The following is a 72089-nucleotide window of genomic DNA, read 5'->3' as shown; positions in this document are numbered from 1 at the left end:
CAGAACAATAATTTTTTTCTAATGATGATTATTGTTATTTTTTAATTTTTCTAAATTTGAAAAATTGTATTTTGTTTTTGGAATAGTAAGCAGAAAATTTTTCAGACAACCTGCCATAGCTGCGCAGATAGATCCATTTCGAAGGGTGCTAAGGCTTCATCATCAGTACGCTTTAGGCATGCTGCGCTAACCATTTAGCTATACAGCGGTGGTTTGTTTGACTGGCAAATTTGCTACTTCTATTTCTTTTTTTATCAACTATATTTATTCAGTGTTGCGCCATCTGGTGCAAATCACTGATAATGCTGGATTTTTGTTTATTGTCAATTACTTTGTTTGACATTCCCAAGTGCTCATGGTTTATTAACAATTGTTTTTGTTTTTATCGGCCTATTGATAAATCATTCAAGGTTCGAATCGAGCTCAAGGCCAGAACAATAATTTTTTTTTAATGATGATTATTGTTATTTTTTAATTTTTCTAAATTTGAAAAATTTTATTTTGTTTTTGGAATAGTAAGCAGAAAATTTTTCAGACAACCTGCCATAGCTGCGCAGATAGATTCATTTCGAAGGGTGCTAAGCCTTCATCATCAGTACGCTTTACGCATGCTGCGCTAACCATTTAGCTATACAGCGGTGGTTTGTTTGACTGGCAAATTTGCTACTTCTATTCCTTTTTTTACCAACTATATTTCGAACCTTGAATGATTTATCAATAGGCCCATAAAAACAAAACCAATTGTTAATAAACCATGAGCACTTGGGAATGTCAAACAAAGTAATTGACAATAAACAAAAATCCAGCATTATCAGTTATTTGCACCAGATGGCGCAACACTGAATAAATATAGTTGGTAAAAAAAGGAATAGGAGTAGCAAATTTGCCAGTCAAACAAACCACCGCTGTATAGCTAAATGGTTAGCGCAGCATGCCTAAAGCGTACTGATGATGAAGCCTTAGCACCCTTCGAAATGGATCTATCTGCGCAGCTATGGCAGGTTGTCTGAAAAATTTTCTGCTTACTATTCCAAAAACAAAATACAATTTTTCAAATTTAGAAAAATTAAAAAATAACAATAATCATCATTAGAAAAAAATTATTGTTCTGGCCTTGAGCTCGATTCGAACCTTGAATGATTTATCAATAGGCCGATAAAAACAAAAACAATTGTTAATAAACCATGAGCACTTGGGAATGTCAAACAAAGTAATTGACAATAAATAAAAATGCAGCATTATTAGTGATTTGCACCAGATGCATTGCAAAGAGCCGCATTGTGAAAATCTGGTCGATGGTAGATTTACCAGGTCTGAAGCCGCAACGATAAGGTCCAATCAGCCGGTTCACAGTGGGCTTCAATCTTTCGCACAATACACTTGAAAGGACTTTATATGCGATATTAAGAAGGCTGATTCCACGATGGTGCAACAAAATACAAAAATAAAAGAAAATTTCAAAATGGGCGTGGCTCCGCCCTTTTCATTTAACTTATCTAGAATACTTTTAATGCCATAAGTCGAAAAAAAAGTAACCAATCCTTGGTAGAGGCATAGATTCTATAACGATAACTGTTTTCTGTGAAAATGGGCGAAATCGGTTGAATCCACGCCCAGTTTTTATACACAGTCGACCGTCTGTCCTTCCGATCGGCCCTTAACACGATAACTTGAGCAAAAATCGATATATCTTTACTAAACTTAGTTCACGTACTTATCTGAACTCACTTTATCTTGGTATAAAAATGGCCGAAATCCGACTATGACCACGCCCACTTTTTCGATATCGAAAATCACGAAAAATGAAAAAATGCCATAATTCTATACCAAATATGAAAAAAGGGATGAAACATTGTAATTGGATTGGTTTATTGACGCAAAATATAACTTTAGAAAAAACTTTGTAAAATGGGTGTGACACCTTCCATTAACTAGACTAAAATGAAAAAGTCGATATCTCGAAAACGCCTTCAATATACAACTAAGGGCCACTCCCTTTTAAAACCCTCATTAATACCTTTAATTTGATACCATATCGTACAAACACATTCTAGAGTCACCCCTGGTCCACCTTTATGGCGATATCTCGAAAAGGCGTCCACCTAAAGAACTAAGGCCCACTACCTTTTAAAATACTCATTAACGCCTTTCATTTGATTCCCATATCGTACAAGCACATTCTAGAGTCACCCCTGGTCCACCTTTATAGCGATATCCTGAAATGGCGTCCACCTATAGAACTATGGCCCACTCCTTTTTAAAATACTCTTTAATACCTTCCATTTGATACCCATGTCATACAAACACATTCCAGGGTTACCCTAGGTTAATTTTCCTATATGGTGATTTTCCCTTATTTCGTCTCCAAAGCTCTCAGCTGAGTATGTAATGTTCGACTACACCCGAACTTAGCCTTCCTTGCTTGTTAATTTTAAGGATGGCTCAGTATTTACATACAATATATCTGTTTTATTACAATAATTAGTCGACCGCTTTGTGTTTGCGTCGACTTTAAATAAATAAATAAATAATAATAAAATAAGCTATATCTTTGCAAAAAAAAGAGCTTTATATCATTTCCCAAGTGGATTTATAACAATAAATACGAAACACTTCAAATTTTAAAAACTGGGCGTGGGACCGCCCCTTTTATGACTAAGCAATATTCTGTTTCGGGAGCCATAACTCGAAGAAAAATTAGCGGATCGTAATAAAATTGGGTACACAAATTTTCCGTATAGCAGGAAATATTTCTAGGAAAAATGGACGGGATCGGTTAAAGACCACGGCAACTTAGATATAAAACAAGTTTAGTAGACTAGAATAATAAGCTATAACTTAGCAAAAAACAGTTTTGAACCAATGATATTTCACTCATCAAGTTTTATTGTAAGAGGAAATGGGGAGACATCCCTACAAGACGCGTGAGCAGAACGCTGATGTGTTCACCAACACATTCGCACAAAAGTATTGCGATTACTAATACATACAAACTTGGTGTTGTTAATTTTTTTTTCATGTTTGCCCGAAACTGTGCGTACCTGTCCATAAATAACTCAATTTGTGTTCCCTTGCATTATTTTCGGTCAGTTTTGCGAACACGAGGACGATATTTGGAGAATATCAGAACAAAGCTATTATTTTCTAAAACGCAAGAGACTTAAAATTTTCAGAGCGCGACGGGATTTTTAAATTAATTAATTAATAAATAAAATAAAGGTTAATATAAAAAAAATATGAAAAGAAGGAATTTTGCTAATTGCTTATCGAAAGAGAAAAAGCTCTTTGACGATAACGTTAAAATGTTTAAAGAACTTGAGAAGTCCTCTCAAGATAAAGTGCAAAGTGTTGCTAATTCTTTGGAAAGTGTTGCTAATCCTTTGGAAAGTGAGGCTAATCCTTTGAGTAGTGAGATTTTGCAAAGTCAGTGTTTGCCAGTTGATAGTGTTCGAAGTTATAGTGATGAAAGCGTAGAAGAGTGTTTAGGTACCCAAAGTTATAATGCAGAAGAGGGTGCAGGTACGGATCTGAACGACTTGCTAAGAAGTTGGGCCATAGATTTTAAAGTTCCTCATAATATTATAGACGGACTTCTTCCGGCACTCGAAAAGGGTGGGATAAAGGATGTGCCGTTGTGTGCCAAAACTCTTTTAGACACCTTTCGAGAAAAAGTCAGTGTAGAATCTATGTCAAATGGTGAATTTTTGTACTTTGGTATACAAGACCAACTAGTTTCTAAACAATTTTCATTTTTGGAGGCACAGGAAGAGGTTTTAATTGATGTGGGAGTAGATGGTCTCAAACTTTTTAACAGTTCAAGTCGAGTTTTATGGCCTATTCTCGGAGCACTAGTACATTTTCCTAGTGTTGATCCTTTTGTTATAGCTAGCTTCTCAGGTTTTAAAAAGCCTGAAAATATTAATGATTTTATGGCTAAGTTCGCTTCAGAGGCAAAATCCCTGCGAGAAAACGGTATTGCTGTCGGTCCCAATAAAGTGTTGGTAAGATTTGATGTGCGTGGGTTCATTTGCGACTCCCCAGCTATGGCGTTTGTTAGTGGTGTTATGTCATTTAATGCCAAACATGGATGCCCCAGGTGTCATATAGGGGGTGACTGGGATGGGAAAGTATATTTACCCACAACGTCTGGTATACCCAGGACGGATATAAGTTTTGAGAAAAGAGATCATGTGTCTCACCACAGTCCTCAATTCAGGCAACAGAAAACCGTTTTAGAAGATGCCGGCTTTAAAATGGTTTCTCAGTTTCCACTAGACTGTATGCATTTGGTAGATTTAGGTGTCGTAAAAAGGTTTTTAAAAAATTTGAATAGCGATGCAAATATCCGAAGTATAAATGAAAATATTAAATTTATTTCGAATTACTTTCCGTCTGAATTCTGTCGTACTGCGAGAAGTTTAGATGAAGTTAGTCGGTGGAAAGCAACGGAATTCAGACAGTTCCTGCTATACACAGGCATTTTTGTTTTAAAAGACTGCATAAGTAGTGAGCTGTACTTCCTTTTCCTACTACTACATACCGGCATTCGACTTCTTTCAAGTGAAAGGTCGTTTAGGTCTGAGGCTGATGTTGCCCAAGATATATTAGAGCATTTCGTCACGCAGTTCAGTATAATGTTAGGGAAGGAAAGCGTTACTTTCAACATTCATGGTTTATTACACTTGTCAGAATGTGTCAAAGATCTTGATCCTTTAGATTGCTTTTCTGCTTACAGGTTTGAAAATTTTATGCAATTTTTAAAAAAGATAGTAAGAAAACCAAATCAAATATTGCAACAGCTGTTTTTAAGGTTGAAAGAAAGGCAGGATGTAAGTTCATCGATTCACAAACCTTCCAAGCTAGGCTCTTTCGATATTGATTTAAAGAAAGATAAAGACTGTTTTTGTTATAGCAAAAAAGTCCGCCATATAAAGGTAGTAGAACTTATAGGGTCAGGAGAATTGGAAATAGTGCAATGTACTGTTTTTCGGAAAACGCAAAATTGTTTCGATGTACCTGTTAGCTCCTCCGATAGTTTAGGTATTGTTATTGCAAGTGAGCCAAGCTTAAATTTGGTTGATTTAAAGAGAGAAGATCTTGATTACAAGTACTTTTGTATCCCTCAGGAAAGCACATTTTTGCTTATACCCCTTCTTCACCACCTATTCCATGAGTTTTCCAATTAAGCCACTTTTTCCTAACCCTTGTTTCATAAACTTTCAATAAAGTAACACTTTCCACACTTTCGAATAAATAAATCTTAAAAATATAATTAAAACGTATCCTTTAGCTTTTGATTCTAAAATTTTTGAAGAGTCCAGTTACAAGAAGAAGTGCAGTTATGGAATCTACAAATAATGGTAAGAAAATCTCTTGTACATGATTTGTACATAAGTTAACTTTCAATAATTTTCAGCGAATTCTTTCAATAAAGTGTTTGCAACGAATGGACGTTTTAATGAGTCTACATCTGAAGCCGAAGGTGCTGCCATTTCCTCAGCAGGAATGGTAGTCGATCAGGCTGAAGGACTGCTACAAGGAGATCAGGCTGAAGATGTTGGAACCAACCAAATTGAAGTCAACCTGGCAGGACCTAATGGAGGTATATTTTTTAAATTTTCATTTGGTTGTTTTAAACTCCCCTTCTAGAGTACTACCTTTCGTTTATACACAAATCATTTGCCCACATATAGTTAAAAATCAAATATCCCCATGTTATTTGTAGGTGAAAACAAAAATCGTGATAAACACCACTTAACTTTAAAATTAAAAGCTTAAATGTTGATAGACCACTTCTTTGAATGTCCTTAACCATATTTTCACTATACCAAAAGAGAAAGCTTTATATTTATTCAGTCCGCCCTAATACATTTGCACATCGATTGCTGCCCTATCGCAGAATGGGATTGCACACCGACCTATTTCAGACTTATTTTTTAGAAAACAGATAATCCAGATGTAATGTTTCTATATTTTTCCATTTCCCAAGCAAAGAAATGATTGCCAAGATGAAAGCTCCATGTAATATCATGCCAGAAGTTACATTTACAAGTATAGATGCACCCTTTAATACAAAGACGGGTATAATATCCAGGGGTAACATCACAATTAAATTTAATAGCGCAGGATTGAATAAAGGGCCCTCTGGTTTAGCAAAAGAAGGTAAAAGTCTAGTTGAGGGGTCGACTGCTAATACGCTACCAAAAATATCGAGAGAGGTGTCAAAAGACGCGTATTAATCTCGAGAACAATAATCCGATGGCGGAAAATTGTATCTCTGTCCGGAGATATTTGCAGTTGAAGTTGGCGATTTCCATGTGGTTGTTGTTGTGTTCGTACCCACAAAAAAAATTGTGCATCACCGTGGCGGTAGCCACGGTTATACCACACACCCGGACTTGGCATGGCGTAGCCCAGGGTTATTTTTTATAAGCGCGGCCGAATGCCGCCAACGCAGAAAGGTGTTCTGCGCAAAAATATTATGGATCCGACCCCCGGTTTCGGAGGTACCCGCGGGTCTTTTTTCGGTTTTTCGTTAATATCTTTTGAACACGTTAAAATTTTTATTTTTCGCCTTCGGATTATTAATACTGATGTCAAGACGCGTCGTTTGACACCTCTCTCGATATTTTTGGTAGCGTATTAGCAGTCGACCCCTCAACTAGACTATTACCCAAAAGAATTCCCACATTGCAGCAAGTCATAACTAAAAACTTTCCCCGACATAACGTCGCTGCACTTTCCACCAACTTTAAAGCAGAACCAGATATAATAATCACAAAGAAATTTGCTATGTAGAGCACCCCATTGCGGTAATTCTTTACCTTAGCTCACAACTGATAAAACTCGACCGAAAATATCGTCAAAAGACGCGTTTTGATCTCAGGACTACGAATCCGAAAGCGGAAATTCAAAATTTTATTTCTGTCAAAAGATATTTCCATAAAACCGAAAAATGGCCCGGAGCACTCCGAAACCGGGGGTGGGATCCATAGTATTTTTGCGCAGAACACTTTTCTGCATTGGCGGCCTTCGGCCGGGCTTATAAAAAATTACCCTGGGTTGGTCCAACACCGGTTTGGAGACCAAAACTGTATCCGCGCAAAACACTTTTACCCACAGTTTTTCTTGTGGGTACCCCAAAATCATCAAAACAACCACATGAAAATTTTCAATTTTGTTTGCAAATATCTCCGAAACGAAATAAAATTTTGAATTTCCGCTTTCGGATTCGTTATCCCGTGTCCAAAGTGACAGGCGGTACCGAAGAGTGAAGTTTTGGCGCAACAGCACTTAATGCGAGAGTGCAAGGTGACGCTGAAGAAGGTGGAAAGCTCTGTTTGCAAAATTACTGGGGAAGTCGGAGACAAGTACATGGATGAAGTTGCCAGCGCATTGCCTCTCCAGAATGTATTAGAGGTTCTAAGGGTGGAAGAAAGATTGAAGGTAGAGGAGTATGCTGTAGCAATGGTAATTTGACCCAAAAAGTTATCTTTTACCATAATTTAATTTCCCTTTCATACTTTAGAAGGCTCATATGTTCAAAATGAAGGGCATATCAGAGGACATACCCCGAGTAGTAAAAGAAATTTTTAGTGACACGTTGATGGAAGAGTACAACTGGGCGGGAGCAGCTGGAAAGAAAAGTCTCCAAAAGCTTTCCTTGTTCGATACATTTCCTCGCGGTAAGATGTTATAAAGAGATATGTATTATAAATTGTATTCCTATATTGATTGGGGGATTTAAGGGCTGAGATATTTGAGGCGAGGGTCGCAGTAGTTGTATGGCGTCCATAATTTGAACATGCAAATTTCATAGCTTTCAGAGCACTTTTGGTATTTTTGCTCTATTGAATCGGTGGACTCCTGATGGGATGGAGAAAGAGATACATTTCTGTAGGAATCTAGGAGTGATTCCCACAATCTTTCGAGCTGTTGTGTTTTTACCTTAAGAAGTGACTCAGTTTGGTCAGCTATCAGGGTTGCGACCACTTTGAGTAAAAGGCCTCTAGTCTATTGCTTTCGAAAATGAAAGTACCAAGACTTGTGTCGGGTTGACCTACATCAAGAGTGTCATTTGCTTTTTGGCTCATATTGGTTTTGTTCAGGGTAAACAGGTGTTAATTATAATATTATAATATGGGATACCAAATGAGAAGGGTTCCAAATGTATTGCTTGGTTAAATTTAAAACAGTGCTGAGTGGGGTAGTAGTATATTAATTGATAGGACACTTTAACTCTACTATGTTTGAAATATAATTTTGGTCTTAACTATTTTCCGGCTTATAAATTTTGTGACACAGTCTAATGCTTGTACACAAGAACGGGAATTTACAGCGAGATGAGAAAATAAGCAAATAGCTGGATCTTATTTATATGTATTTAATTGTGTGCCGGTACTGTGTTTATATTACGGTGGGTCTTTGTTGTTTTTTTTTGTGGAAAAATTAAGTAGGCGAAATATTTTTCAGTTGTGCAAATATTTTTAATATTACTTAGTTAAAGTCTGCGCAATTATACGCGTAGCTGGGGTTTTGTTAATACACCCTAGTGAGTGTGTTTGGTTGTACTTGTTTCTGTACTGCCTTAGTGCGTCTAAAGCCGTGGTTACTCACGAACGTACGTAGAAAAAACGTGTCAGCTGACACGACCTATCTTATGAGTGTGCAATGTAAACGAAAACTCACCGACGTGCAACGCCCGTACGTACGTAGCCCGGAACGCAGAAATCAAAACAATTTTGATTTTTTCCGTAAGAACGTGTCAGCTGATCGCTCTCTCACTAGACAGAGTTGCCCAGTAAACTTTTGTGCGCTAATTTTTGACCGTTTGCAATTTTATGCAAAAACACCTAATTAAAGTTTGAATAATTGTGAAAATAATTCCAAATAATTAAGTAAAAGTGCTGATTATAAATATGTAATCTATTTATACTTATTTAATATGTATTCCGGCCTTTTCCAATATCAAAAATTAAATTGGAAAAAGTTGATGTTTCCATAAGCATGCATGCAAACTGGCCAATGGCAACAGTGCTTTGTTGTAAACAATACACACACAAATATGTTATGTACATGTACACAGACACATACAATGATTTCTACGGGCTTGAGAGTTCGGTCAAACCTGCTTCGTACGACAAACGTCCGTACGTACGGCACACGTCGGTGGGTAACTGCCGCATAAGTGCAGTTAACGGATTGGGGTTAGATTTATATATATATATATATTTAATATATAAACTGGCACAAGTGGGAGACTCGAATTTGGGAATTTTGCGGTTATATTTTGTTCATTTGTTGGGATTGAGAACGAGAGACTCAATACAGTGCTCTTATTCTCGTGAGACAGCAATTGATAACGGGAATGTGCCAGTGGGTATGGAGAGTTAATACGCCGTGGGGTATATACGTGATGGGATTTGAGAATATTATGTTATGAGTATATTAGTAACGGTTTGTTTCCAGAGATTTCTTGTGAACAAGAGTGTGTTGAGAAAATGAAATATCGGTAAGTATATGTAGGATATATACGGTTACCGTTTGGAGGAGAGTTAATAGTTCACTAACTTTAATTAACGACCGCTAATTATATACTTATTAAAATGAGACTTACCGCTAGTCTGCTGTTACTAGGGCTTTTTTGCTTTTTTGGGACTGTACCTTGCTGAATGTTGTTGTTGCTGTTGTGGAAGGGAAGATTTCGTGCTGTTTTTTCTTTTTTCTTATTAACTTTAATTTTCAGGTTTGCAACTTTTGATTCTTCTTTTCAACAATTTATACGTTTCTTTGCGGGTTTTTCCGGAGCACCACAGTTATGTAAACCACGCTAATTCTTTTCTTTTTCCGATTTTTCGAACACCGCATTTATATTAACCTTTTTTATATTTTTTCAGGTGTTTTTTTTTTTTCGCACCGCTCTATTTATATGTAGGTACTCTTTTGCGGTTTTCCTTTTGGCATGCACAAAATTCTTCTTCACTTTTAATTTTTTCTTTCTAAAATTTTTCTCAATTATACTTCTTTTTTGTTTCTTTTTAGGTCGCTTGCTCACAATGGCTCCAAAAGGACCATGTATAAAATTGCAGTAATTAAGGTAGGTAAGGGTGCACCAGGGAATGGTAGAGGGGATGAGCACTCCACTCAAGTATAGAACGCACTATAGGGAGTAGATGCACAAGGGAAGCACTTCACTTTAGTAAATAAAAAGGCGCGACAACTTTCGATTTTGTATAGGTATAAAATTGTAAACTTTAATATTTATTATTTAATTATTTAGTTTAACAATTTTTCGTATAATAAATTAGAGGCGCTTTTATAGTTAGGCTGATGGCGAATAACTAACTTAAAAGCGGTCCAATGCATTCAGTTGGACCGCTTACTTTTTAACTTAAGGAGAGAGAAAAACGGTAAGTGTATAAATAGGTAAATAGGAAAATATGTATGCATTTCTTAAATCTGCATATTTTAGGCAAACGGTAGCTTACTAAATCGATACAGGGTGAATGTAAAATATGAGTATGAGTATGAGTATGTGATTTTATACAATGTAAATATTTCTGAATGGTAAGTATTTCTGAAATGTCTATATATAATTAAAAAGGGTAGGTATATATTACAAATTTAAGGTAAGTATTAAGATGTAAGGATTATATATATTAATATTGTACGTGTATGCATATGTATATTTGACTCATGTCTTCAACAAAGTGTAACGAGAAATTGTGTAAACTTTGAAATTCTGATTCTGTAAAGCAAAACTGTGAACAAAAAAACTCACTGATAAAAACTTCGTGAGTTTTCTTGGCAGCCAGTGTACACTATTCTGACATTCCAAACTCATACGCACTGTTGCAGAATGACTTTTTTGTTTTCATGGCGTTTGATGAATATTTTCTCACTGACATAAGACTTTTACATTCAGCGCTCATTCAGCAAAACAATGTACACAATAATTTACAGAATCGCATGAAAACTTAAAGTGTAAATTGTGTGTGCAAATGAGTTTTCAATGAGTGTACATTTTTCAGTTTTTCACAGTTAGGGAATTGACTCCCTGTTTAGCTAGTTGAAGCGTTTTTTTCAAGCTCGCTTGGAAAAAAAAAACACCTAATGTTACCCAAGCACATCGATAATAAATAGGTACAAAGAAATTTTAGTTAACAAATATGTATGAATGGTCAAAAAAATCAACATCTTCCGACAGTTACGTGCATGTGGATTTTCTTCCTGAAATATCCTGGAATAAAGTAAATAAATAAATGCAAAATAATCAGCTTCCGTAAAGATCTGATATTTCGGGATGAGTTCATACCATGAAAGTATCGATACCATGAGTTCCAAGGAATTTACACGCCAAATTTCAATAAGATATCCAAAAATTTACTCAAGGCATGCCTTAATGAAGTTCTTGTTCACTCTTAATATTTTGATATATGGAAGGAAGTCTATATTTGTCTCGATTAGTTTATGCCGCTATGTCAACAAAGTTGATATACTCAGTGGCTTTGCTCACCTTGTTATAAAAATTATGCATTTCAAAAAACCGTTATCCACCTCATGGTTAATATTTGCTTGAATTTAACCTACTAATTTTAATAATTATATTTTTATTTATTATTTAAGAATTCATGAGCTTAACACCGGCTTATAATAATTGAATATTCAATTATTATGTTTTTCTAATAGAAACTGAAAAGAAAGAAAGAAATATTTACTGGCACCGCCACGTAATCATCATCAGGCAATTTCGTAATGTTATCAAAGGTTTATCCAGGGATGCACCTTAACGTTAAGCTAATCGTTTATCAAAAAATTTCCACCGTTTCCGTTGAAACACTTCGAAATATTATCGATAAAGAAATTATCAAGATAAATTGTATCTCGTTTTTAACCGAAACGAAAAGCTTTCGTTAACGTTTTTAACGTGATACTTTATGTTTGAATTATGCTGGCAATGCTATAGCCATGGTGAAGCCGTAAGGTGGCAACAACGAGCGCACATACACACACAAACTCTATGTAATTTGTTTGTGTAATTCGTTGGTGGTAATGTCAAAAATACTCTGAGAAATGTTCGTACTGTCAAAATTCATGAGAAAAGTTGCAATCAGCTTGGATAATGCTTTCACCTTTAATGACTCCGCCATCAATCAGCTTTGCCAGCATAGTTTGAAATTAATAATCAACATAAACGATTTGATTTCGTTTTGATATGGCAGAAAACGAAACGAAATCATTTCGTTAATTTGACGATCTTAACGTTTATTAACGTTGATTATCGTAACGAAATGATATCGTTTCGTTGGTTAAGCATGCCTGGGTTTATCAATGGTTACGAAATTGCCTGATGATGATTGCGTGGCTATGTGATGCCATGAATTTATAGTTAACATGATCACGTATCAGGGTGTGGTATTATCACCAATTCTGGGGATACCGGTCGTCGACCAACTGCAAAGGCGATTTTACACGGAACCAGTCAAACCCACGGCTGTTGCCAATGACGATTCCGTCATGATGAGTGCCGAATGCCTGCCAATACAACAATTGCATTCTTAGACATCTGACGCCGGGCTTAACAGTCAACGCTATAGTCATATAATAAAATTACAGGCCATAGGTCTCATGATTCAAGAGGCCTTGGCAACTATTATCTCTGACATTAAGTGCTACTTAAAATTTGTTATATAGTAGACACTCGGCAAACGTCGATCGCCTAAAAATTGACTGGCCTATATTTGAAATATTGTCCTCTATCCTTCTTAACCTTTTTTCCATCCTCTCTCCCCAATCTTTCAGTTCTCTTTCTTACCCCTTTTCTTCCCTAACTCCCTCTCCTTTCGCTCTATCACTTCCACTTCCCCCGCATTCCCACTTTTGAGTAGAGTGCTACTCTTAATCCCATTACACATACCTAAAGCGCCAAATACACGACACGAACATTTCCGCCAACATTCCCGTTATGTCATGTTTCTGCGACCTTTTCTGTCGTGTATGGTGGTGTTTGCCAGTTCGCGCGTGTATGGCGAAATAGCTCATAATCGTAGTAATTTCTGAACGGAACAGACGTGCGCGGAAAAGAAGGCTAAGTTCGGGTGTAACCGAACATTACATACTCAGTTGAGAGCTGTGGAGACAAAGTAAGGGAAAATCACCATGTTCTAAAAAGAACCTAGGGTAACCCTGGAGTGTGTTTGTATGACATGTGTATCAAATGGAAGGTATTAAAGAGCATTTTAAGAGGAAGTGGCCATAGTTCTATAGATGGACGCCATTTAGGGATATCGCCATAAAGGTGGACCAGGCCTGCCTCTAGAATTTGTTTGTACGATATGGGTATCAAATGAAAGGCGTTAATGAGTATTTTAAAAGGGAGTGGGTCTAAGTTCTATAGGTGGACGCCTTTTCGAGATATCGCCATAAAGGTGGACCAGGGGTGACTCTAGAATTTATTTTGTACGATATGGGTATCAAATGAAAGGTATTAATGAGTATTTTAAAAGGGCGTGGGCCTAAGTTCTATAGATGGACGCCTTTTCAAGATATCGCCATAAACATGGACCAGGGGTGACTCTAAAATTTGTTTGTACGATGTGAGTATCAAATGAAAAGGTGTTAATGAGTATTTTAAAAGGGAGTGGGCCGTAGTTCTGGACGCCTTTTCGGAATATCGTTATAAAAGTGGACCAGGGTTGACTCTAGAATGCGTTTGTACAATATGGGTATCAAACGAAAGGTGTTAATAAGTGTTTTAAAATGGAGTGGGCCTTAGTTCTATGGGTGGACGCCTTTTCGGGATATCGCCATAAACGTGGACCAGGGGTGACTCTAGAATGCGTTTATACAATATGGGTATCAAATGAAAGGTGTTAATGAGTATTTTAAAAGGGCGTGGGCCTTAGATCTATAGGAGGACACCTTTTCGAGATATCGCCATACGATATGGGTATCAAATGAAAGGTGTTAATGAGTATTTTAAAAGGGCGTGGGCCTTAGTTCTTTAAGTGGATGCCTTTTCGAGATATCGCCATAAAGGTGGGCCAGGTGTGACTCTAGAATTTTTTTTGTATGATATGGGTATCAAATGAAAGGTGGTAATGAGTATTTTAAAAAGGAGTGGGCCTTAGTTCTATATGTGGACGCCTTTTCGAGATATCGCCATAAACGTGGACCAGGGGTGACTCTAGAATATGTTTGTACGATATGGGTATCAAATTAAAGGTATTAATGAGGGTTTTAAAAGGGAGTGGCCCTTAGGTGTATATGTGAAGGCGTTTTCGAGATATCGACCAAAATGTGGCCCAGGGTGATCCAGAACATCATCTGTCGGGTATCGCTAATTTATTTATTTATGTAATACCACGAACAGTATTCCTTCCAAGATTCCAAGCGCTTTTGATTTCGCCCTGCAAAACTTTTTCATTTTCTCCTACTTAATATGGTAGGTGTCACACCCATTTTACCAAGTTTTTTTCTAAAGTTATATTTTGCCTCAATAGACCAATACAATTACCATGTTTCATCCCTTTTTTCGTATTTGGTATATAATTATGGCATTTTTTTTCATTTTTCGTAATTTTCGAAATCGAAAAAGTGGGCGTGGTCATAGTCGGATTTCGGCCATTTTTTACACCAATACAAATTGAGTTCAGATAAGTACGTGAACTGAGTTTAGTAAAGATATATCGATTTTTGCTCAAGTTATCGTGTTAACGGCCGAGCGGAAGGACAGACGGTCGACTGTGTATAAAAACTGGGCGTGGATTCAACCGATTTCGCCCTTTTTCACAGAAAACAGGTATCGTCCTAGAGTCTAAGCCTCTAGCAAATTTCACAAGGATTGGTAAATTTTTGTTCGACTTATGGCATTAAAAGTATCCTAGACAAATTAAACTAAAAAGGGCGGTGCACGCCCATTTTGAAATTTTCTTTTATTTTTGTATTTTGTTGCAACATATCATTACTGGAGTTGAATGTTGACATAATTTGCTTATATACTGTAAAGATATTAACTTTTCTTTTAAAATTTGAATTTAAAAAAATTTTTTTTTAAAAAGTGGGCGTGGTCGTTCTCCGATTTTGCTAATTTTTATTAAGCAGACATATAGTAATAAGAGTAACGTTCCTGCCAAATTTCATCATGATATCTTCAACGACTGCCAAAATACAGCTTGCAAAACTTCTAAATTACCTTCTTTTAAAAGTGGGCGGTGCCACGCCCATTGTCCAAAATTTTACTAATTTTCTATTCTGCGTCATAAGTTCAACTCATCTACCAAGTTTCGTCGCTTTATCTGGCTTTTGTAATGAATTATCGCACTTTTTCGGTTTTTCGAAATTTTCGATATCGAAAAAGTGGGCGTGGTTATTGTCCGATATCGTTCATTTTAAATAGCGATCTGAGATGAGTGCCCAGGAACCTACACACCAAATTTCATCAAGATACCTCAAAATTTACTCAAGTTATCGTGTTAACGGACGAACGGACGGACGGACGGACGGACATGGCTCAATCGAATTTTTTTTCGATACTGATGATTTTGATATATGGAAGTCTATATCTATCTCGATTCCTTTATACCTGTACAACCAACCGTTATCCAATCAAAGTTAATATACTCTGTGAGCTCTGCTCAACTGAGTATAAAAAATTTCTGAGTGAATTTATTGAAATGTATAAATCTTTGACATCATTGTGGCAAGTAAAAAGCAAAGATTATTGTAATAAAATTAAAAAGAATAATGATTATGCGACTTTAATCGAAAAATTAAAAGAAGTAGATCCTGATGCCACAAAGGATACAGTTATAAAAAATAATAAGTAGTTTTTTTTGCTACAGCGAGCAATATTGCTGCAGCACAATTGTTGTCCGTATTCATCGCTGTCTGAAAGAGAACTAATGTTCGGCCAAAAGTTCGTATGGTGTATGGCCAAAGCTGCGAACAAGATTGCGGAATGTTCGCGGAAATGTTCGTGTCGTGTATTTGGCGCTTAACTCATGTTAATGGAATCTTCAAGCGCGTATATCGTGAAATTTAACAAATCTGACTCCCGATTCAGATGCAGCAGGTAGAAAATCTTTAAGGAAATGGAGACTGAAATGTTTGAAAATTTCTGGTCCGTTTGATACTCTTCAATTCGTTTTGTACCTACATATATCACAAACAATTGATTGTATTTTATAATTTTGTGACTGACTGTACAAACATTTATGTTATGATCTTATTTTAGTTTTGCTTTTAGAATCATTTCATTTGTCTATGGAATTGAATGTGTTTGTTGTTTATGTTGCCGGTACTACAATTTTAGCAATTTTTAGTTTTTACATGTGTATGTATGTAGGCTACATATGTATGTATGTACATATATGCACGTATTATGAGTGCGTTCAATCGCCCGATAATGTGCAAAAAATCTACCTACATACAAACAGAGAACGGAACTGTTTAATAGACAGAAACATGTAGTGACAAACCAGCACAATAGACTATCAACATGCATGCAACATATGGGTTTGCCGCATGAAAATCTAAAAAAACCAAAAATAATTAAAAGAAATGAGGGAAACACAGCCGCACGCTGTTGAGCTGGAAATAAAACAGACATTTGGTAAAATACACAGTGTTTAAATAAGAACATATTAACATATGCACGCTTACGTAGTATGCACATATTGACGTTTGATACGAAAACTACCACTGGAATATTTGTCGGACGAATACTAGCAATTCACTTTGTGGCTGACGAAAAGTAGAAATTCCGTTCTTTGGCTGACGAAAACTTAAACTTTCGTCTTCTGGATGACGAAAACTAATGACCGACACAATTAAGTTTTTCATATAGGTATGTAGATGCGTGTAACGCAATCTTATGCATGCCAGTAACATAGCGACAATCAACCAGGATTTGCGTTTGTAAATATAAAGAAACTTCAGACTTTGCAATTGAAGTTTACTTCGCCTTACCCATTCACATACAAAACTTCGCGAAGAACTCTTAGAAACATTCTCACTATACAAAAAAATACTTGCCAACATACTTTGTGATCTATCCAGTTTTTATACTCAGCTGAGCAGAGCTTACAGAGTATATTAACTTTGTTCGCATAACGGCATAAACCAATCGAGATAGATATGGACTTCTATATATCAAAATGATCTAGGCGAAAAAAGAAATTCATTTAGCCATGTCCGTCCGTTCGTCCGTAAACACGATAACTTGAGTAAATTTTGAGATATCTTGATGAAATTTGGTATGTAGGCTCATCTCAGATCGCTATTTAAAATGAACGAAATCGGACTACAACCACGCCCACTTTTTCGATATCGAAAATTTCGAAAAACCGAAAAAGTGGGATAATTCATTACCGAATATGGATAAAGCGATCAAACTTGGTAGGTGCGTTGACCTTATGACGCAAAATATAAAATTAGTAAAATTTTGGACAATGGGCGTGGCACCGCCCACTTTTAAAACAAGGTAATTTAAAAGTTTTCCAAGCTGTAATTTAGCAGTCGTTGAAGATATCATGATGAAATTCGGCAGGCACGTTACTCCTATTACAATATGTGTGCTAATTAAAAATTAGCAAAATCGGATGACGAACACGCCCACTTTTAAAAAAAATTTTTTTAAAGTCAAATTTTAACAAAAAATGTAATATCTTTACAGTATATAAGTAAATTATGTCAACATTCAACTCCAGTAATGATATGGTGCAACGAAATACAAAAATAAAAGAAAATTTCAAAATGGGCGTGGCTCCGACCTTTTTCATTTAATTCGTCTAGAATACAAAAATTTACCAATCCTTATGAAATTTGGTAGGTGCATGGGCGAAATCGGTTGAAGCCACGCCCAGTTTTTATACACAGTTGACCGTCTGTCCTTCCGCTCGGCCGTTAACACGATAACTTGAGCAAAAATCGATATATCTTTACTAAACTTAGTTCACCTACATCTGAACTACCTCCTACCTCACTTTATCTTGGTATAAAAAATAGCCGAAATCCGACTATGACTACGCCCACTTTCACGATATCGAAAATTACGAAAAATTAAAAAAATGCCATAATTCTGTACCAAATATGAAAAAAGAGATGAAACATGGTAATTGGATTGGTTTATTGACGCAAAATATAACTTTGGAAAAAACTTCGTAAAATGGATGTGACACCTACATACATACCATATTAAGTAGAAGAATATGAAAAAGTTCTGCACAACGAAATCAAAAGCGCTTGTAATCTTGGCAGTAATACTGTTCGTGGTATGATATATATAAATAAATTAGCGGTACCCGACAGATGATGTTCTGGTTTACCCTGATCCACATTTTGGTACATATCTCGAAAACGCCTTCACATATACGACTAGGGGCCACTCCCTTTTAAAACCCTCATTAATACCTTTAATTTGATACCCATATCGTACAAACACATTCTAGAGTCACCCCTGGCCACCCTTATTGCGATATCTCGCAAAGGCGTCCACCTATAGAACTAAGGCCTACTCCCTTTTAAAATACTCACTAACACCTTTCATTTGATACCCATATCGTACAAACACATTCTAGAGTCACCTCTGGTCCACATTTATGGCGATATCTCCAAAAGGCGTTCACCCATAGAACTAAGGCCCAGTCCATTTTAAAATACTCATTAACACATTTCATTTGATACCCATATCGTACAACACACATTCTAGAGTCACCCCTGGTTCACATTTATGGTGATATCCCGAAATGGCGTCCACCTATAGAACTATGGCCCACTCCCTTCCAAAATACTCTTTAATACCTTCTACATGATACCCATGTCATACAAACACATTCAGGGTTCATTTTCCTACATGGTGATTTTCCCTTATTTTGTCTCCAAAGCTCTCAGTTGAGTATGTAATGCTCGGTTACACCCGAACTTAACCTTCCTTACTTGTTAACTGTAAAAACTGTTTATAAAAATACCAACAAGTGGGAAAAATAGTTTCACTTGCAAAGTGTGAACGCATCCTTAGCCAAAACAAATGTAGAATTCTTCTTCTTATGCTTTGCTTGCAACAAAACTTGAAAGTTGGCTACTTCTTCTGTCAGATGGTGCCAGTGTACGTACAATCTACTCATAATGATTAAGATTCAAAGCTCCAATCCGAACACTTTCACTGGTGTTTCTATCTATGAAACATTTGATCAGCCACAAAGTTAAATTTCTAGTTTTCGTCAGCCACTAAACGAAACTGCTAGTTTTCGTATGGCACGTCCATATATGTATATCTATATACATACATAAATACCCAACAAAAAATAAGGGTTGAGTCACATAAGAGCTCAAGTTGAGATCTAGCTTATCTACATCTCAAATGTTAGGCGTAATTTCTCAAAAGACGCTCAACTTGAGAATTAACGCGTTTTTAACAAAATCTAGATCTAGCTAAAATAAAAAATTACTCGTAAACGTTCCAATCAGGTTCGACTAAGACCAAAAGTCGAGGGTGGCACATCGTCGAACAAGCACTAACAAAGTTACCCATATCACTATAAAATGAGGACGGTAGGCTCTTGATCGTATTTGGACTGGATACTGTCATCTGTAAGGAGTGCGGGTTACAGACGAAAATGATCTGTCACTTTCTTTGCTACTGTCCTGCGGACACAATATAAGACTCGAGCTTATAGGAAAATCACACTCCCCAATGTTTTGGAGAGTGTTATCGTAGTTGCTGTTCTTTTCCGGATATAGATCCGCAAAGTTTCGGTAACTAGTAGGGTTGCCAGATTTTTATTTCGGGTTCCCGGGACAAACCTCAAATTTGAGTCAAATTCCCGGGATTTTTTAAAATTTCCCGGGACATTTGAAAAATATGAAGCACCTATATATTTGTATGGGTTGCTCATTCGGCGAAATAATTTTGAGATAGAATTAAACTTTTTATACTCATTTATTTATAACAAATATTTTTATGAAACAGGCTAACAACTAATACGTTTACCTACTGTGTTTAATGCGAATTCTATATTCTATGGATTCATTTTCCAAACGTTATTTTAAAACACAACACTTCCCCATGCAGAATGAATATTTAGGTGTGCGAAATGTCAAACATTGACAATATTCAGAACCACAGTAGGGATGAATTTTTCTTCTTTACAGAGTTGCATCCAATACGCTAATGAGCTGAATACAATCGAAGCCGCAAATATGGCCATATTTCGTAGCAGATTATAATTTATTAATTTTGATATTGTGAAAATGCCGGGACATAGCATTTCCCGGCGAGACACTTTAAATTTTGTGAAAAATACGGGATGTTCCGGCCAATACGGCACATTTGGCAACGCTAGTAACTAGCACCATTAACACACCATCCCTATCATCTCGCAATGATTTAACATAACCACATTTAGCGTTCTAGGCCATCCCGCATGCTCAATATGTATATGATAATGAGGGGAATCATTGAGTCACTTTATGCTTGATTGCCCAGCTTTTGCAAGAACTAAGCGAAAGTATTTCGGTCGCGACTCACATGGATCTCAGTAGGACTTATCCAAGGTTGAGATTGGTCATTCATATATCATTGCTACGCAATGATTCTCTAAGTAGTTATAGCTACGTCACCGTTATTTTATGTGGTATCACAACGGACCTTGGAATTCATGCTGTCCAAGTGAGTTTCCCTAACCAGGGCAGCTACCACCTAACCTAACCTAAGACCTCAAATCGAAAATTAATTTACATTTTACACTCATATTCTAGCTTGCAACTGAATTCAAAACTGTTACTTTGGTTTTTAATGGGACAATCGCAAAAGTGATATAACAATATTCTGTAGTCACAAGCCAGAATTCGGCGTTTAGTTTGAAAATGCCATCAGCGGTTATTTAACATTAATTTCATTTGAGAACTAACATTTGGCACTTGAGAATGAGGTTAATTCTCAAATGATTCCTAAATCGGAATTGAGCGAAATTGTTTATTGGGAACGTACCTATTCAGTGGCACATGTGTGTAACGACCGATATATACTTAGATATATGTATGTATGTATATGTATAACAGAATTGAAATAGCGTATTGTTATTATTTTGTTTTGTTTTCGAATTTCACTACATTCGTGTACTAAATTTGAGTGCAATTGATGAGTGGGTTTCAAATCTAAATGAGTTTGTGAGTTCATACTTACAAACCCAACCAGCCAGATATGTAAGCAGTCTTACATATACCTATGTATGTACTTAAAAACATATGTGTTTATATTTGCGTGCAAGGGCGATGCAGCGCGGAAGTTAATACATACATATGTACGTGCATAAATATGTACATATGGATATGTTTACATATATGGGAGATGATCACCATAAGATTCGGCGCAGGCGCATACCGGGCGTGAGCGTTCCTACTGATCTGAGTAATATGAGTGCAATATAAAGGCATATGTGACAGGAAGAAGCCCATCGCTTCAGCAAATTATCGGCCTGGTTCGTAGCTGTGCTCTTGCTAGTTACGAGCAACATCAACGCACAGTTTGGACAAAACACTGTTCCAATTAGGAACTTACAGATAAACTTACCAAACGCGGACAAAATCAATTTATTATTCATATACATACGTACTTATGTATCTACATACATAAGTACTACTTTGAAACTAAATTGTGGAATCGTATACACAAATGTAGATATTGAGTGAAAATTAACGAAAGTATTTTTCAAATCAATGTGAATTCCGCATTGTGAAAACTAAAATATAGAACGAGTGCGGGATGTGAAAACTTGTGATCAACAGCTTAAAAGCTTAAACACACTACAAGCAAACATATACCTACTACCTACTTATTTTATCATTGAAATAAAAACAAAATTTAACTTAACATATAGACAATATTTAAATTTAGATATGCTACATGAATGAATAATAATTTTTACCTTATTAAATATGGGAAAGTGTAAAGCATCACAGAGCACTTCTGCAGAACAACGTTACCGACATTAGGATCAAACGTCTGTCAACACGATCTATGGATTTATTCTTATAATACAAAGTAGGTACATATGTATGTATATGGTTGGAAGAGAATCCAAAGCATAGAACAAGAAAGCATTGGTTTCAATTATACATTTGTATAAGTTTGTGTACCTGTACGTATGTTCATACATATAAACACATATATATGTATGAAGGCCTGAGAGCAAAAACAACGAACATCCTAGATGCATATTATCCAAAAGTTTTCAAGAAACCCATTTGTAGGGTAATCACATGAATTTCAAAAACCTCAAAGCTTTTGAAAAATGGCCAATCAAGTTCAAATGAGGTCATTGTTTTTCAAAAAGTTATTTGCAAAAATGCATGTGTTCTTTTTCGAGTGTTACTTTGTCTATATAGGTATGTTTCTCTAAACTCATTAATTTTATTCATTTATTTGATAATTGTATTAAGTATTGTGTTATTATTATTGTTATTATTCGGCCTGGAAGCACTGCGACCTTTGTGTAGATCTATTGCAGAAACGATAGAATAGAGAGACATTGCATAGACGAAAAATAGTGTGAGGCAAGCTTCACAAAATTCTAGTAGGTCACATTCACCACTTACCACAGCAGAATTTGTTAAACTACCACTGTCTGTATTTGTTATTTAATAATTATTTGTACACTTTTTATTCAGCTAATGTGTTCAGAATTTTAACTTTTACTCACTAAAACTCCAATCAGTGTATTTCTGTGCTTAAATTATGTTAAAAATTGTGTTAAAGTTTTTGGTGTGGTGAAAGTGACCTACTAGAATTTTGTTACGCTCCGCTGCTTTCCACCGAAGTTCGCGCATGCAATATCTTTATATTCCAAAATTTTTGTCTATTATGCATGAACTTTCAGCCTAATTTTGTATGTGTGGGTTTTTAATGTATCTAAGCACCTCTTCAGGCTTTTTACTCCATATCACATGAGAATTAAGAATGGTCACACCACCTAGATGGGAGCCTCTGCCTTGCCAGAGCGACGCATTCGCAGAGAATGTGAACCGGCGCTTCATCCTCCAGCTCACAGAAACGACAAATTTTAGTATCGGATAGATTAAACTTACTTAGGTCATATCGTAGACCACAGTGTCTCGTATAGTACCTAGTGTGAGTTCGTAGGTCCTCCCTGCTTAAATTAATGAGTTTGGGTGATACTTTCGTTGCCGGAAGTATAAACAATTTGGCCTGTCTTTGCCCTGGGGAGTCAAACTATTTACGTTGGAATTGTTTTGTTTCCCAGTTATTTAAGGTTTCTCTGGTATGTGCCCTTGTGAGTCCACAAAAGCTCTCTGGACCATAGAATGCAGCTGTAGAACCCTGCTTTACTGGGTAATCTGCATGTTCATTACCTTCATGTCCCTGATGTCAGGGAACCCATCCTAACAAAACCTTGTTTTTGGCTTCCAGGACATTAAGGATTTCAATGTAGTCATCCACTAGCTTAGATATTATTGTGTAGGATTGCAAGGGCCGCCTGGCTGTCCGGCATAATGTAGACGCTCTTCGAGGATGAGCCTCTCCGTAGACATTCTCTACCGCAAACTTCTATTGCATGGATTTCTGCCTGAAATATGGTGGGGTAGCATCCCATTGGTATCGATTTCTTTAAGTTAGGCCCACAGATGCCAACTCCCGTTCTTCCGTCATCGAATTTCGATCCATCCGTGTACCAGACCTCTGATTCAGGGTGGTTATAATGATACCCTATTTCCCAGTGGGTCCTGTCCACAATGGACACTTCACAACACTTTCGTGAGATTCTGAGCAACGTCACGCAGTTGTAATGTGGGATTTCCCATGAATTTCCCTATTAATTTCATATGCCCCCTCATGTTTCCTAGCTTCAACACCAAAATATTTTGAAATCTTAGTGCGCCTAGTGTTGGCTCTTTCTCTATCAGAATAGGGAAGGGAGGTATTCCCACTAAAGCACTAAGTGCGTCAGCAGGGGCGGTTCTCCCCGTTATGCCAACGCAAACTAATCAATGCAGTTTGCTTAGTTTAGCGGTTGCCTTTCTTTGCGTGGCCTTCTGCCACCAAACTAGGGAAGCATAGGTGACTATTGCCCTTACGACAGTATTAAATGTCCAATATACCATTTTTGGACAAATCCCCCATGTTTTGCCGTAGAGACGAGTACAGGCGAAGAAAGCTCTTGTTGCCTTGTTTAGGATAGCATCCAAATGAGCATTCCACGTGAGGGTTCTATCCAGTGTGACCCCTAGATATTTAGCCTCTATTGAGAATTGTATTTTTGTACCACCCAGGGATGGTCTGGGATGGATACTTTCCTTCTCCGGGTGAAAGGCACTATAACAGTTTTGTTAGGACTTATAGAAAGTCCCTTGATATCGCTCCACCTCTCTATGATGCGAAGAGCTTCTTGCATGCGATCTGATATTGTTTCCTCGTGCATCATCCCTGTGAACTATGTCATCTGCATACCCTTGAGTGTCAAATCCCTTGGTTTTCAGTAACTGAAGGAGGTCATCTATGACCAGGGTCCACATGCGAGGCCACAATTGATTCAGTTGTCCCTCCCAGTTCCAAATGGCTTTTTCTACTCTTAAATATGGACAGCACCCAGCGAATAATCATAGGGATTATGTCCTTTTCAATTATAGCTTGTTCGATAACTTGATATATTGTGTTATCGAAAGCCCCTGATATGTCAATAAAAGCGCATCGGGCTAAATTTTTGCATTCTAGAGCCTTTTAAATTTTTACCGGGAGGCTATGAATAGCCGTCTTCGTGGATTTCACTGACCTGTAGGCGAACTGATTCCTACATTTAGGAGAAACGAGGGTTACTGGGCGATATGACGAGGGCAGTTACTCGGGCTTCCCTGGCTTTGGTATGAATACTATTTTAACCTCTGCCAGTAGTGATGCCTTATATAAAGTAAGGCCGGGGATATATGATTTATCACTTGCTGTAACAGACAAGGCGGTCACCGTGGTGTGATGGTAGCGTGCTCCGCCTGCCACACCGTATGCCATGGGTTCGCACCCCGGGCAAAGCAACATCAAAATTTTAGAAATAAGATTTTTCAATTAGAAGAAAATTTTTCTAAGCGGGGTCGCCCCTCGGCAGTGTTTGGAAAGCGCTCCCAGTGTATTTCTGCCATGAAGAGCTCTCAGTGAAAACTCATCTGCCTTGCAGATGCCGTTCGGAGTCGGCATAAAACATGTAGGTCCCGTCCGGCCAATTTGTAGGGAAAATCAAGAGGAGCACGACGCAAATTGGAAGAGAAGTTCGGCCTTAGATCCCTTCGGAGGTTATCGCGCCTTAGATTTTTATTTATAACAGACAAGGATATACCTCACCCGGTGACTGGAATGGGCTGAAAGCAGGCAAAGCCCATGGCAATCGTTTGAGAATGATGAGCTTTGTTGCTAGGTTTTTTTTATTTTCATTTCAATAATAAAACTGAAAACTTCGTTTTCCGGGGAGTTCTAAAAGCTGGCATGTGTTCAGTAAAGTGACCAATGTCGAATACAATGTCTTTGTGGTCCGACATTGACTCCTCCCCTGATACATGCCAGTTAGTGACAGTGCTGGCCATACTATGGCTGCTGCACAGAGTAAAATCTAAAATCTCTCTTCTAATAGCATTTACAAAGGTGGGTTCATTGCCCCGGTTGATAATGCTTATATTGTTACTACCTATAAACCAAACGAGGTACTCAACCTTGTTGTTGATGTTCACGGTTCTCCAAATTGTGTGATGGGAATTTGCGTCATAGCAGTGGAACCATGGTTTACCACTCTGCTGACAGTATCTGATGAGGGCTTTTGCTTCAGTTTTTTGGGCCGTTTCTTCTTAACCCGGAAAGTAAGCAGAGGCAAAAATTGTTTCTTGTTCGTCTCTTGGGGTTGGAATTTTTGCCCAAACTGCTACAAAATCAGCCGTAATGAACTGTAAAAGTGGCAGAAATAGTAATAGAACTTTCAAAAAAAGTATCGATACCGGTACTCATATAAAATACTCGGATCAAAGAAACGATGCTTGTATTAAAACTCAGGAAAAGGTATCGAATATACTCCAACTGAATACTTCCGAAGTTTTATCAAAAGTGAAAAATAAAAAAAATTTTAAACGAGATCTTATGTTTTGAGTGTAGTAGCAAACAAGTAAGAAAATTAAAGATTGGACGAAACCGAACACTATATACCTAATTATGTTCTCTTACATATACTCTAAGGAAACATCACGAACATTAAATTACTTAAAAGATTTTTGATCGACTTGTGGCATTAAAAAAAAGTTTTTTAAGTCAGAACAAGTTAGGAAGTCTAAGTTCGGGTGAAACCGAACATTACATACCCGCTGTACACTTGAAATGCTGTTGTTGTTTGTTTTGTGTGGTTAATAGTGTTATAAGGCTGCGCAATAATGCATATACATATTGTTCTATTCTGAACAAATTTTTCTTCGAGCTATGGCTCCGGAAACATAGAAAATTGCTTAGCCATAAAAGGGGCGGTGCCACGCCCATTTATTTAAATTTGGAGTTTTTCCTATTTATTGTTATAAGTCCACTTGGGAAATGAAATACCATTGATATAAAGCTCTTTTTTGTAAAGATATATCTTATTTTTTTCGTCCACGACCATGAGAATGAATCAGTTTGATTTAAGCACGCTATCAGTTGCGAAGTATAAGTTTTATTGTGAAGTATTTTCAAAGTAGTCTAATAAAGACCATTTTGCATTATTAAATATTGGAAATATTTATTCAGCAGTTTAACGATACGAACGTTAGTAGAAGGTTGCAAATAAGCGGAATTCCACTAAATTCGTTACAATATAAAAGCCGGTGTGGTCCTTAACCGATTTCGTTAATTTTTCTTCAAAGCATTCCTTATGGTAAAGGCAACCTCTCTGCCGAATTTTGTTACGATGGGTTTAACGAAAATTGATTTTACCACAAGTGGGCGGTGCCAGGCCTATTTTAAAAAATGGTTCCAAACTTTTATCAAGAGTCTCAATATCAGTCCACATGTCAAATGTCAACATTCTAGGTGTATTATTTACTAAATTATCAGGTTTTTGTGTTTTCTAAAATTGTATATATATAAAAAGAGGGCGTGGTTATCATCCAATTTCGCTCATTTTCAATACCAATCTATTCTGGTTCCAGATAAGTTCATGTACCAAATTTGGTGAAGATATCTCAATATTTACTCAAGTTCTCGTGTTAACGGACAGACGGACGGACGGACATGGCTCAATCAAATTTTTTTTCGATACTGATGATTTTGATATATCTATCTCGATTCCTTTATACCTGTACAACCAACCGTTATCCAATCAAAGTTATAATACCCTGTTTACAAGTACAGCTGGGTATAATAAGCGAATGGTTAATATACTAGAATTGCTAATTTATTGTAAAACTGATTCAATAGCAAGCAAACATTTGATGCATCTAATGCATCTTGCTAATGATAATGAATAATTTTTGTCGAATTGAATAAATAGAATATTTTCAGCAAAAAGTTTTTTAAAAATTTCGAAAGCTAATGTGGGTTCATTTCACTAATTTAATTGTTTCAGTTTTTTTTAACAGCATTTGTTAGCATTTCATGCAGAAGGCTAAGTTCAGTTGCTAACATTTTAATATATCTATGATAGTAATTTACCATATAGAAAAATTTTTGTAATTTATTAATAGAAATTTGGTTTTCAAAATATGTACACGAGAGTACATGTCGAAGGTTTGATGTTTAAGTTATATTCTTCAAGGCTTTTAAGAACTGCTTTTAAATGATTAATATGTTGATTTTCATCATCACTGGCTATGAGATTGTCATCAATGTATGTAAATACAAAGTCAAAAGTCGGAGAATACTCCACTAATAAAGCGTTGGAAAGTTCGAGCGCTGTTTCCTAAACCAAGAAGCATTCTTAAGAATTCAAACATTCCAAAAGGGGTAGTATATGTAGTTTTATAAATGTCTTCTTAAGTCATTGGGATTTGGTGATAAGCACGCACAAGATCAAAAAATCTGATAATTTTTTAATCTATTGTTAAATCGTGATTATGAGGTAAATAGTATATATCTGGTGTAATAATAAAATTTAGTCTTCTATGGACTCTGCAAGGTCTCCAATAATTTAGTTTTTTTTTAGGAAAGAGATGAAGTTGAGATGCGATAGGAGAATTTGAGCAGCTGCATATACCTGTTTTAACTATAAATTCAAATTCAGATTTAACAATTTAATTTAATTGGACAAGGTTTCGAAGAGGTAAAAAAACCGTTGGTTTCTATCCTGTGAACCGCAAGATGTTTCACTTCTTTTGTGTAATCTGGTTCCCAGGTTATAGAAGGAAATTCATTAAGTCATTTTGTGAATTTATTTTCATTAATTGAAATTTTCAATCAAAAAAATATGAGAAGCTCCAGAACCTTAATTTTTTTGTAGTAGATACCATGATTTCCTTATTTTTATACTCAGCGTGCTTTTCAAACAGAGTATATTAAATTTGATTGGATAACGGTTGGTTGGACAGGCATAAAGGAATCGAGATAGGTATAGACTAACATATATCAAAATCATCAGTATCGAAAAAAAATTTGATTGAGCCATGTCCGTCCGTCCGTCCGTTAACACGATAACTTGAGTAAATATTGAGATATCTTCACCAAATTTGGTACACTAGCTTACCTTGACCCAGAATAGATTGGTATTGAAAATGAGCGAAATCGGATGATAACCACGCAAACTTTTTATATATATACAATTTTGGAAAACACAAAAAACCTGATAATTTAGTAAATAATACACCTCAAATTTTGAAATTTGACATGTGGACTGATATTGAGACTCTTGATAAAAATTTGGAAATATCTTTTAAAATGGGCCTGGCACCGCCCACTTGTGATAAAATCAGTTTAAAAAAAAAAAAAATAAATGTAAGGCGCGATAACCTCCGAAGAGATCTAAGGCCGAGCTTCTCTTCCAATTTGCGTCGTGCTCCTCTTGATTTTTCCCTACAAATTGGCCGGACGGGACCTACATGTTTTATGCCGACTCCGAACGGCATCTGCAAGGCAGATGAGTTTTCACTGAGAGCTTTTCATGGCAGAAATACAATCGGAGCGCTTGCCAGACACTGCCGAGGGGCGACCCCGCTTAGAAAAATTTTCTTCTAATTGAAAAATCTTATTTCTAAAATTTTGATGTTGCTTTGCCCGGGAGTTGAACCCAGGGCATACGGTGTGATAGGCGGAGCACGCTACCATCACACCACGGTGGCCGATAAAATCAGTTTTACAAATGTTATTAATCATGAACCAAAAATCGTTGAACCCATCGTAACAAAATTCGGCAGAGAGGTTGCCTTTACCATAAGGAATGGTTTGAAAAAAATTAACGAAATCGGTTAAGGACCACGCCCACTTTTATATAAGAAATTTTTAAAAGGGTCGTAGACGAATAAAATAAGCTATATCTTTGCAAAAAAGAGCTTTTTATCAATAGTATTTCATATCCCAAGTGGACTTATAACAATAAATAGGAAAAACTTCAAATTTAAAAAGAATGGGCGTGGCACCGCCTTTTTTATGACTAAGCAATTGTCTATGTTTCGGGAGCCATAACTCGAAGAAAAATTAACGGATCGTAATAAAATTGGGTACACAGATTTTCCCTATAGCAGGAAATATTTCTAGAAAAAATGGACGAGATCGATTAAAGACCACGCCCACTTTTATATAAAAGATTTTTAAAAGGGTCGTAGACGAAAATAATAAGCTTTATCTTAGCGAAAAAAGAGCTTTGTGTCAATAGAATTTTACCTTCTAAATTGAATTATAACATTAAATTGGAAAACACTAAAATTTTTTTAAAATAGCTGTGGCACCGCCCCTTTTACGACTAAGAAATTTTCTGTTTCGGGAGCCATAACTCGAAGAAAAATTAACATATCGTAATTAAATTATGGACACATATTTTCCTTATAGCCAGGGCCGTGGAGAGGGGGGAGGGCGGCTACCAGGGCAATTTCCCTGATGCCCGGAAGGTTTTTGGCGGGCCGGCAAGGCAAAGCAGTATTGACAGTACTCTAACTAGGATTTCATAGATACATACATACATATTTTGTTACTACAAAAAATTGTTTTAAAATTGAAAATCACTAAACTAAAATCATAAGCATCCAATCAAATACTCTGGGGCATAGTCATAGTCGAAATAAAATGTAATTTTAAGTTAGAGAAACGTTTTTGACACAATTTTATAAGCGCTATCTGGCAAAAATGCTTCAACTAACTTAAAATCACATTTTATTTCGACTATAACTATGCCCCTATCGGTTTGGTCGTATTGCTTTTTCATTTTTGTAAAAAGCCAGCGACATCTGTATATACAGGCTGATAATAAACTAGAGCGTTAATTTGAAAAAATTAGTACACTTGACTTGTTTTGCGAAGCGCAAATTTGTGCAAACATATGAGTATGCCGTGGATAAGCTTACATAGGTCATTGATGAGTTGAAGAAGTTCAGGGATCAATGGTCGATCATACTTCAAGAATGCAAGATTCTGGCAGGGAGTATAGGAGTTGTGAATACCTTCGCAGAGAAAAGAAGGAAGATAAGAAAGCGCCAGTTCGATGAATTACCTGGCGAATCGCCTGAGTGTGATTCCGAAACTCAATTCAAACAGCAAGTTTTTTACATTCTTTTGGACTGCATGATTGGTAACATGACAAGACGTTTCGAAGCCGTAAATGACATTGCGATTAAATTTAGTTTTTTGTAGAAGTATCAGGATCTGACGGAGCTCAGAGAAAAGGCAGCCGCATTCTGCACGATTTATGGCATCGATATTTCTACGGATCTGATAGATGAAATCATTCATCTCAAAGCCATCCACTTAGCAAATTTGGGATGTGATTCGCTGCCACCATTTCAACTTCTGAACAAATTTCATGACTTGAAGATGGAAGTATTATTTCCGAACATCTGCATAGCATTAAGAATATTTTGCACACTTCCAGTCAGTGTGGCTGAAGGGGAGCGTTCTTTTAGTCTATTGTCTCGCGTGAAACATTGTTTGCGTTCTACTATGAGCCAAAATCGCTTGACAAGCCTTGGAACATTGGCGTTGGAGTCCAGCCTTGCTCGCAGTATTAGTTTTGAATCGGTAATTTCCATATACGCAGATCAAAAAGCACGGAAGGTTTTCCATGGCTGATTTAAGCTCTTAAAATGTACATATTTGGAAAAAGTTAATGTAAGCAATCAAACAATGAAATCTAACATTTGATTTATGTAAGTGCTCCAGTAAATCTTATCTTATATGAAATAAAACTGAAATATGAATTGAAAAATATATGTATGTTATGTTATTTTTTTACTTGATTGAGTTATTTTTTAGGGAGGCCCGTGAACGCAAACTGTCCCAGGGGCCCGCCTCGGCTCTCTGTGGTCCTGCTTATAGCAGAAAATATTTCTAGTAAAAATGGACGGGATCGGTTAAATACCACGGCAACTTAGATATAAAACAAGTTTAAAAGGGTCGTAGACTAGAATAATAAGCTATAACTTAGCAAAAAACAGTTTTGAATCAATGATATTTCACTTATCAAGTTTTATTGTAAGAGGAAATGGGGAGACATTTTTTTAAACGGGCGATGTCACGTGCTATGTAGAAAAGTAATTTTATATGAAATGAAATGTACAATTGAAGCTCACGCTGAGTATATAATGTTCGGTTACACACGAACTTAGACACCTTTACTTGTTAATATTAACAATAATTCCAATTTTTTTTTTTAAATGTTCACAATTATAAATTGAAATTTAAAGTATCTTCGTAAACCTAAATCAATTTAAAGAAGTTTTGTTAGATCTGAATTTCTTTTGTAAATTTTAAATTTTGAAAAAGGGATACAACTGCACCGATCGATTAGAAAATTAACAGCCTCATTACCATTGTGAATTCATACAAGTGACGAATGTTTGATAAAAACGTTCACAATAACAAACAGCCTCGATCACCTGTTCAATCGTTGTTCGATTACTTAAATCATTTGCTCAATAGTGTTTTCAAACATTTTTGTAGACGACTGGTATTTTGCATTATTTACATATTTTAAAATTCTTGCTTAACTGGCTGCTCACATTTAATCTATTGAGAAAAGAATATTAATATGCAGTCTGATTTTCTGTATACACATTTAAAAGAAGAGCTGATTTGAAACAGATGGGCAATTCATGGCAGTTCAATTTAATAACCGCGAGCAAAAAACAAACTTTTCTTCCATTCTCTGGCCATTAGCGACAGCTACAGTAGGTATGGCAATGGTGGAATAGAAAGATTTTTCACTTGTATGCATTCACAATGCTCAATATATTCGACGCTATCGTGTCCAAAATGATCGTCGTTTGTCTATTTGTAGCATGATTCGTGAACGAAAACCAAGTGTCAGAAGCAAAGGACGAAAACAAGTTTGACAACTGCAAGAATTTTATGAAATTGTCCATAGATGAATGGATTTGCAACTCTTTGTTTCGAGAGAGCGCTGTCAAAATGCACATTTTTGTCAATGATATGGGGATTTTTGACATAAATTTCGGCGATTATAGTTTCAATCATTTAATAAAATGATATTCGTAAAATATTAATTTCTTCAAACTTATTTTACGATAATACGACTAGTTAGAGTTAAATATAAACAAAACTAAGTAAAATTTACATTTTGATGAAATTAATTAGTCAGCACAAATTTGAGACAAATCCCTCGTGAGAGTGCAAAAAATGAGAGAGTTTCGTATCAAGTCATCTTTGAAATTGTCATTGTCCCCGCAAAATCCAAGTGGCTAACGTCACATTAAGTGACACTACCTCCATTTTTTGTATCGTGGGCATATGTATGTATGTATATAAAAATATAAATAAACTTAAAAGTACGCATCGAAGTATTCACAGAGTTAATATTTGGGTTTAGTTGGACGTTCACTCTGAATTTAAGAAGAAGACAAAATTCCAAAGGCAGGAAGAGCAGCAGGCGTGCAGTCATTGAGGAAAGTCGCCGGAAATATGTGAGACATTTTAATTGATACTAAAAATTATTTAAACAATAAGCAAAAAAGTAGTCGATGTACTAAAGATTTGCAAATTTAAATGTACATTAAGATAAATTCTCTTATGTTTATTTATAAAAGCAAATGTATTTGGAAATTTCTATTATAGGTACTGGGTGTGAAACTTTTGTGCAAACTTCAGCATATAAAAAAAATGTTTGCACCAATTGAAATAAGGATGTATTAAATCAAATTGTATTTTATTTGAAATATAAATTACATACATATAGCATATTAAAACTAAACCCGTAAAGGCGGGAAGTGACCCATACCAGTTTTTTTCGCAATGAACAAATTTTCCCAAAGAACAAGGTAAAAACTCATTTATAACACTGCTCAATGCGAATTCAGTATAAGGTGATTACTTTTGTCCAGACATCGAAAGTACTTGATAGCAAAAGGTTCTGAAAAAAAAAAACCAAAATTGTTTAAAATTTTCTATTTTGATCCGGTTGTTGTTTCCAATTTGTTCATTGGAACCCAGAAAAGCTTGCTTGATTATTGGATGGACTGTTGACGTAGGCGTGTGCAGTCACAAAAAAATACTGCAAAGCAGATGCCCCTACTTTTTAAACGGTTTTATTTAGCTTGATTTGACAGGCAGGCCGCATGCACGGCCGTTGTGAACGAACTTTGTAATTGAAATTTAAGTAACTTCCCGATACGCTATAAGCTTGAAACTTGGAATATAGTTCAGAACCCGATGACAATGCAATAATAAGAAATAAGAAAAAAATCGCCGCTAGGTGGCGCAAGGATCGAGATATTCACAAAAATCGTATTTGTGGTCCGATTTGGCTCATATTTGGAACACATAATACATACGAGAATAGAAAGCGACCTAATAAAAAAATTGCCGCTAGGTGGCGCAAGGATCGAGATATTCACAAAAATCTTATTTGTGGTCCGATTTGGCTACTATTTGGAACACATAATACATACAAGAATAGAAAGCGACCTATGAAAAAAAATAGAGGCTAGGTGGCGCAATGATCGAGATATTCAAAAAAATCGTATTTGTGGTCCGATTTGGCTCATATTTGGAACACATAATACATACAAGAATAAAAATCGACCTATAAAAAATCGGCGCTAGGTGGCGCAAGGATCCAGATATTCACAAAAATCCTTTTTGTGGTCCGATTTGGCTCATATTTGGAACACATAATACACACAATAATAGAAAGCGACCTATGGAAAAAAATCGGCGCTAGGTGGCGCAAAGATCGAGATATTAAAAAAAAATCGTATTTGTGGTCCGATTTGGTCCATATTTGGAACACATAATACATACAAGAATAGAAAGTGACCTATGAAAAAAATAGAGGCTAGGTGGCGCAATGATCGAGATATTCACAAAAATCGTATTTGTGGTCCGATTTGGCTCATATTTGGAACACATAATACGAGAATAGAAAGCGACCTATTAAAAAAATTGCCGCTAGGTGGCGCAAGGATCGAGATATTCAAAAAAAATCGTATTTTCTGTCCGATTTGGTCCATATTTGGAACACATAATACATACAAGAATAGAAAGCGACCTATGAAAAAAAATAGAGGCTAGGTGGCGCAAGGAGCGAGATATTCAAAAAAATCGTATTTGTGGTCCGATTTGGCTCATATTTGGAACACATAATACATACAAGAATAGAAAGCGATCTATGAAAAAAATAGAAGCTAGGTGGCGCAATGATCGAGATATTCAAAAAAATCGTATTTGTGGTCCGATTTGGCTCATATTTGGAACACATAATACATACAAGAATACAAATCGACCTACATATAAAAAATGGGCGCTAGGTGGCGCAAGGATCCAGATATTCACAAAAATCCTTTTTGTGGTCCGATTTGGTTCATATTTGGAACACATAATAATACGAGAATAGAAAGCGACCTATAAAAAATCGCCTCTAGGTGACACAAAGTTCGAGATATTAAAAAAAAATCGTATTGTGGTCCGATTTGGTCCATATTTGGAACACATAATACATACAAGAATAGAAAGTGACCTATGAAAAAAATCGCCGCTAGGTGACACAAAGTTCGAGATATTCAAAAAAAATCGTATTTTCTGTCCGATTTGGTCCATATTTGGAACACATAATACATACAAGAATAGAAAGCGACCTATGAAAAAAAATAGAGGCTAGGTGGCGCAAGGAGCGAGATATTCAAAAAAATCGTATATGTGGTCCGATTTGGCTCATATTTGGAACACATAATACATACAAGAATGGAAAGCTGCCTATGAAAAAAAATCAAGGCTAGGTGGCGCAAGGAACACATAATACACACAAGAATAAAAAGCAACCTATAAAAATATCGCCGCTAGGTGGCGCAAGGATCGAGATATTCACAAAAATCCTTTTTGTGGACCGATTTTGCTCATAGTTGGAACACATAATACACACAAGAATAGAAAGCGACCTATGGAAAAAAATCGCCGCTAGGTGGCGCAAAGATCGAGATATGAAAAAAAAATCGTATTTGTGGTCCGATTTGGTCCATATTTGGAACACATAATAATACGAGAATAGAAAGCGACCTTTAAAAAAATCGCCGCTAGGTGACACAAAGTTCGAGATATTCAAAAAAAATCGTATTTGTGGTCCGATTTGGTCCATATTTGGAACACTAATACATACGAAAATAGAAAGCGACCCATAAAAAAATCACCGCTAGGTGACACGAAGTTCGAGATATTAAAAAAAAATCGTATTTGTGGGCCAATTTGGTCCATATTTGGAACACATAATACATACAAGAATATAAAGCGACCTATGAACAAAAATCAAGGCTATGTGGCGCAAGGATCGAGATATTCAAAAAATCGTCTTTGTGGTCCGATTTGGCTTATATTTGGAACACATAATACATACAAGAATAAAAATATACCTATAAAAAATCGCCGCTAGGTGGCGCAAGGATCGAGATATTCACAAAAATCCTTTTTGTGGTCCGATTTGGCTCATATTTGGAACACATAATACATACAAGAATAGAAAGCGACCTATGGAAAAAATCGCCGCTAGGTGACACAAATTTCGAGATTTTCAAAAAAATCGTATTTGTAGTCCGATTTGGAACACGTAATACATACATGAACAGAAAGCGAACTATGGTGTCCGATTTGGCTATATTTGGAACAAATATTACATACAGTCCGGTAGAAGTGACATCAAAATATTTTGGAGTTGGAGGAGGGGCAAGCATACATACGTGGCGCAGAGTCGGGTAAAGTCTTTCGAAGGATTATGTATTGAGGACTTAGATTGTAACAAATTGTGCGGAAAGAGTCCTTGTAATAATGAGTCACTAAATGAACTAAATAGAATGAGAAATAATGGACAATTAAACAAAGACTAAAACTTGAAAATAAAATAATTTAAAAAAATGTTTTAAGTTAAACGGTTTTATTGAAAACAATACTTACATGAAGTAATAATAATACTAAAAGCTAGAAAATAATTAGGTAGGTCCTAGGTACTATTCATCACACTCCTCATCTATTGATAGTCATATATAAGACCAACTGAACCTTAATCAGGTTATGCTACGCCTCACATTTTTAGAAATTTTACGCGCCCAACGCTTTTATTTAATTGTCTGATCAACGCCCTAGATTGATGAGGAGTGTGATGGCTAGTACCTAGGACCTACCTAATTATTTTCTAACTTTAAGTATTAATATTACCTCATGTAAGTATTGGTTTCAATAAAACAGTTTAACTTACATTTTTTTAAACTATTTTATTCTTAGTTCTTGTTGAGTTACCACAGATTTTCGTCTACAAATGCATTCCATAGCACAGTCGTGCTATAATTTGGTAAGCTAACGTGCAAATACTTCTAATGCTTGAAACACAATGCCGAGCGACGACGATATACGCCGCGTCGGGCGATAACATTTTTCAAATTACGTCCAGACATTTCGTCTACTTAAAACACAATGCCGGGCGAAATTGACGCTGTTTATTCAGAGTGGCCATTATTTAGAAATAAAGACGAAAGCAATTGAAACTTTTTTAATTCTCTGCTTTAGAACTTGAGTGCTAAAACACGCCCAAAATGTTAAGAAATTAACAAAACAAAACAAAACAAAAATGTGAAGAAATTAAATTAAAAATTATATGCAAAGAAAAAAAATTTGTTTTTGGATATTATGTTTTCTTTTTTTATGCTTAAAAAATTGAACAGCAGCAACCCTTGGGATGTTTGTCGTCATCGCCCGGCGGCGACGATAGACATAAATCTATCGTCGCAAAATTACGTCGCGTAAATTTCGCTCTTGGCGTTCATTGTGTTCACCTTCATGTAATTATGGGGATTCTATTTTTGACAAGGCGATGTTCGTCGTGTTCATTTCGCGGCGTCAGGGTATAGTGTTTCAAGCTTTATGTTTTGCGAGCCATGCTATTAATTGAAGAGCAATTAGGGTCGATTACATTCAATACGGCGTCTACAGACCGCAACCATAATAAAGCAAAGCTTGACGACAACGGTAGCCAAGCACTGGCTACTTGATTACTTTAAACTGTTATGTATATATGGCCGCTGGCCGAAGATCCTGGGTTCACGCCCAGGGAAAAGCAACATCAAAATTTTAGAAACAAGTTTTTTTCAATTAGAAGAATTTTTTTCTAAGCGGGGTCGAGCCACGGCAGTGTTTGGCAAACACTCCGAATGTATTTCTGCCATGAAAAGCTCTCAGTGAAAGCTCATCTGATTGATTGTCGTGCTGGAAATAACGACCCTCATAAGAACATGTGTAAAAATAATTTGAAAGATGTCGCTTTGTAGCGCCGTCGTGAATATAATCAGGACTATTTACCGCAGAGACAGCAAGGATTTCTCTATAACTCCTTGGACAGTTAATGAAATGCATAAGAAATCCTTCCACATTTCGATTGATGCATGCAGAACGCATCTCGAACGAAACTTTATTAAGAAAAGGAACAGTTAAGCAGGAAATACACATTTTTCCAATAGAAACAAGTCCAATTCATTCTAATGCCGTCTTTTTGTACAAATACTTAAGGCCCTAAGATAAAAGTATTTTAGAAGTACATAGTTGATTTAATAATAAATTTCCTGTTAGAAATTTCTCTACAATTCAAGAATGTTTTATCAGCAGTACTTTTGGATTTGTGTCTTCATTTTCTGGAAAACAAATTGAAGCTTGATAAACAAATGTTTTAGTTCAACCACAGTAAAATGCGGTGCAGTCTGTTCCAAAAAGATAGGTAAAAAACGAAGCTTAACAGCTGGATTAAATATTCATGCAAATATGGCTAGTTTTGCTTTTTTAGCTCCTAAAAATATTTGTTGGCTACACCAACTCTAACTAGGTATTTGTTTTATTACCTTGAAAAAGCATTTTGAAGGACTAGCTGGAAAACGATTTAATTTCCCTTGGTGTTGTCAGTTGGCGCCAGTTAGCAGAGCGAAGAAGCGACATTTCGCAAAGTAGATGTGATTTTCCCCTGCAAGAAATAGATAGCATTTACTATGGGCTACAGTTAATCACATTATTCCTACTTCCTGACGCATGCAGTGTATTCCAGGCCGAAGTCTATGCCACAGACACTGCACCACAGCTGCTTCAACATAGTATGGTCTCCGACACCGACGTAACAATCTTTGTTGACAGCCAAGCCGCCTTAAGGGCATTAGAGCCCAACATGATAAAATCGGATATCATGCGGGGGTGTAAATCCTCGCTGGCTTCTGTAACTCATCTCCCTGAACTCGCAGATGAGATGGCTAGGAAAGGTTCCGATTTGGACAAAAGTAAAGTGGACAGCTCCGTCCGACCACCGCTGAGTTATCACCTGGGGAGAATCGAGGAATATAAGAACAGGCCAACGGACTTGCTATGGATTAAAAGGGTCGACTGCGAAGTCTCAAAGTCCTTTGGTCATGCTTGGATAGGAAATGCACCAGCTTCCTTCTCAAACTGAACAAATACGCGGTGAGGGTACTTATGGGTGTCATCATAGGTCATTGTGAATGAGAAGGAAGAGGAGTCGATTCACCACTTTCTCTGCATATGTCCGGGGCTTCAAAGAAAAAGGCTCAGATTTCTGGGCTCACGGTTCTTCGACAGCCTGGCAGAGGTTGGGAAAGGGGACGTCTCGCTTTTCATGGGTTAATCAGGGAAAGCAAGTTGAAGACCACTAGGAGGTAATGGGGTTAAATGAATGTGCTGCCAATCTGCACTTACTGAGGGCACTCACAATGGACAAAAATGAAATGAAGAAATCTTCCCTACATCTAAATTGGTACACACAGTCATCAGCTTATCCTGATGAATCAATAAGCTTATCCATAAAGTTAATTCCAAGATGCCAATGCAGTGGATAGTGTTGTTTTGACATCTTCTGCCGGTTTAATGTTTTCCATTTAATGGAGGATCTAAATGATTAGAACTATCGTTTTATCAAATACGCATAAAAAAATCTCTCCTCGTACATGAAAAAGCTTGCTGCGGCGAAAGCTTATTTCTCTTTTTTTATAATTTCAAGGAAGTCAATTGATGATAAAAGATTTGTGGTGTGACTAACACACCTAAAATGGAGGGGCAATGGCAAACCTCCATTGGCCATTACGTCATTTATATATTATGTATCACCCCCATCAACATTCGAATCATTATATTCTTGCAGTTCCGTCGCTGCAGTATAGGTATGTATGTACAACATGAATATATTTGTATATGACGGAAATACCGTCTTAGAAAATGTAATGATTTTTAACTGCTACGCCAAATTCCTTAAAAGCCCTGCAATAATTTTACCCATTATCGGTAATTGACAACACAATGCTGCTACTCTATACCAAACTCGCTGTGTTATCTTTAATCATTTCCAAAATTTTATCATATGTATGAGGTCATCGGCAACACGCCAGTCTTGGGCTTGATTTACGATTTTTCGTTCTGACGCTTCGAGAACGATTTGTGGTCGATTTAACATTTTTCGGTCTCAATTCAAGAACGGTTTGTGCTTGATCATTGGTGGGAGGAAGGTAATTTTTTTAATTATTACCCATTTATTTATTTATTAAAAATAATTTTTTCATTATTAAAAAATATTAATAACATACAAATTATTATTAAAATTCCAGAAAATTTCTCTTATTGAGAAATCTTTCTTATTTGATGATGCAATCTGAATATATATTTAAAACATTTCATAACAAGTTTGAGAATTAGTTATGCTTATGTGAATGGAACTGAACGAAAAATAAGAGATAAAAAGATAGAATATAAAAAAATTGTTTTAAAAAACATCATAGTTTGACGGTGATCGAAATCGCGTCACACGACCGCAACCGCAACATCATAGCCGCTGGGCCACTACAATTATTTGATAGTTTGTGCCAAATGTTGTATTTAATATTGTAGTGCACACGAATTATACCATTTCTTTTTTCTTGAACTTAATTTAAGAACATTGTTCTCATTAATAGAACATTTGTTCATATTTTAAGACCAGCCGTTCTCTTTTCAAGAAAATGGTTGTCAGTTCAAGCACAGGGTTGTTGTTTTGAGAACAGGTCGTTCGTTTTCAAGAACAAAAAAGTAAGAACATGAAAAGCTTGAATTGAGTCCGGTGGTGCTGGATTTTAGAACGGCGTTTTTCTCTGAGTGTACTTGCCTAAACTTATTCCCACCTTTAGTATCGCTATCCCTTCTTATCCTTCTATATTTCTTTTTTTCTTTCTGGTTCTCACTTTGTCTTTCCTTGATTGATAGAAGAATGTTCATATTTCCTATCCGGGGATGTATCGAATTGGCTTTCGCTAAATTGCAATTCTAAAATAGTAAAATATTACAAAACTAGTACGACAAATTTTCCCTACCCACTAGATGTTTACAGCGATCACTTTATCGGCGGCGGCGGCGTAGGATCTATTATATACTGGTGGGCGGTGCGCCGGCGTACGCCGGTGTTCTTACTTTAAAAAGGGGTCTACCACGTTATTCCCAAAATCAAAATCCCCAAAAGAAAATCCCCAAATCAAAATCCCCAAAATCAAAATCTCCAAAATCAAAATCCGAATTTTGTGTGTGAAATAAATTCAAATTAGGTTTAAAATCGCCGCGACCAAAAAAGGCTAATAATCCATACCAACTTTCTGCATAGGCGGCCTTCGACCGCGCTTATAAAAAATAACCCTGGGCTACGCCATGCCAAGTCCGGGTGTATGGTATAACCGTGGCTACCGCCACGGTGATGTCCTTCGGCGTAGTACCGCTTCTGTTAGCTTGTTCGAATTAGAGCGACTAGCAGTCCTATATATGGATAAGTAAAAATATGTATTGCCAAAACGTGAATATATAGTTATACATAAATACATAAATATGAATGAAAGAGGAAAGAGATATTGCTATTTTTTAAACGGTCATGATGTTTATCATAGCACTGGGATTTTGTGTTTGGGGATTTTGATTTTGGGGATTTTGAATTTGGGGATTATGTGTTTGGGTATTTTTTTTTTTTTTTTTTTTGGGGATTTTGTGTTTGGTTATTTTTATTTATTTTTTTTTGATTTCGTGGCACTTCCTTTAAAAAGCTTAATTTATCTATTTAAAAAAATAATAAATAGGAAAGGTTTTGTTTGTATGTATTTAAGGAAATCAACGTTTTGGCCATTTCGGAAAGATCCGGGTTCTTACCTCGAAATCTCGCAAATCGTTCAAAAATTTTGAGGAGTAGCTCCTTGCGCAGGGATTGTCCCTCGTTCACTTATTCCAGAGAGGCTTCGAACCTAACCCCGGTCTCTGGAATTGGTACTGCTGCGTCTGCTGAAAAAAAATAGAGATACATAAAATGGTCACGCTTTTGTCTGTATACCTCGTGCAAAGCGTAGTTTCACCTGGGGTTAACTCCTAATAATCGTCGCGAACACAATTTATTTAAATCATTTGTGGCTCCTTGGTGGTCACGTACAAAGGCGACTTACGGTTGCTATTAATGGTCTATTAATACTCATGACTCTCGTGGCACAAGCGCCTCGAGTTTTTTGTTTGTTTTAAAGAGCTACAATTCCCGATATGCGAACAGCAGCAATCCCTACCACCAGTCGCTATCACGCCTCCTGAACCTCACACCATATGCCAGCACAATAAGCTATAGGACTGCGACTTCGAACTCATACCTTCGTCGACGTCACTTTCCTTGAAGCGTTAGGGATTGACTATTCGGCCAAGGATGCCGCCCTCGAAATCATAAGCAGTCTAAGTTGATGTCACTTTGTAACTAATGGGTGAAAATCGTATAATCCTCGTCGCATCTACATATTTAAATTTTACAAGGACCCTGGATAAAATTTTTAAAATGTAGACCAAAGTTTGCTGATGTTTGTGTTCACAACATTGATTTCAATAGTCTTCGTTAAATCAAAACGATATTTTAGAATGAAAGTCGACCGATTTTAAGTTGAAAGATGTTAACTGCTGTTTTCCGGCCTTATAATATAAGAGCTCATTATGGATATCCGCGTAGCTTCAGTTTTCAGACTAGTTCGACTGTCCACTACATTAGGGTAGTAGCACACACGGTCATTAGTTCAACTGTCTTGGGAAAGCTTTTGCTTCACCACTTTGAGTGTTCTTGCGAAGGACAAAGCCTCACCTGGTAAATATATGTGCCTACACTCAGAGAAAAAATCATTCTAAAACGAACTAAACACGTTCAAAATTAAGAACATTCGTTGATAAAAGTGTGTTAAGTACGTTTTTTCTTAACTCGTGGCCGATGGGCTTGTTTTAAGAACAGTTTTTCCAAGCACACCGTTCGTATTTTATGACCACCGTACTAAAGCTTTTTAAAACAATTTTTTTATATTCTATTTTTTTAACTCTTATTTTTCGTTCAATTCCATTCAGGTAATTCTCAAACTTGTTATGAAATGTTTTAAATATATATTCAGATTGCATCATCAAATAAGAAATATTTCTCTTATCGAGAAATCTATGAAAAAGTGCATATTATGCGTTTTTTCAAACCTTTTTGGCATTTAATAATAGTTTTTTGTTATTAATATTTCTTATTAATAACAAAAAAATTATTTATTAATAAAAAATAAATAAATGGGTAATAATTAAAAAATTATCTTCCTCCCACCAATGGTCAAGCACAAACCGTTCTTAAATTGAGACCGAAAACTGTTAAATCGACCACAAATCGTTCTCGAAGCGTGAGAACGAAAAATCTTAAATCAAGCCCGAGTAGTGTTTGAAATGAACACAGAAGGTTCACAAATCAATACCAAAGTGGTCATAAAATACGAACGGTGTGCTTGGAAAAACTGTTCTTAAATCAATCCCATCGGTCACGAGTTAAGAAAAAACGTACTTAACAGACTTTTGTCAACGAATGTTCTTAATTTTGAACTTGTTTCGTTCGTTTTAGAACGATTTTTTCTCTGAGTGCACTCCCTTGAAATTCATTGCCGGGTTATGAGGGATGTCAAAGTTTTGTTGTTGTTCTTTTGACATAACCTGTCTGTTTTATTTACGAAACGAAATTCATTTTTCGTAAATTCAACGTTATTTTTTCCGTTTGCCAGCAAGGACAATCTATACAAGGTGATGACAAATTTGCATTGGTTTCGATTAACTGACATATTGTTGTACAAGGCGCTGTATGGAAAATAATCAAGAAGCAATCAATTGATGGGATAACACCATCAGTTAACGTTAAATTTAATGAAAAACGAAACAATAATGAAACTTTTTTCGTTTATTGACTGCCTATGCCGACGAGTAAGGCGAATGCAGTACCAGGTGGTGTTATCCCATCAGCTGATTGCTTGTTCTTGATTATTTCCAAGCCAAGCTTTGTCACAGCAAGATGTCAGTTCATCCAAATGAATAGTAATTTTCTTTTGATTTGACATTCTTCTGCACGGCGAATTGGGTTGAATTCACTTTGGCATAACCTTGTATAGATTAGCCTTGCCTACAAGTAAGAACTTATCGAAACATAAAAAGAAAAAAAATGAAATAAATTTAAAACAAGTACGTTCTCTGAGGCAAGCTTTTCGTTTGTGCTTTTTTAGGCAAAACGTACGATAAACTTGATATATTTATTTATGTAAGTACACGAAAGTGAAAATATGCAATAATAACTTTGGAACAACGGCAAAATGAAACATAAACAAAGCCGCCTTTTCGCTTGAATAACAGACAGGAATTAAAAGTGTAAACAAATTACTAATTACAAATTTGTAACAAATAAAACTATATTTATAAATTTTGCCTAGCCTTATATTAAACAAGTAAGGAAGGTTAAGTTCGGATGTAACCGAACATTACATACTCAGTTGAGAGCTATGGTTACAACATAAGGGAAAATAACCATGTAGGAAAATGAACCGAGGGAAACCCTGGAATGTGTTTGTATGACATTTGTATCAAATGAAAGGCATTAAAGAGTATTTTATGAGGGAGTGGGCCATAGTTCTATAGGTGGACGCCATTTAGGGATATAGCCATAAAGGTGGACCAGGGGTGACTCTAGAATGTGTTTGTACGATATGGGTATCAAATTAAAAGTATTAATGAGGGTTTTAAAAGGGAGTGGTGGTTGTTGTATAGGTGGTCGCCTTTGTGTTTGTATGACATTTGTATCAAATGAAAGGCATTAAAGAGTATTTTATGAGGGAGTGGGCCATAGTTCTATAGGTGGACGCCATTTAGGGATATAGCCATAAAGGTGGACCAGGGGTGACTCTAGAATGCGTTTGTACGATATGAGTATCAAATGAAAGGTATTAATGAGTATTTTAAAAGGGAGTAATACTTAGTTCCATAGGTGGTCACCTTTTCGAGATATCGCCATAAAGGTGGACCAGGGGTGACTCTAGAATGCGTTTCTACGATATGAGTATCAAATGAAAGGTATTAATGAGTATTTTAAAAGGGAGTAATACTTAGTTCCATAGGTGGACGCCGTTTCGAGATATCGCCATAAAGGTGGACCAGGGGTGACCCTAGAATTTGTTTGTACAATATGGGCATCAAACGAAGGCGTCAATGAGTATTTTAAAAGGGAGTGGGCCTTAGTTCTATAGGTGGACCCCGTTTCGAAATATCGCCATAAAGGTGGACCAGGGGTGGCTCTAGAATGTGTTTGTACAATATGGGTATCAAATTAAAGGTATTAATGAGGGTTTTAAAAGGAAGTGGTGGTTGTTGAATAGGTGGTCGCATTTTCGAGATATCGCCATAAAGGTGGACCAGGGGTGACCCTAGAATTTGTTTGTATAATATGGGTATCAAAAGAAAGGTGTTAATGAGTATTTTAAAATTGAGTAATTCTTAGTTCCATAGGTGGACGCCGTTTCGAGATATCGCCATAAAGGTGGGCCAGGGGTGACTCTAGAATTCGTTTGTGCAATATGGGTATCAAACGAAAGGAGTTAATGAGTATTTTAAAAGGGAGTGGGACTTAGTTCTACAGGTGGGCGCCTTTTCGAGGTATCGCAATAAAGGTGGACCAGGGGTGACTCTAGACTTTGTTTGTACGATATGGGTATCAAATGAAAGGTGTTAATGAGTATTTTAAAAGGGCGTGGGGCTTAGTTCTATAGGCGGACGCCTTTTCGAGATATCGCCATAAAGGTGGACCAGGGGTGACTCTAGAATGAGTTTGTACGATATGGGTATCAAATTAAAGGTATTAATGAGAGTTTTAAAAGGGAGTGGTGGTAGTTGTGTATGTGAAGACGTTTTCCAGATATCGACCAAAATGTGGACCAGGGTGACCCAGAACATCATCTGTTGGATACCGCTAATTTATTTATATATGTAATACCTGCCAAGATTTTAAGGGTTTTTTATTTCGCCCTGCAGAACTTTTTCATTTTCTTCTACTTAATATGGTAGGTGTCACAACCATTTTATAAAGTTTTTTCTAAAGTTATATTTCGCGTCAATAAAACAATCCAATTACTTTACCATGTTTCATCCCTTTTTTCGTATTTGGTATAGAATTATGGCATTTTTTCATTTTTCGTAATTTTCGATATCGAAAAAGTGGGCGTGGTCATAGTCGGATTTCGTTCATTTTTCATACCAAGATAAAGTGAGTTCAAGTAAGCACGTGAACTAAGTTCATTAAAGATATGTCGATTTATGCTCAAGTTATCGTGCTAACGGCCATGCGGAAGGACAGACGGACGACTGTGTATAAAAACTGGGCGTGGCATTAACCGATTTCGCCCATTTTCACAGAAAACAGTTAACGTCATAAAATCTATGCCCCTACCAAATTTCAAAAGTATTGGTTAATTTTTGTTCGACTTATGGCGTTAAAAGTATCCTAGACAAATTGAATGAAAAAGGGCGGAGCCACGCCCATTTTGAAATTTTCTTTTATTTTTGTATTTTGTTGCACCATATCATTACTGGGGTTGAATGTTGGCATAATTTACTTATATACTGTAAAGATATTAAATTTTTTGTTAAAATTTTACTTTAAAAAAATTTTTTTTTTTAAAGTGGGCGGGATCCTTCTCCGATTTTGCTAATTTTTATTAAGCGTACATATAGTAATAGGAGTAACGTTCCTGCCAAATTTCATCATGATATCTTCAACGACTGCCAAATTACAGCTTGCAAAAGTTTTAAATTTCCTTCTTTTAAAAGTGGGCGGTGCCACGCCCATTGTCCAAAATTTTACTAATTTTCTATTCTGCGTCATAAGTTCAACTCATCTACCAAATTTCTTCGCTTTATCTGTCTTTTGTAATGAATTATCGCACTTTTTCGATTTTTCGATATCGTTCATTTTAAATAGCGATCTGACATGAGTGCTCAGGAACCTACATGCCAAATTTCATCAAGATGCCTCAAAATTTACTCAAGTTATCGTGTTAACGGACGGACAGACGGACATGGCTCAATCAAATTTTTTTTCGATCCTGATTATTTTGATATATGAAAGTCTATATCTATCTCGATTCCTTTATATATGTACAACCAACCGTCATCCAATCAAACTTAATATACTCTGTGAGCTCTGCTCAACTGAGTATAAAAAGCTGCATTGTCTACCCTAGAACACAGGCGCCCAAGGGGTTCAGTGCTTTCAGTAGATTAAATAAGGTCCAAGGTAAATTTATTATTTATGTTTTTTAATTTTAATTTAATTTTAATTTTTATGTCGATAAGTTTGATTTTGTGATCCTTAAGGTGGGTCATGGGATCACCTGGTATATGATAGCCCACAAAAAGTTTTGAAAATTGGCGGTGTCAAGCTTCCACAGCAATAATAATTTTACTTTGTCATGTATCTGAATTTTTGTACGTGCCCAACATATGAGCCTTTAATTTTGATAGTGGCAAAAAAAAAAAAAACGAAAAACCTTTTTAGTGCTTATTTTAGTACATAAAATTAACACGCTTACCTAAATGAAAGTTAAGAAAAAAAATGGACGCGCCCCTTATCAAAAAAAAAAAAAAAACAACAAGTAAAGGTGTCTATGTTCGGGTGTAACCGAACATTATATACTCAGCGTGAGCTTCAATTGTACATTTCATTTCATATAAAATTACTTTTCTACATAGCACGTGACACCGCCCGTTTAAAAAACATGTCTCCCCATTTCCTCTTACAATAAAACTTGATAAGTGAAATATCATTGATTGAAAACTATTTTATGCTAAGTTATAGCTTATTATTCCAGTCTACGACCCTTTTAAACTTGTTTTATATCTAAGTTGCCGTGGTCTTTAACCGATCCCGTCCATTCTTACTAGAAATATTTTCTGCTATAAGAAAATATGTGTACACAATTTAATTACGATATGTTAATTTTTCTTCGAGTTATGGCTCCCGAAACATTGAAAATTTCTTAGACAGACAAAAAAGGGGCGGTGCCACACCCATTTTCAAAAATGTAAGTGTTTTCCAAGTTAATGTTATAATTCAATTTAGAAAGTAAAATTCTATTGATACAAAGCTCTTTTTCGCTAAGATATAGCTTATTATTTTCGTCTACGACCCATTTTTTAAAGAAATATTTCCTGCTATAGGGAAAATTTTTGTACCAAATTTTTTTTATTTTATTTTATTCGTCCACGAGTAAAGGCAAACTCTGCCGAATTTTGTTACGATTTAATATTCGAGGATTGCCCGCATTGCTTTTTTTAAATGTATGAAAACATTTATTTGAAGCAATTTTTTAATTTTATAATTTATTTAATAATTTGGGAAAAATTTAAACAACGTGACATCAGGACGGACAAGGCGACAGCTATTTCGACTTCAATTGTGCGTTGTTGTGAATACCTTTATAACAATGTACTTACCACTCATTGCAAACAATGGTCAAACGGATAAGTAAAAAAGAAAAAAACTTTTTTCGCTGTTTTACAAGGTGCTGAAACAAAATTTTTTAAAATTTTTGAATTCTCCACGAAGTAAGTTTCAAAGCAGGTGGCACATATCCAACTTTTTTAAAAGGTTTTATTTAGCTTGAGTTGACAGGCTGCACGGCCGTGTGAACGAATCTTGTAAGTAAAATTTAAGTAACTTCCCGATAAGCTACAAGCTTGAAACTTGGAATGTAGTTCAGAACCCGATGACAATGCAATAATAAGAAATAAAATCGCCGCTAGGTGGCGCATGGATCGAGATATTCACAAAAATCGTATTTGTGGCCCGATTTGGCTCATGTTTGGAACACATAATACACGCAAGAATAGAAATCGACCTGTGAAAAAAAATCGCCGCTAGGTGGCGCATGGATCGAGATATGCACAAAAATCGTATTTGTCGTCCGATTTGGCTCATATTTGGAACACATAATACATGCAAGAATAGAAATCGACCTGTGAAAATCGCCGCTAGGTGGCGCATGGATCGAGATATCCACAAAACTCGTATTTGTGGTCCGATTTGGCTCATAGTTGGAACACATAATACATGCAAGAATAGAAAGCGACCTATGATGCCCGATTTGGCTCATATTTGGAACAAATATTGCATGCAGTCCGGTAGAAGTGACATCAAAATATTTTGGAGGAGGGACAAGCATACGTGGCGCAGAGTCGAGTAAAGTCTTTGGAAGGATTATGTATTGAGGACTTAGGTTGTAACAAATTGTGAGGAAAGAGTCCTTGTAATAATGAGTCACTAAATGAACTAAATAGAATGAGAAATAATAGGCAATTAAATAAAGACTAAAAACTTGAAAATAAAATAATTAAAAAAAAATTTTTAAGTTAAACGGTTTTATTGAAAACAATACTTACATTAAGTAGTAATAATACTTAAAGATAGAAAATAATTAGGTAGGTCCTATGTACTAGTCATCACACTTCTCATCAGTCTAGGGCGTTGATCAGACAATTAAATAAAAGCGTTGGGTGCGTGAAATTTCTAAAAATGTGAGGCGTAGCATAACCTGATTAAGGTTCAGTTGGTCTTGTATATGACTATCAATAGAAATTTGACGCATCCAACGCTTTTATTTAATTGTCTGATCAACGCCCTAGACTGCTGAGGAGTGTGATGACTAGTACCTAGGACCTACCTAATTATTTTCTATCTTTAAGTATTATTACTACTTAATGTAAGTATTGTTTTCAATAAAACCGTTTAACGTAAAAAATTTTTTTTTTATTATTTTATTTAGCGATACGCTCTACTGCACAAATGTTCGATGACCTTTACGGTTGAAGCTATTACAAACTGGATATTCCATAAGAATTAAAATGAGCTAAAACTCTGGTACACGACCTAAAAGTTTGTTAAATTAAACATTTTTTCTATAAAGAATCAAATTTCCAGGCAGGAGTAAGAAAATAATGAATATGTGACCTGGAACCATGAAACGACCCTATTGTGCGAAGACAAGTTTTCGAGAAAATCGCGTTTAAAGATTTTGTTTAGTTTGACTCTGTGTAGCGGCTCGCCGTTTCGAGCGAATTTTGTAATTAAAATTTAATTAACTTACTCAGAAATGAGTTGATCTTTTCTGAACGTCTTCACTCTCTAAATCTGAGTATGTATAGAGTCAGACTATTTAATTTGGTTCTGGATTTTCGAAATATTATTACTTAAAGGTACGAAAAATATGTTTTCCTCTGCATTCACTATTAGATTTCGCCACGAAATCCAATTTTCATTGCAAATCAACATAAACCAATTGAAACACAATTATTTTCTATGCAAACGCCGTTAAATTTTTCCTGATACTTTTTTGATGTCTTTATATGTGTATTTTAGCAGACCCGGCAGACGTTGTTCTGCCTTAAATTTGGCCTATCTGCATATATTTTAATAAGCTTTTTCCGTCTAACTCTGCCCTACCCCTCTACACTTTTTCCTAATATTTTTATTCACTTCTTCCTCCGTCTTTTTCGCTTCATCTCCATCTTCGTCTCATTCTATCTCTTTCTCAGTCTCCTTCTCTCTTTTCTCTTCTCTCTAGTTTTTCTCCTTCTTCTTCATCTCTTATTGCCAGTCCCAGAGGGTGGTATGTATTTTGTTCCAGTCCCATTCCGAGTCTCAGTGCCAGTCCCACTCCGAGTCTCAGTCTCAGTCCCAGTCCTAGTCCTAACCCCCGTCCCAGTCACTTTCTGGTATACTTCCCGAAAAAAAGCATCGTAAATACTAATATAGGCACATTTATATACGAGATTTCAGGCAAATCGAATAGGACGTATATAAATAGGTATGTGGGTATTATTAATTCTTGTCTTTATTTCGGCTTCGCATGCATATTTATCAGTTTTGCCAGGTTGATGCGACTAAATCGAATATCACAATGAACTTTAGCCACTCAGCGGTGTAAAACTTACTCTGTATATAGCACACATCAACAGCTTCAATTTGATACCCATAATATAAAAACATATTCTAGGTGTATCCGGGTCCACGTTGTGGGCTGTATCTCGAGACCCTAGCCTCCCAGTTGTATGAAAATTATCCTGTACTATAGCACTCATCAACAGCTTTCATTTGATATCCATATTGTATAAGCACATTCTAGGGGTACCCGGGTCCACGTTTTGGGCTATATCTCGAGACCCTAGCCTCCCAGTTGTATGAAAGTTATTCTGTACTATAGCACTCATCAACAGCTTTCATTTGATATCCATATTGTATAAACACATTCTAGGGGTACCCGGGTCCACGTTTTGGGCTATATCTCAAGACCCTAGCCTCCCATTTGTATGAAAATTATCCTGTACTATTGCATTCATCAACAGCTCTCATTTGATATCCATATTGAATAAACACATTCTAGGGGTACCCGGGTCCACGTTTTGGGCTATATCTCGAGACCCTAGCCTCCCAGTTGTATGAAAACTATCCCGTACTATAGCACGCATCAACAGCTTTCATTTGATATCCATATTGTATAAACACATTCTAGGGGTACCCGGGTCCACGTTTTGATCTCAAGACCCTAGACACGTAGCGAAAAAAGGTAGACGTTGGCCGATTCTCAGACCTACCCAATATGCTCACAAAATTTCATGAGAATCGGTGCAGGCGTTTCGGAGGAGTTCAGCCTCTAAAACCGTGACAGAAGAATTTTATATATTGGATATGTATTTTTTTTACTATACGTTCTTGATTGATGCAAACACAGCAAAACTTGTAGAATACTTTCAAGACAAGCGTAATTCACAGCTTTCGCAACCCAATTGCCAACGTCACCTACGCAGGCGAGTCCCGTTACAAATATGAATGTATTATACGCATATTTAGCAGGCGAGGCTCTGGCGACCCCAAGTTTCTAATGGAATTAGGGGGTGGAGACGGATTGGCATATAAAGTTTAATGTAGTCATATTAAGCGTTCCCGAGATGATCGGGTTAATACCTCAATGGTACTTGTTACCGGAACGTACCGGACCTATATCCGGCAAATTACCATTAGCACCAATAACACTCACCAAAACATTCGGGTAGTGTCTTTATCGCTAACACAACAATATCTAATATATATTATAAATGGGAAAGTTTGGATGTTTAGATGTTTGGATGTTTGTCCAGACGTTTGCCTTTATGACTCAATCGCGCAAGAACGGCTGGACCGATTTGGATGAAATTTGGCACGCATATAGCCAATAGTCTAGAAGGATCTACTAGCTTTTTTTTTTTTGAAAAGGGGGGAGGTCCCCGCCCCCTAGGTACCGTTATAATTTAATTATTGTATTTTTTCGTCTTTGTGACTGAATCACGCCAGAACGGCTACACGGATTTTGATGAAATTTGGGACACAGACAATAGTCTGGGGCATAATTTCTATTCCGGCATAATTTCGGAACTATTTCGCGATCATTTGGGGACACTTCCGGTACCATTTCTGGATGGGTTTCGGGATCCGTCCGGCATCCCGTCGGGATATTTTCGGGATAATTTGAGTTCCTTTGAGAGATAAATTCTTTACGGTTTCCGGGATCACTACGGGACTTTTTCGGGGTCATTTTGGGTCCCTTCCGTAATCATTCCTGGATGGTTTTAGGGATCCGTCCGGGATCCCGTCGGGGCCATTTCGGGGCTATTTCGGGATCATTAGGGGTACCTTCCGGCATCATTTCTGGATGGTTTTCGAGATCCGTCCGGGATCCCGTCGGGGTCATTTTGGGACTTTTTCTCGACTAATACGGGATCATTTGGGGACCCTTTCGGCATCATTTCTGGATGGTTTTTGGGATCCGTCCGCGATCCCGTCAGGTTCATTTCGGGACTATTTCGGGATAATTTGGGGTACCTGCCGGCATCATTTCTGGATGGTTTTCGGTATCCGTCCGGGATCCCGTAGGGGTCATATCGGGACTATTTCGGCATCATTTGGGGTACCTTCCGCATCATTTCTAGATGGTTTTCGGGATCCGTTCGGAACTTTTTCTCGACTAATGCAGGATCATTTCGGGATAATTTGGGGTCCCTTCCAGCATCATTTCTGCATGGTTTACGGGATCTGTCCGTGATCCCGTCTGGGTCATTTCGGGACTTTTTCGTGACTAATACGGGATAATTTGGGAACCCTTTCGGCATTATTTCTGGATGGTTTTCGGGATCCGTCCGGGATTCCGTCAGCGTCATTTCGGGACTATTAGGGGATAATTTGGGGACATTTCCGGCATCATTGCTAGATAGTTTTAGTGATCCGTCCGGGATCCCGACGGGGTCCTTTCGGGATCATTTGGGATACCTACCGTTATCATTTCTGGTTGGTGTTTGCGATCCGTCCGGGATCCCGTCGGGGTCATTTCGGGACTATTTCGGTATCATTTGGAAACCTACCGGCATCATTTTTGGATGGTTTTCGGGATCCGTACGGGATCCCGTCAGGTTCATTTTGGGAATTTTTCGGGATCATTTAAGCATGGTTTTCAGGATCCGTCCGAGATCCCGTCAAGGTAATTTCTGGACTTTTCCGAGACTATTTCAGGATCATTTTGGGACCCTTGCAAGATCATTCCTGGATGGATTTCGGGATCTGTCCGTGATCCCGTTATGGTCATTTAGGGATCCGTTCGAGATCCCGGGACTTCTTCGGGACTATTTCGGGATAATTTTTGGACGGTTTTCGGGATCCATCCGGTAGCCCGTCTGGGTCATTTCGGAACTTTTTCAGGGCTAATACGGGATCATTTGGACCCTTCCGTCATCACTTCTGGATGGATTTTGGGATCTGTACGGGAACCCATCAGGGTAATTTGGGGACTTTGTCGGGACTATTTCGGGATCATTTGCAGACCCTTTAGGGGTCATTTCATGACTTTTTCAGTATTAATTCGGGATCATTTGAGGACCCTTCCGGCATCAATTCTTGATGGTTTGCCGGATCCATCAGGGTAATTTCGGGACCATTTTAGGATCATTTGGGGACCCTTCCGAGGTCATTTCTGGATCCGTCCGGGATGCCGTAGGAGTCATTTCGAGATTTGTTTGTTACTTTTTCGGGAGAGTTTTGGGACCCTTCCGGGAACATTTCTGGATCCGTGCGGGATCCCATCGGGGTCATTTCCGGACTATTTCGCGACTAATACGGGATCATTTGGGTACCCTTTCGCCATTATTTCTGGATGGTTTTCGGGATCCGTCCGGGATCTCGTCATGGTCATTTCGGGACTATTTGGGAACCTTCCGGGCATCATTTCTGGATAGTTTCAGGGATCCGTCGGCGATCCCTAGGATCATTTTGGGGTACCCATCGTCATCATTTCTGGATGGTTTTAAGTATTCGTCCGGGATCCCGTCGGGGTCATTTCAGGACATTCTCGGGATCCGTCCGTGATCCCAAAGGGGTCATTTCGGGACTATTTCGGGATCATTTGGGGTACCTGCCGGCATCATTTCTGTTTGGTTTTCGGGACCCGTCCGGGATCCCATTGGGGTCATTTCGGGATCATTTGGGGTCCCTTCCGGCATCATTTCTGGAAGGTTTTCGGGATCCGTTCGGGATCCCGTCGGGGTCATTTCAGGACTTTTTCGGGATCATTTGGGGTACCTTCCGGCATCATTTCTAGATGGTTTTGGGTATCTGGCCGTGATCCCGTCGGGGTCATTTCGGGACTTTTTCGCGACTAATACGGGATCATTTGGCGACCTTTTCGGCATCATTGCTGGATGGTTTTCGGGATCCGTCCTGGATCCCGACGGGGTCATTTCGGGACTATTTCGAGATCATTTCGGGTCCTACCGGCATCACTTCTAGATGGATTTCGGGACCTGTACGGGAACGCATCATGGTAATTTCGGGACTATTTCGGGATCATTTGGAGACCCTTTAAGGGTCATTTCATGACTTTCTGTATTAATTCGGGATCATTTGGGGACCTTCCGGCATCAATTCTTGATTGTTTGCCGGAACCATCAGGGTAATTTGGGGACCCTTCCGAGATCATTTTTGATCCGTCCGGGATGCAGTAGGAGTCATTTCGAGATTTCTTTGTTACTTTGACGGGATAGTTTTGGTACCCTTCCGGAATCATTTCTGGATCCGTGCGGGTTCCCATTGGGGTCATTTCCGGACTATTTCGGGATCATTTTGGGACCCTTCCAGAATCATTTCTGTATGGTCTTCGCGATACGGCGTGGATCCCCTCGGGGTCATTTCGGAACTTTTACTGGACCATGTCGGGATAATTTAGGAAAGCTTCCTGGATATTTTCTGGATGGTTTTTGAGATCCGTCCGGGAGCCCGTCAGTGTCATTTCGGAACTTTTTCGGGACTATTTCGGGATTATTTTGGTACCCTTCAGGGATCATTTCTGTGTGGTTCTCTGGATAAGTCTAGAATCGTGTCGTTATCATTTCGAGTTTTTTTGGGTCTATTCCGGGAACTTTTGAAGACCCTTCGGGGGCATTTCTGGATTGTTTTAGGAATCCGTCCGCGATAGCGTCGGGGTCATTTCGTGGCTTTTTATGGATAATTTCGGGATCATTTGGGGAACCTATCAGGTTATCAGCTCACTAATTTCTTTTTTTACTCAATTACAAATATAGAATGCATTACACAGAAACAAAATTTTAAACAGATAACTTGATAAGCCAGGCTAACGTCAATAGCCCATATATTTCATTTTCTCCTAGCGGACGGGGCCGCGGGTAAAGACTAGTACATACATAAATAAGCTGTCTTTTACTCACAGGTATTTTTTTATCACAATGAGTCAAGTTGGGAAAAAACTCTCAAATAGTACTAAAACCCACCCAATTCATGTTGTATGTATGTATGTATTATGTATGTATATAAAATTAAGTTTTTCTACAATACAATTTTCAATTTTACCACCCTCTTTTATCTCATTTCTTTGCTTATTTTGTTTTCTATTGCGCTCTCCAGCTAATCTTAATTCTTGTATATGCGTTTTGCATTCATAAACAAACTCAATCTAAATTCGCACAATGGCAGACTCATTGTATCTTAGAGATATACGCCGCAGAATTTGGTCGTTTTACGCACGCCGCCGCCGAAAGTCAAAAATATCGGTGCGACGGCGGCGGCGGCGTCCGGCGCGTTACTATGTTTTCTACTCGTTTAAGACCATTTATTGTTCATGTCGAAAATTGGTCGGATATGGTCGAAAGTGGTATCAACGGATGCGCATCACTGCCAGTTATAAGAAACTAATTGCGAAATTTAACTTTTCTAACTGTTCAAAAGTTATTAAAAAACAGACGCTTTCGATGTCAGTTTAACACGGACTTTGCATCACCCAATTCACCAATAAAAGAAAAGTTATATAATAAATTTATATGCTCACTTTGCATTTTTTTTTTTTTTTTCAAAAAATTAATAATGAAAAATGAATACAAATAATATGACCCAAGGCGAACATGTTTTCAAATTGTCCTCAAGTTGTTAAAAAAGCAAATTACCAAAAAAAGGTGCCGATTTTTTTTTAATTTTATATTGCGATTGGCTGAAAGAATAAGCGAAATCAGTGATGCAAGTCTTTTAGTACGTTCTAGAGACATAAACACTCCTTTGAAATGATTCTTACCTCATACTTAAGTTGAGGATATATGTACGTATGAGAAGGATTTGAAAAAGCACATGTTTATTTGCGAAACTATACAATAGCGTCTGAAATGTTAATTTTGATTTTCACACTTCATCCTTCAACACCCAAGTCTCCCGGTTTGATATTTCCTAAAGTTGGCGGCCCTATCCAAAACTAGTCCCTTAGAGTGAATCACATTTATTACAGCATATTGTAACGAATTTCGGGAAATTCTGCTTATTTGCAACCTTCTGGTAACGTTCAAATCGCTAAACTGTTGAATAAATCACTCCAATATTCTGTATTGCAAAATGGTCTTTATTAGACTACTTTGAAAGTACTTCACAATAACACTTAACTTCACAACCAATAGCGTGCTTAAATCAAACTGATTCCTGACTACTCAGCTTGTGCTACTTTTATACTCTCTGCCCAAATGTCTAGACGTTTCTTCTTCTAGAATTTTCTACTTGGTTACCAGCTATATGCGTATGTGTTTGTAGTTTATAGCCTCTCGCATAGCCATATGCGGGTGTATATGTGAGTACTACTTCGACTGATGACTACATCTGTGTGTGAGTTATCTCTTCGTTACCTTGTATGTATGTGGGTAGATGATGATTAGTGTGTTTATGTAGCTTGCTTTAATGTTTTTGTTGTTGTGCATTTACTTAGTAACAGCTTAGAGATGGTAATATTCGTCACAATATCAACCAAGTTTAAATACCACCTACACGTTACGGCTCCTTTTGCAAATGTGAATACGTAATAAATAAAAAATAAATGTAAGGCGCGATAACCTCAAAAGAGATATTAGGCCGAACTTCTCTTCCATTTTGTGTCGTGCTCCTTTTAATGTTTCCTAAAAATAGGCGGAACGGGACCTACTTGTTTTATGCCGACTCCGAACGGCATCTGCAAGACAGATGAGTTTTCACTGAGAGCTTTTCATGGCAGAAGTACACTCGGAGTGTTGCCAAACATCTGCAAGGCAGATGAGTTTTCACTGAGAGCCTTTCATGGCAGAAATACACTAGGAGTGTTTGCCAAACACTGCCGAGGGGCGACCCCGCTTGGAAAAATTGTCTTCTAATTGAAAAACAATGTTTCTTAAATTTTGATGTTGCTTTGCCCGGGGCGAGAACCCAGGATCTTCGGTGTGGTATGCGGAGCACGTTACCATCACACCACGGCGGCCGCCAATGTAAATACGTAGGCATATATATTTACCAGGTGAGGCTTTGTCCTTCGCAAGCACAAAGTGGTGAAGCAAAAGCTTTCCCAAGAAAGTCGAACTAATGACCGTGTGTGCTACTACCATAATGTAGTGGACAGTCGAACTAGTCTGAAAGCTGAAGCTACGCGGTCATCCATAATGAGCTCTGATATCATAAGACCGGAAAACAGCAGTTAACATCTTTCAATTTAAAATCGGTCGACTTTCATTCTAAAATATCGTTTTGATTTAACGAAGACTATTGAAATCAATGTTGTGAACACAAACGTCTGCAAACTTTGGTCTACATTTTAAAAATTTTATAAAGGGTCCTAGTAAACTTTTAATTATGTAGATGCACCGAGGATTATACGGTTTTCACCCATGAGTTATGCAATGACATCCACATAGACTGCTTATGATTTCGAGGGCGGCATCCTTGGCCGAATAGTCACTCCCTAACGTTTCAAGGTCTTTCTCTGGTGTAACTCGGTAGCATAGCACGACAAAGACATCCGTTAGAAAGTCTTCGGAGCTACACCTCCTTTAACATACAAACAAAACCTTTCCTAAATATTATTTTTTTTTTAAATAGAAAAATCAAGCTTTTTAAAGTAATAGAGCCTGCGCCGCCGCCGCCGATAAAGTGATCGGCGTAAACCTCTATTGTATCTAAAGTAATTGTAGTACATATTAATACATTTTTGTTGCAATAAAAAATATTCTTCCCTTCTGGAATTTATCTTGATAGTTTGTTCAGCAGTTTTCGTTGTATTTAAATGTATAGACATCGCCAAAATAATAGTAGTTATACATGTGATGTTGCAGATAAATGAGTTTTGAGATCAATTCGAAAACTATTATTTTCAAAAAAATTCCTCAAAGGTTGAAGAAATAACTTTTTTGACGTTTGTTTATTATTCCCCGTCCAGCCTATGTGAGGTGCCTCCTTTTATTTTCATGCTTTGCCGATAATGTGGAAAACTGATTTTCATAAATTAAAATGGTTTCGCATTTTGTTTTTTTTTTCATTTTAATACAAATTTTTAATAATTTAAGCATAATTACTGATTATATTTGATCTATTCACGTTACCATGATTATCTGTTTAAATATTGAAATAGATGTGCTCGTGTAAAAATCTAACAGTAAATATCCAGCAGCAAAAAAAGCTCAATTAGACAACAAAAACCTGCAGGTTGACTGAAATATGTACTATCTTGAATGAATTTTTTGTTAAAACGTAAATATATAATATAGGATAGGCCGATAACACCACAACAAAATTGTGTATATATGTCACAATCAGCTGATTTCCTGATTGCAAATTTTTGTTGGCAAGAATTCCTCCAAGAAAAAATTATACAGCATAAATTTTTTACAGGCTACTAACAATTTTGATACAATTAAAAAACAGACTACAATTAAGAAATATAATACAAAAAATTAACATGTCATTCTAATGAAAAACTTACGGACTAATATAAAAGTATAGGAAAACTAAAAAACACTTTTTAATAAATTAATAAAAACATTTTTCGGCAAAGAGAAATCAAGCTCGATAAAATATGAGATCTGATTAAATTCACTCATAGCGCGCGTAATTGGGGCATTTCTCGTATAATTCATTCTACAATGCCATATCCCATATGCAGAACGACATATTCAGCCCTATTCTGCATTTCGACTTGGATTAGAATTTTTTTCGATTCGGCAATTTTGGTATTCTGTGTTCCAATCTCTTTCGATCCAACTTCGAATCGTTCGATTTTGTGTATTCTGCATTTCGATCGTAATTCCGTTTTTCTAAGTTGCAAATTTGTTGGCGGAAAATATTTTCTTTTTATTTCTTTATTAATTTATAACAGAATTTTAACAAAAATGTAAGTAAAACTTGTCAAGATCGCGGGTTCGAATCGAGCTCAAGGCCTAACAATAATTTTTTATCATTATTATCGTTATGATAAATTTTTTCTTAATTGAAACAATTTTTAAATTAGAATAGAAGAAAGAAAAAATTTTACACAACTGCCAAAGCTCGTTGTATAGATCCATTTCGGGAACTGCTAAATTCCTTCATCGGCAACGTTTGTCAAGAAACGTAAAAGCTTGATGATAATTGTTTTTTATATGTTTCCAGGTCAAAACCAACATGTCGATGTCGAAGTCCTTGGACGTATTTGCCCCGCAAAAGTATCTAATACATACTTGAAAGCATCCTTATTAAGTCGAAAATTTTTTTAAACCAAAATAAGAAAATAAGTCAATTTCTTACAATTCGTCACTCATATCAAATGGATTACACAAATCTCACAATATTTGCCTTTCCATTCTCGCCTGGCCATTTTCATATACGTTGCTTTCCAACTCCACAAATAATGCCGCGGCTATTGGCTCCAGTATAATAGACAGCTATAATTTTTGTCTGTTGGTTGGGTCCAGTTATATTCCAAAGCAAGCTGCCGGAGTAGAGGAAGGTGAAGCGAAAACGTAAACAATCCTTGCGGAAAGAATAAATAAATCTTCATGAAGTATTTTAGTCCAGTGCAATGAAATTAGCATCCATAAAATTCAGAAAATGTCAACTATATTCGTGCAGGAATCCGTTTTAACAAAACTTGGTGGCCATGGCAGGGAATTGGTCAAAAGAACGACAAAAACACACATACGTTTATGAAAGCACTTCACTCAAAAAAATATAACACTGCGGCAATATATTCTGTTGCTTTTTTTGTACAAAATGGCGCGGATAATAAAATATAAACGGTTTTCAGTGTTCTTTACAAATTTTCTTTAATTTATTTTGTTCCAATGTTCACACATTCCGTACAAAAAGCTGATTTCGAAAATCATTTGCTCTTCCTCTTCTCATTACGATTCCGTCGTAATGCAGAATACCCAACTTCGATTAAAGCGGAGCGTAGAACGGGAACGTAATCGAAATGCAGAATAGTGGTGATTATTTGTTTGGCTCGGAGTTAGTTTAAAAAATTTGTCAAAAATACGTGACGCGTTATTAAGTCAGGTTAACTATGAGTTAAAAAGTTAACTTCTGCAAGTAGGCCTTAGTCGTCGATGAACAAGCGGAGTAGCAACTTCGGAGAACACATTTTTGACGCATTTCAAAACAACATATTTTACAAACAAAAGCTTAAGCGCGTAGAATTTAAGCTTTTTATTGTTAGCATTATATTTTATTTTATTTCTTTGGTACTCTCACGTAATAAAATAATATTTTTCATAGCATATTTACAAAATATTTTTTGAATGTTAGCAAACAATTCCTGGGCTCATCTCTTCATTGCTCCTTGATTAAAGGGTCTAGCAAAGTTGACCCTTTTAATTGGCATCAGTTATTGCTGCCTTAACCTAAAATATGTGACAGTTTCATAAGGAAAAAGAAAATGCAAATAATTGCGAACAAATTTCACAAATAAAAGTCACTTAAGGCTTGGTTTTCTCCAAAAGCAGTGCCGCTTTGTCACAACCGCTAAAGAGCGTTATACTACAGTATATTCACCGTTTTCAATGGCCCGCTTTGTTGGAAACTACGAACAGGGGCGGCAGACGATTTTTTATACACTTTTTTTTTTTCAAATAAACGTAGAAGAAACAAATTTTAATTCAAAAATATTATTTATTTTATTAATAATTTCAATTCAGCATATATAACACTACTTTATTTTTGCTTGGATTCCAAGCTAAAAAAATTGACGAAACTTTATCGGAACTTCAAAACACAAAAACAAAATATATCATGAAAAAGCGAGACCACTATTCCCCCAAAATTAGTGAGTTTGATATGTTTTTGTTTATGTTTTACATTTGACACTAACACTTTTAACAAAATAAGAACAATGCAAATAACACGCGAAAATTATTTCGGTCTATAATAGTTCATTTTTTTCACAAGAAAGTTGATTTTAATTGTGTTTTTATGCACCAAATTTTCAAACTAAAAACTGTATTTTCATGTGTCAGAAAAAAATAAAGAAAAAACGGCCGATTGCCAAAAAATCTATCGAAATACAAACTGCCTAGTTTGTTTTTAATGAACTAGATTGTATTTTCCTTGTACTTCGTTAGTTTTTTGAAATATAGTTTACACACTTACACTAGTACTGAAGCCGTATAAGGAGGGAGTGCGACAAAAAATTGCAGATAAAATACAAGAAAAAATACACGAAAATAAAGTAGTGTCATATAGGTATTATATGACAAAATGTTCACCGCTCTGAAATTAGCGGTGGAAGAAAACGGTGATGAACGAGTTTCTTAATATTTTATGCCCTGCTGCTATATTTCGTTGTGGTGAGCTTCACCGTCTTCTCAGTTTTACATACCAATTGGTTGGCATGGCTTGGTTATGGGTAGGGCGCAGCGGCGTTGTGAGGGAGGGGAGGGGGTATCTTGCCCCGGGCGCTAGTCACAGGGTGGCGCCAAATGGTCCGCAAAGCAGAGCTTCCTGGATAATTCGTATTTTTATTGTAACTGATTTCTGGAAAATATTGATTTCTGGAAAGAAATTTTCTATACTAACAAGTAAGGAAGGCTAAGTTCGGGTGTAAGCGAACATTATATACTCAGCTGAGAGATTTGGAGACAAAATAAGGGAAAATCACCATGTAGGAAAATGAACCTAGGGTAACCCTGGAATGTGTTTGTATGACATGGGTATCAAATGAAAGGTATTAAAGAGTATTTTAAAATGGAGTGGGCCATAGTTCTATAGGTGGACGCCTTTTCGAGAAATCGCCATATAGGTGGACCAGGGGTGACTCTAGAATGTGTTTGTACGATATGGGTATCATATTAAAGGTATTAATGAGGGTTTTAAAAGGGAGTGGCCATTAGTTGTATATGTGAAGGCGTTTTGGACCAGGGTGACCCAGAACATTATCTGTCGGGTACCGCTAATTTATTTATATATGTAATACCACGAACAGTATTCCTGCCATGATTTCAATAGCTTTTGATTTCGCCCTGCAGAACTTTTTCATTTTCTTCTACTTAATATGGTAGGTGTCACACCCATTTTACAAAGTTTTTTCTAAAGTTATATTTTGCGTCAAAAAACCAATATAATCACCATGTTCCATGGCGTGGTCATAGTCGGATTTCGCCCATTTTTAATACCAAGATAAAGTGAGTTCAGATAAGTACGTGAATTAAGTTTAGTAAAAATATTTCGCCCGGGCGCAAGAAAACCTCACTACGCCACTGGTAGGGCGTTGTGGTATGGCCCCATTCACCAATTACATTGATTTCTATAAGGTTCAGCAGTTTTATAAGGAAATGGATATGCTTACTTTATACCACTACCACTACGATCATAGTACTCTTACCAACAGAGTCATAGTTTCACTTTTGAAGTGCTCTGTTTTAGAATACGTTTCACATGTCCTTCAATAGATATAATGCTGTATTTTTTGTGCTGTCAGAACAGGCTTAATTTCACTGGCCTAAGTATGCCCTCGCGACAACCACTTTCTTTCTTACCTAACCTTCAATAGAACACTAAAAATTTTTTTGAAAACAAACGACAAAAAAGTGAAAAGTATTAAAAAGTAGTGTATATTGTAAAAATGTTTGTACCCACTGTGTGTATATATATATATGTATGTAAGCATTTATGTTTGGAAGTATTAATGTAATTTCGGTACCTTTTTTTGTATAGAAATCCATGAAGGAGTTTTAAAATTATCAGGAACACAAATATACTACCACAGATAAGTCAGAGGAAGAAGAAATAAATAAATCTATAAACGGTGGCAAGAATCAACCACAACCTAAGAGGTAAGCCAAAATAGCAACAACAATTGAGCCCTTGATTTTGAAAGTGGTCTAAGTCATATTTTCCTTGTTTCGAGATAATTAGAGTTTTGCGTTATAAAGGATTGAAAAATATTTTTGCACTATGGAAAATGATTTTTCGACAGTAAAGTAGTGCCAACAAACAAGAATTTATTATGGTTGTGAAATTTATTACCATTTTTAACTGGAAATGTGCTTTTGAAAGGTTGGAAATGACTTAGACCAATTTCAAAATTAACAGAATGACTTTATAAATGACTTATACCAAGGAAACATTTTAATTAGTAATTAACATTTTATTCAAACTCATTTCATTATAACAAAGTAAATTATTTATTATGACATATTTAGGGAAGTGAAGTGTTTGTGAAAAATTGGTGGGATATAGGGTAGTAAATCCATCATATCTTTATGTTTTTCTTTTGTTATTGGTCTAATAGTTGTGTATAATGGAGGCAAATCAATATTTGCATATATTCTAGGTCTTCCTTTTTTAGGTGAGAGGTCTAATATTTTGAATTCGGAATTGTCATCCAAGGAAGTTTTATAAAACATCTTATATGGAGATTTTTTTAGAAATCTGATCCATTGAATTTTAAGCCAAGACACAGCTTCTCCATTGGTGTTTTTCTTTCTATTATTCGTTGAATCTTTAAGTTTTTTTGTCGAAATAAAATTTCTCTGAGCCATTTGTACCACCAAAAATGGGTTTTTCTTTTTACATACTTCTATTAAACTATAATAATGCTCAGGTATGTATAAATAATTTGATTTTTTAACTTTAGTTTCTATTAAACCAAAATCCCGATCATTTGGCAAAAAAGAATGGCCGGATACCATAAATTTATGATCAACAGTTTCAACATTATTATCAGATGACTGAACAATTTTTAACCAAATTAAAGCTATGTTGATGTTACGATTTTGTCCTGTGCAGGCATCACTGTAAGCCAGGGATGCACCTTAACGTTAAGCTAATCGTTTATCAAAAAATGTCCACCGTTTCTGTTGAAACACTTCGAAATATTATCGATAAAGAAATTGTCAAGATAAATTGTATCTCGTTTTTAACCGAAACGAAAAGCTTTCGTTAACGTTAAAAACGTTAACAAAAACGTGATACTTTATGTTTGAATTGTGCTGGCAATGCTATAGCCATGGTGAAGCCGTAAGGTGGTAACAGTGAGCGGACATACACACACAAACTCCATGTAATTTGTTTGTGTAATTCGTTGGTGGTAATGTCAAAAATACTCTGAGAAATGTTCGTACTGTCTAAATTCATGAGAAAAGTTGCAATCAGCTTGGCTAATGCTTTCACCTTTAACGACTCCGCCATCAATCAGCTTTGCCAGCATAGTTTGAAATTAATAATCAACATAAACGATTTGATTTCGTTTTGATAGGGAAGAAAACGAAACAAAATCATTTCGTTAATTTGACGTTCTTAACGTCAATAAACGAAACGAAATGACTTTGTTTCGTTTATTAACGTTAATTATCGTAACGAAATGATATCGGTTCGTTGGTTAAGCATGCCTGCTGTAAGCTATGACATGCTTTTGAGTGGTAATGTCCTGAATGTGCTTTAAGATGCAAGACGCAACTTCCTGTGATCCCCTTGAAGCGATTGTTTCATCCCATACATACATTTTAGCATTTTCATTGTGGAAATTATGAAACCCTAAATTGTATACATACATGTTGCGCTTATAATAAGCTACCGAGACAGAAAGTTTTGGGTAAGAAAGTGCTTTCTGTAGATCAAATGAGAAACCGTAATATTCACTCGGGTTATCTTTTGCTCTTTGTATGTCTTCTGTCAAACTTTTTCTAGCCTGTTCGGCACTGTTAAGATGGGAATCATGAATTTCCATAAGATGCAACTTCTCGTCTTCGTTACTGGATGCTTCTATTTTTAGTTTTAGTGAATCACACTTTTGGCAAGTGTCTTTGCGAGGAGTATGAAAATTTAAGTTGAACTCCGTATTGAAAATTTTCCTGTAAGTCCACTCCTTCACACGTGGTGTATTATTTTCATCACATTTTTCTACATACAGCTCATACATTTTTCGAATATCTAAGTCAGCACTTAAATACTTTCGAACTGAAGTGTGATGTGATCTCGTGTAATGGCTCTCACATGCTGGAAAACTCAGAATATGTTCTCGTACCACTTTAATTTTTTCTTCATTTGTTTTTCTCGATGAACCAGCCATTTTGCCACGTAAATCCATTCCAGGGGATTTAGCATTTAAGGCACGGCTTAATCTTCCGTAAGATATTTTAAAAGTATCCAAAAAAAAAAAGTTCTACAAACAGAAACTTCTGACATCCGTAAATTTATATGAAACTTATAACTACATTTTCTCATGTATCCTTTGTTATTTCTGGGTCGCCTTTGCTTTATTAATAGTTTTCCAACCAAACCATGCAGAAACAAATTCTGTTTTTCGAAACTTGCTAATTTCCAAAATGCATCAAAATTAGCTTTCCTGTCTTCATATCCAATTGCATTTATACATTGTTTGGAACAAAGGCAATAGTTATTTTCGAAAAGTTTGCCACTCACAAGCTTATACTTTTTTGTTTCATATTCCTCTCCCCTATTTCTCTTAATTTTTCTTAAATTTTGTGCATAATTATGTTGATTTCGGCTCCTCTTTCTTGATTTCATGTTAATTTCTTCCATTTGTGGGGGTTCCGAATTCACTTTTAAAGTATCAGTTGATTCATCTGAAGACGATATTACTCTTATTCGTTTCCATTTCTTGGGAGCATTACTTACACTTCTTCGCAGGATAATGTCTACAATTAACTATATATAGAACATTTTTACATTTTAAGGATTACTTGATCATACCTGAATCTTTATCTGAAGGCATTACAAAATTACTATTTATTTTCCAAAATTTCTCAACAGACTGACTTAGACCACTTTCAAAATAAACAGTTTCTATATTTTGTTTAACAACCAAAAAATTCATTCAATTTTACGAGTTAATTTTCATGGCATACCGCCAATCTCTTCAGATTATGTTATTTTATTATGGTTAGATAACAAGTAGCTGATAAACTCGATTTTTAAAAATTTTGACTTAGACCACTTTCAAAATCAAGGGCTCAATTCTATTTGTACATTTATGTGGATGCATAATTGAGATATTTCCTTTCAAAAGGTGTTTGTCTCATTGGACGGCTCAGGAGATCATTGCAGACTGGCGAAGTAATCAAACATCGAGCTTCATATGATAAACGGGAAAAACACATGTTGCCCTCGATCAATGAAAGTGTAAGCGTAGAAAAGTAAAGACAACACCAACTGGAACAACAGCGTTTGTATATAATAGCAAAAACGCAACAGAAAACTTAAGTGGTAAACCAGAAGTAATAAATTAAAAGAAGAAATAGAAAAGTCTCAAATTGAAAATACTAAAGTGGATTTCCGGTGAATTAAGAAGTCAAAACGAGAAAACTTGAATGACGAAACCATATACACAACACATGTTCAACGTGCACCCCTTGCAAGGCATTTACAAAAATAAATAGGCGGGTGCAACTAAAAATGGATGCAACACGCGACATCACTACAAACATAGCGACAACAACAATATCAGTCGCATCAAACAAAACACATCCAGCAAAGGCTGCAGCAACAGGCAGCAGAGATCAACCAAGACGCAGCTGGAGAAAAAATATGGCTGCCCATGTCATAGATTCAGAAAAAACAGCAAGTCATAAACCACAACACCGGCACATAAATTACAAAAATAGACGCCTTCGTTGCCATGAAGTTCTCAAAGAAGCCAACAGGCAAGCAGATTCAGGTAGTCGATGTACAGTTTTAGTCGCTAGAACAACGACACCAGCAATGAGTACGCTTGCACAAATCCTTAAAATAGTCAGCTTTGGTATTATTCTGCTTTGCATAGTAAATATAACGAATCCAGTATTAGCAAGAAAGCCTACTTCCCAGGAACTCAACGACTACGACGAAGATATATTCGAAGTTCAAAAGCGTAGCGAGCAAATTATAGGCGCCGAAGCGGCTGTAGAAAATATCGATATTGAAAGCATAAATGGCGATGACGATGCCGCTCAGTCACGAAATAACAGCTCATCCAATGCTTCCGGAACTGATCAGAAGAGTGCAACTGATTTTGCACCGCGTTTTAAGAATCCGAAAAATCTACCAAATATACATTCTAAACCATCCGGAAGTTACGTGCAACTGGCATGTCCGGCAATTGGCCATCCAGAGCCAAACATCACATGGACCCGTAACGATACCAAAATTTATCGTCATATGGGACGCGTTAAAAAATCGAAATGGGCTATAAATATGGAAGATCTGGTTCCTGAGGACTCTGGAGTGTATAAGTGTAAAGTGTGTAATTACTTGGGTTGTATTGAACATGCCACAAAATTGATCATAAGTGACCGTGTTAATCACAAGCCAATCATATTGAAAGCACCAACAAATATCACAATACCCTTAAATGGCAGCGGTAGCATGGAATGTGTTTTCCTCTCCGATTTGCACAGCAAAAAAACATGGACTTTCACACCCTGCAGTAAAAATGCGTGCTCTAAAAATTACACATTTCTGAAACACGCCGACGACTTTGACATGCTGAATTTTACAAATGTGACGCCAGCGAATGAAGGTTGGTATACTTGTATTGAAATGAACGGATTGGGTCGTTCATACAGCAGAGCATACCTTCAGGTACAAGATCCAAATATACGTGCTGTGGCAAAGATTATACGCGGCTATGAGATATGGGGTGTAGTGGCAGTCATGGTGCTGCTAACTTTAGTCTGCATCATATTCTTCGTTTATGTTTTGCGCAAAGTGAAACATGAAAAACTGCTTAAACAACGCATTGAAACGGTGCACCAATGGACAAAGAAAGTTATAATCTATAAGCCACCAAGTGGCGATTCCAGCGGGTCTATGGACACTATGATTATGCCGGTGGTAAAAATTGAAAAGCAACGCACTACTGTGCTACAAAGTTCTAACTCGGAGCCGGCCCCATTTAATGAGTATGAATTTCCATTGGACTCGAACTGGGAAATACCACGTTCAGAGCTAATATTAGGCGCCACACTCGGCGAAGGAGCCTTTGGGCGCGTGGTCATGGCGGAAGTTAACAATTCGATAGTCGCTGTTAAAATGGTAAAGGAGGGGCATACTGATGATGATATTGCAAGCTTAGTGCGCGAAATGGAAGTTATGAAAATTATTGGCAAACATATAAACATAATAAACTTACTAGGCTGCTGCAGTCAAAGTGGTCCTCTATATGTGATTGTAGAATTCGCTCCACATGGCAACCTCAAAGACTTCCTTAATAAAAATAGGCCACTAGCCGCAGGCACGCTCAAAGACTACGGCGATCAACAACATCAACTTCCATTACCAAAACACCATCTCACCGAGAAACATCTCATATCATTTGCCTTTCAAATTGCGCGAGGTATGGAATACTTGGCATCGAGACGTTGTATTCATCGTGACTTAGCGGCACGTAATGTTCTAGTCAGCGATGATTATGTCATGAAAATTGCAGATTTCGGTTTGGCACGCGACATACAAGATACTGATTACTATCGAAAAAATACTAATGGACGTTTACCCATCAAGTGGATGGCACCCGAATCGCTACAGGACAAATTCTATGACTCACAAAGCGATGTTTGGTCTTATGGTATTTTGCTTTGGGAAATTATGACCTTTGGGGCACAACCATATCCAACCATTATGTCTGCAGAAGAGCTGTACAGTTATTTGATGTCGGGTCAACGAATGGAAAAACCATCCAAATGCTCATTGAATATTTACATGCTTATGCGTCAATGTTGGCATTTTGATGCCAGTGCACGCCCCACTTTTGCTGAGATTGTAGAGAATTTGGATAAGCTACTGTTGGCGAATGAGGATTATTTGGACGTTGCGGTGGCAAATCTAGAAACTCCACCTTCATCGAGTGACGATGAATCGGATGTTGAATCCCTACGTTATCATTATAAATGAAAGGGTTGACAGGTGGAACAATTTAGTTATAAGGATTGTAAATATAAAATATTAACCTTGGAATTATAACAGGGCGGTATTTAAATTTTAATACGAATTTGATTTTTTATTGGTATTAGATTAAGTCACAAACTTAAAAGTTTGTTACTTATCTAATATGTAAAAAAAAATTATTACAAATAAGCGTGGACAATAACCAAAGTCAGGCGCTTTCGCTAATACTCAATGACCTATAGTCTTGGTTCTAAGGTTTGTTTCAAAAGCTCATAGAAAATTATGTCAAAAAGCTGTAATTAAAACGTCTTTTGACTATGACTATGCGCGAATAATTTAAGTGCAATAGGTTAGTTTAAAGTAACTATATAAAATATTTATAACTATATAAGTATGGTATGAGCTCAAACTAATAGTAAATATATATAGACTTTAATTTAAGGAATTTGATTTAATGAAATCGTGACTGTAAAATTTTATGGAAAGATATAAAAAAATACCAAAAAGCAAAATATACCAAAAATTAGTTAAGGAATAGGCTACGCGGCCAGTTGTGTAATATATGTATGTATGTAAATTGGCAAACCGGCAGCTTAATATATCGTCGGCTTTCAGGCAAAAGCCACTAAGTCTATTTTGGCATTTTTGAGTTAATGATAGCAAACATGTTCAAAAAGGAACAATTTCGACAGGCAAACCTCATGAAGTTCATTTCAACATTCATAGCTGATTGCATACTTAGAATTTAGTCATCGAGTCACATACGACAGGCAAGATTCATTAAATCATTTTGGACTTGGTGATTTTTTGGCAGATCGACGACGATATTTTCACAAATGTATTTAAAAAACAAAAACAACTTATTAAAGTTGTATGTTTAAGTAAGTGTATTTATAATAAAATTATATTTTTATTAATGTAGCGAAACAAGTTAAGAAAGAGATTAATAACACCGAAAATTATTCCGGAAATGAAGTTAATTGTTTACTTTATTCAGGAAAAAAACAAATTAAGGTATATTTGATTAAAATTTTTGGAAAATTTTCATCTTTCGGACGCCCTATCTTCGCGATATAAAAATGTAAGCTGGTATTCCCAAAAACATTACACTAGAGTAAATTAGGTAGATTTCAAAAATTTTCGGAAAAGGTAGTTAATCTACTACAAGCTTTACAAAACCTCAAAATAAAAGAAAATAATAGCGCTTTCTTTTCTGAAATAAATTGTTCCCTAATTAAATGGTACTCCTACTCCTACTTATAGTGCATAGAATGAACATACATAAGTTACTACCCCGTGTATTAGCGGATTTTCACAAACGCGCTTTCAATGATAATAAAAATTTATTAGCACTTATTTCCTTCATTTCAATTTTCTTGCAAAAAATTTGCGAAGTTACGAAAATAAATTGTCACGATCAGCTGGTTTAGTAGAGTTGCACTGCCCCACCGCCATTTTATGCAGGGTAAAAATGTAACGCTTTTGCGCTGCTAGCAGGCAACAATTTTGACAAAAGAACGAAATACCCCGTAAAGGCGTTACCTGCTTTTTAGAACAAAATATATTTACAACCCTTGCGAGGCGTACAAAAAGCGTAACACTTTTCCCAGAAAATAAAACGCTATAAAATCCGCTATGTTTCCAAGTCATAATGCTTGAAAAAATAGAAAATTTTAGACTTACTTATGGTGTTTTCTTTTCTACACGAAAATGTCGCCTTCACGCCAACCCTTCGAAAAGTTGTGTTCAGTTGTAAAATCAGCTTAGACTCAATAGAGGGCATCATTATCTTTTCTCAACAACCTATCGCTAAAAATGGGCAAAAATGCTACATTACTTGCCTCGCTGCCATTGACGGTGCAGAAAACAGCCCTGTCAATTAGCTAATGAATCACACGAAGCTGAAGCGAATGCTATGAATAACACGAAGCTGAAGAAAAAATGTTCGAAGATAAAGGTGTTGAATGCGCGAACGTCAGTGGAAAGCAGCGGAGCTTCACAAAATTCTAGTAGGTCACTTCCACCACACCGCAAATTTTAACACGTTTTTACATAATTTAAGCAAACAAAATACACCGATTGTAGTTTTGGAGTGTAAAAATGTGAATTCTGAACACATTAGCTGAATAAAAAGTGTACAAATAATTGTTAAATAATAAATACAGACAGTGGTAGTTTAACAAATTCTGCTGTGGTAAGTGGTGAATGTGACCTACTAGAGGTTTTGTGAAGCTTGTTTCACACTATTTTTCGTCCCTGCAATGTCTCTATGTTAATATTGTCTCTAGCTGAAGCGAATGCTATATATGTACGTATGTGTCGCATCATGCCTCACTCAAAAGCAATTTGCGATCACAGTTGACAGCGAACAACCACACGAACTGCATTTTTTTCAGGGATGCACCTTAACGCTAAGCTAAT

At 36.6% G+C, this 72089-nt stretch overlaps 1 protein-coding gene across 2 annotated transcripts; it reads left to right on the top strand.

Moving 5' to 3' along the window:
• Positions 1–21513: 21513 nt before the first annotated feature.
• htl (heartless) lies at positions 21514–70904 on the top strand. Of its 2 annotated transcripts, none has more exons than XM_067759694.1 (3): positions 21514–22042; positions 63498–63616; positions 66814–70904. In XM_067759694.1, the coding sequence occupies exon 3, from the start codon at positions 67200–67202 to the stop codon at positions 69672–69674; it is 2475 nt and encodes an 824-aa protein (XP_067615795.1). In that variant the 5' UTR covers positions 21514–22042; positions 63498–63616; positions 66814–67199; the 3' UTR covers positions 69675–70904. The 2 variants fall into 2 exon arrangements, with proteins under 2 accessions (XP_067615795.1, XP_067615796.1); XM_067759695.1 differs by lacking the exon at positions 21514–22042 and adding an exon at positions 32755–33075.
• The last annotated feature ends 1185 nt before the right edge of the window (positions 70905–72089 follow it).

The sequence above is a fragment of the Eurosta solidaginis genome, chromosome 1, assembly GCF_040869045.1.
Source record: "Eurosta solidaginis isolate ZX-2024a chromosome 1, ASM4086904v1, whole genome shotgun sequence".
NCBI lineage: Eukaryota > Metazoa > Arthropoda > Insecta > Diptera > Tephritidae > Eurosta > Eurosta solidaginis.
Note: the sequence above shows the minus strand (reverse complement) of the source record. Positions and strands in the feature narration are given on the sequence as shown.

What these genes read in the sequence shown, in the direction of transcription:
- htl (XM_067759694.1), top strand. Translation starts at nt 67,200, where the DNA reads ATGGATGCAACACGCGACATCACTACAAACATAGCGACAACAACAATA.